The sequence below is a fragment of the Haliotis cracherodii genome, unplaced genomic scaffold (assembly GCF_022045235.1).
Source record: "Haliotis cracherodii isolate W230 unplaced genomic scaffold, xgHalCrac1.p SCAF_18, whole genome shotgun sequence".
Taxonomy (NCBI): domain Eukaryota; kingdom Metazoa; phylum Mollusca; class Gastropoda; order Lepetellida; family Haliotidae; genus Haliotis; species Haliotis cracherodii.
Window position 1 is genome coordinate 10,829,919 of NW_027266273.1, and position 54,710 is coordinate 10,884,628.

The 54,710-nt window shown below is 40.5% G+C and overlaps 1 protein-coding gene across 1 annotated transcript; it reads right to left on the reverse strand.

The window, feature by feature from the left end:
* Positions 1 to 3,880: 3,880 nt before the first annotated feature.
* On the reverse strand, positions 3,881 to 31,953 carry LOC139465252 (cyclic AMP-dependent transcription factor ATF-7-like). Its single transcript, XM_071246929.1, has 11 exons — positions 31,847 to 31,953; positions 23,467 to 23,557; positions 16,840 to 16,951; positions 14,837 to 14,952; positions 14,104 to 14,453; positions 11,520 to 11,838; positions 10,076 to 10,281; positions 9,864 to 9,935; positions 9,174 to 9,270; positions 5,530 to 5,647; positions 3,881 to 4,307 (listed from the first exon to the last, which is right to left on the reverse strand). The coding sequence occupies exons 2-11, from the start codon at positions 23,515 to 23,517 to the stop codon at positions 4,135 to 4,137; spliced, it is 1,614 nt and encodes a 537-aa protein (XP_071103030.1). The 5' UTR covers positions 23,518 to 23,557; positions 31,847 to 31,953; the 3' UTR covers positions 3,881 to 4,134.
* Between the last annotated feature and the right edge of the window lie 22,757 nt (positions 31,954 to 54,710).

Here is a 54,710-nt window from a genome sequence, read left to right on the forward strand (position 1 = left end):
CACAGCTGAACTACAGAGCACATAGATGAAGCCTTGAATAGAAGACAACTGTTATGTAGATATAGATTTTCCACGTCCATCATTGTCCCATCAAGTCCCTCAACTAATAAACCACTTTGAAATGAAGCAAAAATGAGAAAAAATAATTTTGAATAAAATGGGAGTATTAGACACAGGAAGTTATGTATTAACAAATGGTTACCATGGTTACCAGAGGTAGAAATGAAGCTAACCCTATTTGGAATAGAGACACCATACTTGAAGAAGTTGTCTCCTTTGAGAACAAGTTGTCTACCCTGTGAACAAGTTGTCTCCCCTGTGCACAAGTTGTCTCCCCTGTGCACAAGTTGTCTCCCCTGTGTACAAGTTGCAGCATCAGACGACCTTATAACACCACACACTGTTCAATAAATTTGATCCAATTTTGGCCTCTTAGGCTGAAAAAAACCTTCCTGAGCAAAAACCTTGATAAGTTGTCTCACGTTATATTTTCCCATCACTATCTGAGCCGTTCTCGCATATATAGTGCACACACACAGACTTCGAACAAAACCAGCTATAATTCAAGAAATGCAGGAAACCCTTACAAAATCAAAGTTTCAAATGAGCTTAAGTAGATTACCCAAATTTCTCAAATTCAACAATCCGCACAACAACATAGTCTTTCTCTAAATCTCAATTAATATGCAACAATAACAAAGAGATTAACTTCAAAATCAACAAACATACAAACACTCACTTTACATAAGACAAACATTGCTAAATGACAGAATCGAAAACAGGGACAAAGAAAGGATCCCTCCCATGGCATACAATAGTTATACATCATCTATTGACTTTCATTTGAGATGAATTTCAACTCGTATTCACCATCCGGGCATAATTACTAAGGAATTATATGGTAGAATTGTTTTGTCGATCCATTTTGATCATGGCACCAATTCCATGTTTTCAGGATCTGACAAATTTTTTTTTATCAATTCTTGGTTTTATTGACAACTTACTTTTTAATCATGGTTAGTCATGTCATAGGAGAAAATGTTGGGGAAAGAAGACATCAAAGGTTATTTCTGTTATACAAAATGTTCTCCTAATATGTTGCCATGTTCCCTGTGTGTTTGTTAAGCCAGTCTTGACGGTATTGCTATACAACATATTGTATGCGTGGCAGAATTGCAAGGTGCACAATGAGAGTAACCTCCCTTTCATACATAGATCAAAAAGCTTGACAGAGATTTTGAACCAGTTGGGGGAGCGGGTGCTTATATTAATACTCACACTTTATCTAGGTCAACACTTTATTTGCTCATCCCACATATTTTAATTTTCTAGGGTTCGTGGATCTGTAAACCAATTTTCTTGAAAAGCTTGGCCAAACCAAGATGACCAAAATTTCATAAATTTTGAAGAATTATTCATGTCAGACTCAAGAATGGGGACTTCCTTGCAAAATGGAAATATCGTTATTACTGCCATTTTATCTTTTAGTCATAAAAGACAGGCAGGTACGTATTGTCAAACTTGTATATGTTAACAAACCATTTCGTCACTTTGATATCAATCTAAAAAACACAAATGTCTTTCACAAAAAGGTAAACAAGTCACTCTCTACAATAACAAGTAGACAAACAAAGATACAGAATTTAGATAACACAGCATCCATACATATAGTGTTTATGACCAGCCCTAAACAAGCATAGGTATCCAGTTTGGTTATTGTCTCAACATCTGTTCCCCCAACAGCCTGGGATGGAGTTAGCAGTAGATTCTCCCTCTAATGTATATAGCACAATATCTGGTTTGTTAATGAAATCAACAGATTCACATTACAAGTATCACAGCACTAGACATACAGCTGTTCAACAGCCAATCAAATATGCAGTTTTCTATTACACACATTAATCAGCTGACTTTGTCACATGACCAGTCACATGACCACAAGGTCACAAAAATGGCTAAAAATGTACATCAAACATGAGAATGCTTGGAAATGACCACACCATTTTTTTTTCATTTTCTATGAAAATTGCCATGATTATGACAGTGATATGAAACACTTGAAGTACAATGAATAGTTTCAAAATTTGACAGTAAAAAAATCAAGATATAATATATCTATTTCTGAATGATGGCTCCTTGCTATGTTTAACCCACAGTGAGAAAAATTGTTCATAATGTGGCAATGGTGAAGAAGCAGATGACACCAGGCCTGGTGAGAAATCACAGAGAGTCATGTGACATAGGTCCTGGTGTGACATTACGGGCCCAATACGACATCATGGACATTGACGTGACATCAAAGGGGCCAACGTGACACCACAGAGACTCATATGACATCACAGAGACTCAGAGACTCACATGACATCACAGAAACTCTTATGACATCATGGAAACTCACATGACATCACAGAGAATCACACTCACATGACATCACACTCACATGACATCACAGAGACTCACATGACATCATAGTCTCACATGACATCACAGAGACTCAGAGACTCAGATGACATCACAGAGGCTCAGAGACTCACATGAAATCACAGAGACTCACATGACATCACAGAGAATCAGACTCACATGACATCACAGACTCACATGACATCACAGAGAATCAGAGACTCATATGACATCATAGACTCACATGACATCACAGAGACTCAGATGACATCACAGAGACTCACATGATATCAGAGACTCACATGAGTGGGTTAGTGAGTTTGGTTTTATGCCACTTTTAGCAATATGCCATCAATATCATGGCGGGGGACACCGGAAATGGGCTTCTCACATTGTACCCATTTCGGGAATCGACCCAGATCTTCGGTGTGACAAGCGAACGCTTTAACCACAAGGCTACCCGATGACATCACAGAGACTCACATGATATCATAGGCCCGATGTGACATCACATGGCCTTCCCACCAGTGTCATACACAGCCAGGATTATAGTGCACCAAACAAAGTCCTAACAGAGGTAATGTGTGCCAGTTTGGCACTTCTTGTTACTCAGGAACAATACGACCCACCCTGTTGCTGTCAACAGAGGCTTTCAACTGTGCCCCACCTCTCAGTCCTGTCTCTCATTCTCTGTCCATCTTGTCTCCACGACCTCTTGTGAATGTACTGGGATATACACACAACACAGCCTAGATAACCACATGTATACCTGCTCAGGTATTGACCCCCATGCTTATGTAGCATACAGGTTCTAAATGACCAGGAGGACCCATGTCTATCTTTCCCAAAGTTACCCTGCTTGGGCCGAGATTTGTGTATCAAGTTACCATGTTTGGGACCATATTTGTGTATCAAGTTACCATGTTTAGGCTAAAATTACCAAGCTTATGTAGATTAAAGTTAAAATGCTTGGGCCTCTGTGTTTGTCTTTAACCGTATGATAACACATATACTACACACCTGAGGTCAGATCCTGCCCTATACTGTACTTGGGGCTTTGCCCCCGGCTGTCCTGGATAACACAAGCCGCCTGTGTCATGCCCATCCCTAGACTAACACAAGACACTTGTGACTGACCCATCCTTGGGCTGACACAAGACACTTGTGACTGACCCATCCTTGGGCTGACACAAGACCCCTGTGACTGACCCATCCCTGGACTAACACAAGATGCTTGTGTCTGACCCATATCTGGACAAACACAAGATGCTTGTGTCTGACCCATCCCTGGACTAACACAAGATGCTTGTGTCTGAACCATCCTTGGGCTAACACAAGACGCTTGTGTCTGACCCATCCCTGGACTAACACAAGATGCTTGTGTCTGAACCATCCCTGGGCTAACACAAGACGCTTGTGTCTGACCCATCCCTGGACTAACACAAGATGCTTGTGTCTGACACATCTCTGGACTAACACAAGACGGTTGTGTCTGACCCATCCCTACGCTAACACAAGACCTCTGAGTCCCTGGGCGAACACAACAAGGTCGTGGCTGACCCCACCCTCGGCTAACACAAGCTTTGGTGGAGAAGACATGAGAGCAAGATAATGACACAAGCACTCTCTGACACAACGTATCACATGTCTTGGTATAAGTTGCTGTTCCTGTAATTCAAACACACATCTAGATGAGTAAAGTCTTTGACAGTCTTTCCTGATGAACTAATGGTGTCACTTTTTGCCAATTTCCTGTGATGCTACGATGTGCTCTGCCGAGACTGGAATGACGGTGATGCCTGATGCCATAGTGATGGCCTCGGTTGCCCCGGCAACTTGGGAGGCTGATACTTCGGATGAGGTGATGGTAGGTATACTAGCAGAAGCACCAGACTCCACTAGGTTTACTGAAATTGAATGAAATACCCATCTGACCTTGGTGACAACAGTTCAATTCAAAACTAAGGTGAGGTGATTGTTTGTTTGTTTGTTGTTCAATGCCGCACTTAGTAATATTCCAGCCATATGACAGCGGTCTATAATAATCAAGTCTGGGCCACACAATCCAGTGATTGATATCATGAGCATTAATCCACACAATTTGGATGCATCATGCATCAACCAAGTCAGCAAGCCTGACAACCCGATCCCGTTAGTCGCCTCTTACGACAAGCATATTCGCATTTTACGGCAAGCATGGGTTGCTGAAGACCTATTCTAACCCGGATCTTCAGGTATGAGGTGAGGTTTAACATCACCTTCAAGATTTTGGCACTTACATAGAGACATGCATGCAGTGTGTGTGTGTGTGGCTGCTTCAACTAAAGTACTGTCGGAAATACTAGAAAAAAGATTATTTTAATTATTACAAATCATAGGGCAATGAAAACAGCCTATATCAAAACTACACAAATCTACCAAGTTTAGCCTATCTGACATTGTGCTTAGCCTGAAAAGGTACTTATGGGTAAAATGATGACAAACTGACTATTCAGTGATTGTAATTATGAGCAACGATCCTTGCCGTCAGAGTACGTTGACACAGAAGTAACAGAATCACCAAGCCTAACCACCCGATCCACCAAGTCATCTCTTACGACAAGTATTGGTCTGTGGGTACCAAGTCGAACCTGGAATCCCCAGGGTTTAGAAATGCTTATGCTCTGAGGAGCCATTACACGAAAAATGAGTGTTTGTGAAGTAATTTTTAGAAAAATGTTCTCTGAAGTGAACCAAGATGAGTAAGTGAGGGACTATGGTTTTACGCCGTTTTTAGCAATTTTCCAGCAATATCACGGCGGGTGAACCAAGATGAATGTTTAAGATAGAAAGAATATCTGTTATCTCATAGTGAGTATCATTTTACACAGATTACCAATAAGTCTTTGCCTCTTACACCATGTGGGTGGTCGGGTAGTCTAGTGGTTAAAGCATTCGCTTGTCACACAGAAGTCCCGGGTTCGATTCCCGACATGGGTACAATGTGTGAAGCCCATTTCTGGTGCCCCACCCCGATATTGCCGGAATATTGCCAAAAGTGGCGTAAAACCATAATCACTCACTCACTCTGACATCATCTAAGTTAAAATACCTATAACACTTCTGTCAAAGGACCTATGAGTGACCTACTTGTGGTTAAGGCGAGGTGACCTTGAGACTTCTGCTGGAGGGTGATGGGACAGTCTTTGTGTGCCAGGAGCAGCGTCTTGAGCTGGGCCACCTCCCCGCGTAGCAGGCTCACCTCACTCTGGCAAGACACAGCATACAGGTGTAGGGGCATACAGGTGTAGGGGCATACAGGTGTAGGGGCATACAGGTGTACAGGCATACAGGTGTACAGGCAGGTGAAGGGGCATACAGGTGTACAGGCATACAGGTGTACAGGCAGGTGAAGGGGCATACAGGTGTACAGGCAGGTGAAGGGGCATACAGGTGTACAGGCATACAGGTGTACAGGCAGGTGAAGGGGCATACAGGTGTACAGGCATACAGGTGTACAGGCAGGTGAAGGGGCATACAGGTGTAGGGGCATACAGGTGTAGGGGAATACAGGTGTAGAGGCAGGTGTAGGGGAATACAGGTGTAGGGGCAGGTGTAGGGACATACAGGTGTAGGGGCAGGTGTAGGGGCATACAGGTGTAGGGACATACAGGTGTAGGGGAATACAGGTGTAGGGGCATACAGGTGTAGGGGAATACAGGTGTAGAGGAATACAGGTGTAAGGGCATAGAGGTGTAGGGGCACACCGGTGTAGAGACAGGTGTAGGGGCATACAGGTGTAGGGGCATACAGGTGTAGGGGCATACAGGTGTAGGGGCATACAGGTGTAGGGGCATACAGGTGTAGAGGCATACAGGTGTAGGGGCATACAGGTGTAGGGGCATACAGGTGTAGAGGCATACAGGTGTAGGGGCATACAGGTGTAGGGGGATACAGGTGTGGGGGCATACAGGTGTAGGTGCATACAGGTGTAGAGACATACAGGTGTAGGGGCATACAGGTGTAAGGGCATACAGGTGTAGAGGCATACAGGTGTAGAGACATACAGGTGTAGGGGCATACAGGTGTAGGGGCATACAGGTGTAAGGGCATACAGGTGTAGGTGCATACAGGTGTAGGGGCATACAGGTGTAGAGGCATACAGGTGTAGGGGCATACAGGTGTAGGTGCATACAGGTGTAGAGGCATACAGGTGTAGAGGCATACAGGTGTAGGGGCATACAGGTGTAGGGGCATACAGGTGTAGAGGCATACAGGTGTAGGGGCATACAGGTGTAGAGACATACAGGTGTAGAGGCATACAGGTGTAGAGACATACAGGTGTAGGGGCATACAGGTGTAGGGGCATACAGGTGTAGGGGCATACAGGTGTAGGGGCATACAGGAGTAGGGGCATACAGGTGTAGAGACATACAGGTGTAGGGGCATACAGGTGTAAGGGCATACAGGTGTAGAGACATACAGGTGTAGAGACATACAGGTGTAGGGGCATACAGGTGTAAGGGCATACAGGTGTAGAGGCATACAGGTGTAGAGACATACAGGTGTAGGGGCATACAGGTGTACAGGCATACAGGTGTAAGGGCATACAGGTGTAGGTGCATACAGGTGTAGGGGCATACAGGTGTAGAGGCATACAGGTGTAGGGGCATACAGGTGTAGGTGCATACAGGTGTAGAGTCATACAGGTGTAGAGGCATATAGGTGTAGGGGCATACAGGTGTAGAGGCATACAGGTGTAGAGGCATACAGGTGTAGGGGCATACAGGTGTAGAGGCATACAGGTGTAGAGACATACAGGTGTAGGGGCATACAGGTGTAGGGGCATACAGGTGTAGGGGCATACAGGTGTAGGGGCATACAGGTGTAGAGGCATACAGGTGTAGAGACATACAGGTGTAGGGGCATACAGGTGTAGAGGCATACAGGTGTAGAGACATACAGGTGTAGAGACATACAGGTGTAGAGGCATACAGGTGTAGGGGGATACAGGTGTAGAGGCATACAGGTGTAGAGACATACAGGTGTAGAGACATACAGGTGTAGAGGCATACAGGTGTAGGGGGATACAGGTGTAGAGGCATACAGGTGTAGAGACATACAGGTGTAGAGACATACAGGTGTAGGGGCATACAGGTGTAGGGGGATACAGGTGTAGAGGCATACAGGTGTAGAGACATACAGGTGTAGAGGCATACAGGTGTAGGGGCATACAGGTGTAGGGGCATACAGGTGTAGAGGCATACAGGTGTAGAGACATACAAGTGTAGAGACATACAGGTGTAGAGGCATACAGGTGTAGAGGCATACAGGTGTAGGGGCATACAGGTGTAGAGGCATACAGGTGTAGAGGCATACAGGTATAGAGGCATACAGGTGTAGGGGCATACAGGTGTAGAGGCATACAGGTGTAGAGGCATACAGGTGTAGGTGCATACAGGTGTAGGGGCATACAGGTGTAGAGGCATACAGGTGTAGAGGCATACAGGTGTAGGGGCATACAGGTGTAGAGGCATACAGGTGTAGAGACATACAGGTGTAGAGGCATACAGGTGTAGAGACATACAGGTGTAGAGACATACAGGTGTAGAGACATACAGGTGTAGGGGCATACAGGTGTAGGTGCATACAGGTGTAGGGGCATACAGGTGTAGAGGCATACAGGTGTAGAGGCATACAGGTGTAGGGGCATACAGGTGTAGGGGCATACAGGTGTAGGTGCATACAGGTGTAGGGGTATACAGGTGTAGAGACATACAGGTGTAGAGGCATACAGGTGTAGGGGCATACAGGTGTAGGGGGATACAGGTGTAGAGGCATACAGGTGTAGAGACATACAGGTGTAGAGGCATACAGGTGTAGGGGCATACAGGTATAGGGGAATACAGGTGTAGGGGGATACAGGTGTGGAGGCATACAGGTGTAGAGACATACAGGTGTAGAGGCATACAGGTGTAGAGACATACAGGTGTAGGGGAATACAGGTGTAGGGGGATACAGGTGTAGAGGCATACAGGTGTAGAGGCATACAGGTGTAGGGGCATACAGGTGTAGAGACATACAGGTGTAGAGGCATACAGGTGTAGGGGCATACAGGTGTAGGGGGATACAGGTGTAGAGGCATACAGGTGTAGAGACATACAGGTGTAGAGGCATACAGGTGTAGGGGCATACAGGTGTAGGGGAATACAGGTGTAGGGGGATACAGGTGTAGAGGCATACAGGTGTAGAGACATACAGGTGTAGAGGCATACAGGTGTAGAGACATACAGGTGTAGAGGCATACAGGTGTAGAGGCATACAGGTGTTGGGGCATACAGATGAATAGATATGTATACAGGTAAATTCAGTAAGTTCAGTAAGTTCAATAATATTTGATTAAAAACATGTCTGTTCCTTGGTATTCTCAGTATTCAAAGTCATCTTTCACCTAGAGTTTGTGACTAATAAGGTAGATATATATTGGTAGTTACCTGTAATCTAGAGTTTGTGACTAATAAGGTAGATATATATTGGTAGTTACCTGTAATCTAGAGTTTGTGACTAATAAGGTAGATATATATTGGTAGTAGCCTGTAATCTAGAGTTTGTGACTAATAAGGTAGATATATATTGGTAGTTACCTGTAATCTAGAGTTTGTGACTAATAAGGTAGATATATATTGGTAGTTACCTGTAATCTAGAGTTTGTGACTAATAAAGTAGATATATATGGTAGTTACCTGTATATTTAGAGTTTGTGACTAATAAGGTAGATATATATTGGTAGTTACCTGTAATCTAGAGTTAGTGTTTTGGAGCTCATCAGCTTTCTTCTCGAGGTTGTTGATCCAGTGTTTCCGTTTCTGCCGACATCTGGCTGCTGCCGCTCTAGAAAACACATACATCACCATGACAAGCACCTGGCTGATGACACCAAGAAAACACATATGTAACCATGACAACACGTGGTTGCCGCAGGTCTAGAAAACACATATGTCACCATGACAACACCGTGCTCCTGCTGCTCTACAAAACATATACATAACCATGACAACATCTGGCTGCTGCCGTCCTAGAAAAACACTTACATCCCAAGGACAACATCTGGCTGTTGCTGTCCCAGAAAACCATGTTACCATGACAACAGCTGGCTTCTGCTGCTCGAGAAAACACATACATCACCATGGCAACCGCTGGTTGTTGCTGTCCTAGAAAACACATGTTTCCATGCCAACAACTGGATGCTACTGCTCTAGAATAAACTAACATCAATATGACAAAACCTGGCTGTAACACATACATCACCGTGACAACACCTTGGTGCTGCCTCTGTAGAAAAAGACATGTAACCATGACAATGGCTGGTTGCTGCCACCCTAGAAATCACACACATAATGCATCTCAGTGGATCCCTTGACAAGAGGTCTTTATCAATGTTAATCTTTGTTCTTCATCTTGTCAGACAGAGAGTAGATATTTACCGGTTTCTCTCTAAAAACTTCCTTCTCCTCTCGTCAGCATCATCGTCCACACTGGCTCTTTTGGACCGTTTTCTGGAAGAGAACCACACAGTAGATGTACTCAACATGATAAGACAGATTACCTATAATCACAGGAAAAAAGCAGGTGTTCTTTGGCTTCCTTTGAGTAGTATAATACAATGTACACTGCTTAATGATTGGCGAACACCTACATGCTGAAGCCGGACTCGGAGAACTCTCCGTCTGGAGACCCGACCGGGGAGTCCGACTGGGATCCTGACACAGTATCCGGTATATAGATGGATGTGGAAGGTTGGGAGGGGCTGACGACAGACGTGTGCAGCGTAGGCAAGGGAGCAGGCTCCGTCTTTATTACAGCCAGAGATGGGGTGTTCTGCTGAATTGTCTGTTTTAAACGCTGGAAACACAAAATCAGTTTGTAAAAGATGAATAGGTACATAAACCAAATGGTTGAGAGAAAGCTTCATGACTTCTCCAGGATTTAATACCTGTTCTCAATGACCTTACATTTAATACAAGATCTTCTTACCAATTAGTATTTATGAACCCAAGTCAATGAACCCACATGTTCAATGAACAACTTGGCATAATCTTAGATAAACCGTATTTGCTGTATTAAGCACCCTTCTCCAATAAGCAGACGCTGACCAATCTTGGCCAATCTGTAAGTAATGTTTATTAGCACCCCTGTACAAGCCTGGAAGTTTATGACAGAATAAATTTCTTATGTATATTAGGCTAAAAAAAATAATAGTCTTGGTTCTCAGACATATCTCTTGGTTATAAAGTTTGCTGCACGTTTCATTTTTATTTCCATACTTAAAAAAAACAAAAATATCCTAAGTTCAACAGTAGTCAAATACTGTATTCCAGTATTTTACTCTTCAAGGAATACATTTATGTAGGGAGGCCCTTTCCCACAACTATTTATTTGGTTACACATCTGTTTATTTGGTTACATATTAGTTTGAACAATCAAACAACACCAAAAAAACACCACCCACCCGCATTATATTTTCAAAAGCCATTGCCTGAGAATGAATTATTATATTTTTCACCATTTCTCACAGAAAACAGTAGTGTTGAAGGGGATGTAATAATATTGCCTAGTAACTATTATCCAAAAGTTTTATAAATGGCTGACCTAAATTTGTTTACTACTGCTCCATCTCTGACATTTAACCTTAATAACTCCCCCCCACCCCTCCCCCACACACACATGACCTACCTAGTTGTTCTATATGAAGGTACAAGTGTATGTTCTGAAACATCACATTGCAAGATAAACAAAGAGGTAGAATCCAGTCTGCTGTGAGTGAGTGAGTGAGTGAGTGAGTGAGTCCGAAGTGATGCAGGTCTCAGACATTTGCCACATTGCCGAAATCCATGAGCACGGGTATTGTGCTGACAAACCTAGAAATACAATCGGGGCGAACCGGGATTCAAAACCACAATCACAGGATTCTGGTGTGCCCAAGGGATGCAACTCTGCACAGAAATAGCAGTTCCTTAAGATGACTGGGCCACCTCTGTCCCGTTTTGTCGAATGACAATATAATAATCATTAGTAATAATCATCACTACTTTGATACTACAGCATCTAACTAACTGCTACTGAAAGTTCTCTGCCCTGACCTGTTTCAGCACCATGGATGACGTGGGGGTAGTGACCGGCGCTGTGGTAACAGGCGTGGTTGGTAATGTTGCTGCACTCGGTGCCTTCTGTTGTATGACGATGCCCTGTGGTGATGCCGGTTGCTGCTGCTGTTGTTGTTGTTGCTGTTGTTGTTGCTGTTGCTGTTGTCCCAAGGGTCCGATGGTGGCGGGGATGTTGACGGGCACAGTCTGCCCTGAGGGAAGCTGGAGGTAGACCTGCATGGTGTACACTTGCTGCGCGGCGCTCGCTGAGGTGGTTGGCAACCCCGCCCCTGACTGCACCACCGCAACATTTGACCTACAACATGGACATACAGCATCAACATTTGTGTACACAGCTGACTGCACCACCGCGACGTTTGACCTACAACACGGACATACAACATCAACATTTGTGTACACAGCTGATTGCACCACCGTGACGTTTGACCTACAACATGGACATACAACATCAACATTTGTGTACACAGCTGACTGCACCACCGCGACGTTTGACCTACAACATGGACATACAACATCAACATTTGTGTACACAGCTGACTGCAGCACCGCGACGTTTGACCTACAACATGGACATACAACATCAACATTTGTGTACACAGCTGACTGCACCACCGCGACGTTTGACCTACAACATGGACATACAACATCAACATTTGTGTACACAGCTGACTGCACCACCGCAACGTTTGACCTACAACATTGACATACAACATCAACATTTGTGTACACAGCTCACTGCACCACCGCGACGTTTGACCTACAACATGGACATACAACATCAACATTTGTGTACACAGCTGACTGCACCACCGCGACGTTTGACCTACAACATGGACATACAACATCAACATTTGTGTACACAGCTGACTGCACCACCGCGACGTTTGACCTGCAACATGGACATACAACATCAACATTTGTGCACACAGCTCACTGCACACCGCGACGTTTGACCTGCAACATGGACATACAACATCAACATTTGTGTACACAGCTGATTGCACCACCGCGACGTTTGACCTACAACATATAACATCCACATTTAGCTTAAACGTATGTCGCCGGATATATTGAGGGTTAGTTGCCAAGAGTTATCTCTGTTTCATTTTACGGACGCTTCATCTCTCAATCTTACTCCTGGTTGTCTTACCAGCAGTATCTCGTGCTAATACCTGGGATGTGACGTGGACACTTTCAAATGCCACTTTATGTCACGCCATTGTCCAGGGAAGACATTCTCTCTTCCTCAACTCATCAATTCATGTTGATGTGATTTATATATTTTTACAGGTATGTACCCTTGTCTATCTACTTTCTTTATGGAAATCTAGTCAATAGAATAGGTAACGCGATTGTAGAAACTAAATCATTAATGTTGTAAATTGTGAATATCATACTCGGTCAAAAGGCATCGCGTTGCATGAGATTACTAATTCAAACACTAAGTTTAAAGCACCATCCTGTAAGTAAGATTGTGAGTGAAAGATCGTGTAAGTTCCATTCGTTTATCATGTATATCATTCATATCCATGGTATTAACTTTGATGTTATATGACTGTAGCTCCACCTGATACTCATACATTGTTGTTTAGCATCAAACAAAGAAACATAATATGTTCCATCGTTTCATATGCTGTCTTCAACAGACAATATAAGGATCAATCTCATTAAAATCAGATCTTAATTCTCACTACCGCTAAACAAAGATCTGAGGACATCCTGGGTCACGTCAGACCAACCAATGGAATGAACAATCAGAAGGCAGTTTTCTCGTTCTTTACGGCACTAATTTCAAATTGGCGACTACGCTTCGAAACATATTTTGACAAATTCTCGATTAAAAATTTGAAACCTGAACAAAAGAACAAGAATAGTTAATAGATGGTCTAGATTGTATGGATTCGGTCATTAAACCCATAACTATCATTCCGACTGTCACTTTCATAATCTGGTAAGCGATGCTCTGATTGGTCAGATGAAAGGTCGTTCTGACGTGACCCCTAATGGGATGTCCTCAGATCTTTGTTTAGCGGTAGCGAGAACTAAGATCTGATTTGAATGAGATTGTATAAGGATTGATGTTGTGATCAAATCGCCATCACCCAAATCACAGTCGGACTGCCCAATCCATTTGGTCGCCTCTTACGTGCCAGGGTAGTAACAGAGGTCAAACTGGGAACAGTACATCACTATAACTTTACTGCTTTGTGGAACAGGGCCCTGAAAAGTCAATACTGCTTCAAATTACATGGTGACCAGAGCTGGTGATGTCTGAACGTGAAGCAGTACATCACTATAACTTTACTGCTTTGTGGAACAGGGCTCTGAAAAGTCAATACTGCTTCAAATTACATGGTGACCAGAGCTGGTGATGTCTGAACGTGAAGCAGTACATCACTATAACTTTGCAGCTATGTGGAACAGGGCCCTGAAAAGTCATTACTGCTTCAAATTACATGGTGACCAGAGCTGGTGATGTCTGAACGTGAAGCAGTACATCACTATAACTTTGCAGCTATGTGGAACAGGGCCCTGAAAAGTCATTACTGCTTCAACTTACATGTTGACCGGAGCTGGTGATAATGTCTCGGAACATGAGCTGGACACCACAGGTTTGGCTGGGGACATGGTACTGTCTGCCGCTTGGGATGTGGAGCGGACATGGACGTCTTCATCCGAGGTTGTGGACGATGGTTGTGGGATGGCTTGCTTGGAATCTTGTCGCCGTCCAGACAGGTCTAGAGCTTCCGTTTCCTCGATGACGATGACCCCACTTTCCTTGTCCACTTCCTCTTTGATGGACAAGGAGGAGGTGAGCTTGGGTACCTCGATGACCGAGTCGAGGCGTGACGGGTCAGGTGGAACTGGAGTGTTGAGATCATTGGAGTGGGGACCTGGAAGTGGCACTCCCTGAAAACACCACAAAAGGTTTGTTAATATGGCAAAGTTAACCCTAACTTCCATTTGGTGATAGTGGCACTTGCTGAAACAGCAGAATAGGTTTGCTCATTGAAGCAATGTTGACCTTTAACTTCTCCCCTGTAGTAGCACTTGTTAAAAAACAGGCAAATAGGTATGCATATTTAGACGGAAAGTTGACCATAAACTTCTGTCTCCCATCCTAAATGATACAGTATTATATCTTCATCTCAATTCCATTATGATAAATACTCATTCACCTCAAAGTCATGTATAACTTTGTTTATCTGACAATGAAAACCCCCTTTCTCCAGTGATTAACCATGTTACGAGACATGGTTGGACTCCACAAGAAATGCTTGATGAATGCCTACCTCGGGCAGGTCAGCCGCCTTCTTGAATGCCTCTTCAAATGGGTTTTTACTGAGTTCCTGGAACAGGCCTATCTCTTCACAGTTTCTCAAGAACTTGGTTGGCGTTGGCGTCTGGTCTGCACAACACAGCATGTCACAAACCGAGATCAACTCACTGAATACGTACAAGGACATCATCAAATGTGTCAGCTATTTGTTTGTTTATTTGTTTGTTTGCTGTTTAACGCCACACTCAGCAATATTCCAACTATATGATGGCGGTCTGTAAAAAATCTAGTCTGGACCAGACAATCCAGTGATTGACATCATGAGCATCGATCTACGCAATTGGGATCGAGGCCATGCATCAATCAAGCCTGACCACCCGATCACGTTAGTTGCCTCTTACGACAAGCATAGTCGCCTTTTACGGTAAGCATGGGTTTCCGAAGACCTATTCTACCCCGGGTCTTCACAGGTGAGGTGAGGTGAGGTGAAATGGGGTTTAACGTCGCGTCCAAGATTATTGCACTTATATAGCGACGTGCATGCACGTGTATGTGTGTGTGTGTGGCTGCTTGTACTAGTCCGGACTGATGCCGATTTATAGTGCTAGCTCACTGAGATACCATGCCGCAGTTTAACATGAATACCCCACTCAGACACAGTATACTGACTCCGAGCCGACCAGTCCTTGTTTTAGCCCCTTAATGCCGAGCGCCAGACAGGGTAACAACAAGTACAATCTTTTAACGTCTTTTTGTATGACGCGGCCCGGGATCGAACCCCGGACCTTCCGCTCTCCGGGCGGACGCTCTACCACAAGACCACGGAGGCGGTCTCTTCACAGGTGGTGAGGCAGCAAGGTGATACAGGTCTCAGAAAATACATCTACATTTAGTAAGTGAGTGAGTTTGGTTTTACGCCACTTTCAGCAATATCCCAGCCATATCACGGTGGGGGACACCAAAAATGGGCTTTCCACATTGTACCAATGAGGGGAATCGAACCTGGGTCTTTGGTGTGATGGGCAAACGCTTTAAACACTAGACTACCCCATATCGACAGTGAAGCCAAAGAACGGAGTCTTGTGCTGACAAACCAAGGATCATAATCATGATAATCTAGCCTAACATGTGAAGAAAGCCAAACTGGTGTGCAAAGGAAAGTACAAATTCATGGTTGATGGTAGCTAAAAATCGAACAAACAATAAATGGTTATTTATTGAGTGATGTATTTGAGACAGGTATCATCATGATCATAGGCGATGTAACATGCATCATATCTCACGACAGATGATGTGCATATGACGTCTCATGAAATATGGGGGTCGCAATTTAACAGTACATAGTAATGAGAGTGAGTGAGTGAGTATGGTTTTACGCAGCTTTTAGCAATATTCCAGCAATATCACGGCAGGGGACACCAGAAATGGGCTTCACACATTGTACCCATGTCGGGAATCGAACCCGGGTCTTCGGCGTAACGAGCAAATGCTTTAACCACTGGGCTACCCGACCGCCCCCATAGTAATGAGTAGAGTGAAGCGTGAATTTTCAAGTGTTTACTTTCTTTTGCCCAGTAGTTTACATACGCTACCACAATATTTCAAACTGTCATTATGTTCACACAATTTTCCTAATATTTAAGTATTTGGGATTAATTTTCTATTTCAATGAATCAGATTTCACAGATTTCTTCACTACCAAAATTTTGTGTGTTTGTTGTTTAACGCCGTGCTCAGCAATATTCCAGATATATGACGACAGACTGGAAATAATCCAGTCTGGACCAGACAATCCAGAGATTGACTTCATGAGCATCAATCTAGGCAATAGGGATCGATGATATGAATAAACCAAGTCAGGGAGCCTGACCACCCTATCCCGTTAGTCGCCTCTTACAACCAAGCATAGTCGCCTTTTACGCTACCGGTCTGCCAAAACAAAGATGTAAACAGTATTTGTGGCAGCAGTCGATGATGAGGAATAAACCGCCCTGTCTTTTCTCCATCACCTCTCACCTATGAATGGGTTGGTGGGGGAGGCGATTAGACTCCCTCCCCCGAGGTTCAAGGCCAGTGACATTTCATGCTTCCTTATGTGCACATTCAGGTGGTCCTCTGTAGAAAACCGCTGAAACAGCAAAACCACAATTATCAAAATAGCTTTACTCATATATATACAAGTCAAAGGAATGTGTGCATCGTCAGAAAGAATTGCACACACTAGCGACTTGTAGTGCAACCACTTGGCTACAGTGAGTTTTTGTAATTAAACAATATATCATGTGACTAATCACGGGTCCAGGTAGTCCAGTGGATACCAAGGTCATACTCAGGACCTATCCGACCCAATTACCCAAGTTACCCGTCCCAGCCCTTCATGGAAACAGAATTTGTTTTTACAAAAAATTCATAAAAAGGAAAATGCATCAGCATGATCAGTTGACAACCTGGTCTTTGTGTGTGCAAAGTTTCATGAAAGAATACTTATTAGTTTTAGAATTATAGAATTATAGTCTATAGTATACTGACTCCGAGCTGACCAGTCCTTGTTTAATTCCCTTAATGCCAAGCACCAGGCATGGTAACAAGTACCATCTTTTTACTTGTTTCATGTCTTTTGGAATGAAGCGGCCGGTAATCGAAACCATCAACCTTCCGCTCTCCGGTCAGCGGCTCAATCCCAGGGATAGTCAATACCACTATTTAACAAATACTGTAAATCTTGAAATTAATGCGAGCATAGATTAAATTTGAAAAATGTGAGTGGTCTTTGTTCGCATTAATTAAACTTCGCATTTATGTCTCAAAAATGACTATCAACAATAAGACAGGGATAGCAGAAATACCAACTTGAATATAAACACAAACATCGTTTGTTGAGCAGTAGTTGTAACAAGTATATAACAATGTCACTTAAAGAATATGAAGTACACAATGGGCATCCAGTGAGCTATGACTACTAGGGTCAAGAGTTCTACCCACTCGTGTCAAACTAGGCATCATTGACCACTCCAGCAGTCAGGACAGACGCCACCTATGCAACACTTCGTCAAAGGCCAACCCGACCCAACGCGCACCGATAGCCTTCACCACACTCCTGAGATCTACAGCCTTTGTCTTGTCATCTGCCTTAAGGTTGTTTCAATAATTTTATTCCCTTTGAACTTCCTTAATGCCAGTCAACAGAATCAACATATAAACAGTGTCTTGTTTTTAGGAAAACACTGTTTATTGTTTTTACAGAATTGCACTGCTATGCGCGAATGAGCAGCGGTATTTGCTGTTTGATTGGATTAAGGTAAGGTTGACTTAAGGTAAGGATATGTATCATTCCACTGGGGATGGCTATAGGGGTCGGCAGTCATATTAATTTTGAGACCAATTAATTTCAAGATTTACAGTACATATTTTTCACATGGGTGTGATATACAAGTCCTTTTTCCATGACTGAATTTTGTCCTATTTTGGCCATCAGCACATCTACATCTGATCAAAATGACTGGTTGATTGAGGAGGATGTACAACTCTGTTTATCAGTAATTACCAAATTCTTTTAACTTGCATAAATATTATTACTGAACATTCTCATAATATGAGACCACATAAATTGGTTTATTTCATACAAAACGCGATAGTTACTTTTGGTAGTGATCCTGTACTGGATAGAGAGGGTTTGTGTCATTGGTTAATATATGTTTGGGTCATTAGACCAATATAAACACACAGGGACATTTAGAAAGTGGTCAAATGTAACAGATGTTATATTTGAGATAACACTTTCTCAATAAACTACACATTCTCGTACTTTGTGGGGTTGAGTCCCCCCCCCCCCCCCCGAAAATTTATATAGTAATTATTTCGTTTTAAATTAAAATCGTCCGGATATTTGAAGTCTGTATCAGCGGGGCATGACTGTATTCTGTTTATTTTAGATATTTGTGACTTTGAATATTATGCGCAGAAAAGAATTACACCTACCCCTTCAGCGAAGTCTGGCAAACGAACGGGTGATGAGAAACTTCGTCAATTGAGATAAAAAAATCACCAGCCATGTTGATTTACCGTTTTTTTGTTCAGCTTGGCATTGTTTTATATCCAGGGATTAAGATTACCTTGTGTATTTTCTCGTAAACTAAGCCGGACACAGCAATCAGCTGTACACACGTTTTCTTGGAATCTACTGGTGATTCGGTCAAGACACACCCAATGATATAACTTTACAAGATTTTAAATGCAAGGATCGGCAAAAGTTGTATCTGAAACTATTTTTTTATTGGGGGAATAATATATTCCAATATCTTGTTAATTTAGATGCACCTTTTACTAAACATATTTAAAATAATAATAACTCTAAGCCAAGCAGCTGATCGCTATTGCCGGGTATTATTTTTTACATGGAACCAGTCTGACCAGTCACCGTCAAGGCTCCCGTGCACGTGATCGCGAGAATTACTTGTTGACATAGAATCGTCCAACAACAAAAAATATGACTTTCAACGAATCAAGGTATGGCATTTATGATATATGTATCCATTCTCTGTCAACTTAAGTTCGTTTCAAGGCGTCAATAGCGGTAATCTGACCGTGGTTGCTGTTAATAACGGTGAGTTGTGCGATCTTCCGATCGCTTCACACACGATTTCACCGAAATTAATTAAAACAATATTAAAAGGAATTTTGAATAAATTTAATGAAATACGTTACAAACAAAAGTCCAGATATACAAAGAACACTTTTTATAGCCAGACAGTGTAGTTAGATGAATAATTTGCGAACTTCAGTATGGATTTGTTGACATGGTATTTCCTGTGTTACGTGCTCACAGTAATGTCTTTCCATGGGGGAAAAAACATCAAAACTCATTAATTCGTGTATAATGCGCACCCCCTTCTACACAGCTATGTTTTTTTTAAAAAAAGTGCGCACTATTCTGAAGAAAATATGGTAAGGCTTAATGATGAATTTACGCCTATTTGACTCTGAATTGGTCCCAATAAGCGCCCAGCCCTTCTGTCTTTTTTTGAGCACCCTGGGCGCTTAATGGGTCGAATACGGTAGTTAAGAAAATATTTTTAAAGGTTAATGTCAGGGAGATCTGAGCAGATGACACTCTCTGACTCCTTTCTGGAGCAAAAGTGCAGAAAAATGTAAATGATAGCAATGATAATAAGAGAAAGGTGTAAAAAAGGTGTTTTTTTAAGTGTTTTAAGTCACCAAAAATGCTGAACAGTAGGGCTGCAAGGAATACACTATGAGGCGAATACGATTCGTATCATGAATATAGGATAATGAATACGAATATTAATTCCCGAATACAATAACAAGTCAGCAGTTGATGACTTATTTGACATGGTTTGTTAATTTTTAATATATTATTAATATATTATTCATTTATATACTGCACTTATCCAGGTGCTAGTATCTGCTCAAATGCAACAATGACCAGTGACCACAATACTGTCAAATTAAATAGTATGAGAGTGTTGTCTTTTGAAGAAATCTATGCATAAAATATGTTCTTATGGGTATTTTTTTATGTAAATGCATATGCTTGCATATTCATCATGTTCATAAATATTGATTCTAGTGGCCACGAATAACAAATTCAATTCATGAATGGATATGGTTCGATTCACCGAATACGCGAGTGAATCATAACAGCCCTACTGAACAGTCAGTGAAAATCACGAGTTTGATAAATATTTTCAGATATGTCTCCCATAACTGTATCACTGAACAAAATCTCAATATTCACATAAATATAATTATTACAGCTATGAAGAATTCCTCAACTTTGCCAACTTTTACTGAAGTATTTTCTACTTCATCAACCAAGACACTAATGGGTCAATACAGGGTGTTTACATGAAAAAATGATGAAAATGTTTCACTAACTATTCACTAACCTATAATATGTTGCATACTTTGAAATTCTGTCTACATTACTCTTAAAAGTACCATTAATTGGTCTATCAATATGTGGTGATAAATATTTCAGTTGCAAAACTATACTGAACGACCATGCTAAATTTTACAAATCAACTCATAAACGTTGTTTTTTTTTAAAGGGGAAGTGTACACGCGAAAAATCACTTTCTTTCTTTTTCTAAACAAAACGCAATTTTAAAATTAGTTAGTATCTGTGTTTGAAAATATACACTCATTTTTTTTCACAGTGAAAGTAGGAAGCTCACAATAGTGTTAAAATGATATGCCGTTATGAGGCCTTCGTCTTCCGAGACAAACAGGCCTGTGTTATCCCCCTTAGATTATGACGTAATTGGTGCCAAATCAACTGGGTCCGTCTATTCTCAACGCAAAAGATATCAAGGACCAGTTTGCAGTAAAACAACATGGTCTACAACACACTCCGGCGCAGTGGTGACTCAGCATAACACAATTCTGGCTGGCATCTGAGATGCTAGAATCACAAAACTGTACCTACACCACGTGAAGTGGCTCTAACAAAGCATGATGACGTCATAATGTTTATCAATTGGCACCAATGACGTCATATTGCAAGGGGCATAAGCCATGGTGTTTTTGGTATGGAAATAGAACACTTGGTAAATGTGAAAAATATAAATCGTTTTAGTGCAAAAAATATGTTAATTAAATACGATGTTTTTATATTTTTGTCGATGACACTTCCATGTTAACACTTTTAAAGTGGAAAAAGTACAAGAAAAATTGGTTCATTTCCGTGTGAACTTGCCCTTTAAATCTACTGACCTTTGAAATTCTGTCTGTATTCCTCCTTATCACGTCTATGGTATCTTTAATTAATAAATAATTTAGCGCTATGATTGACACTGACTCTGAGGACACTGACTCTGAGGACACTGACTCTGAAGACACTGACCTCGAGGACACTTACACTGAGGACACTGACTCTGAGGATACTGACCCTGAGGACACTGACCCTGAGGACACTGACCTCAAGGACACTGACAATGAGGACACTGACAATGAGGACACTGACCCTGAGGACACTGACTCTGAGGTCACTGACTCTGAGGACACTGACCCTGAGGACACTGACCCTGAGGACATTGACCCTGAGGACACTGACTCTGAGGACACTGACTCTGAAGACATTGACCCTGAGGACACTGACTCTGAGGACACTGACTCTGAAGACATTGACCCTGAGGACACTGACTCTGAAGACATTGACCCTGAGGACACTGACTCTGAGGACACTGACTCTGAAGACATTGACCCTGAGGACACTGACTCTGAAGACATTGACCCTGAGGTCATTGACCCTGAGGACACTGACTCTGAGGACACTGACTCTGAGGACACTGATCCTGAGGACACTGACCCTGAGGAAACTGACTCTGAGGACACTGACTCTGAGGACACTGACCCTGAGGACACTGACTCTGAAGACATTGACCCTGAGGACACTGACTCTGAGGACACTGACTCTGAGGACACTGACTCTGAGGACACTGATCCTGAGGAAACTGATCCTGAGGAAACTGACTCTGAGGACACTGACTCTGAAGACATTGACCCTGAGGACACTGACTCTGAAGACACTGACCCTGAGGACACTGACATTGAGGACACTGACCCTGAGGACACTGATTCTGAGGACACTGACTCTGAGGACACTGACTCTGAGGTCGCACCAGGTGAATTTTCTAAGATGCCAATTGGCATGATCAGCATCAAGGTTCCTCTACAAGATGTGAGTGATGTCTGCATCTTGCATCTTGGACTCCTACGAACCTGAGTGTTTGTTTGTTTGTTTGTTTAACACCACACTCACCAACATTCCACCTATATGAGGGTGGTCTGTAAATAATCGAGTCTGGACCACACAATCCAGTGATTGGCATGATGAACATCGATCCACGCAATGGGGATTGATGGCATGCATCAACCAAGTCAGCAAGCCTGACCATCCGATCCCGTTAGTCGCCTCTTACGACAAGCATAGTCACCTTTTATGGCAAGCATGAGTTGCTGAAGATCTATTCTACCCCGGATCTTCACGGGTCTGTGAACCTGAGTGAGTGAGTGAGTGAGTTGGGTTTAACGCCTCTTTAACAGTATTACAGTTATATCACAGTGTTTCAGCTTAATGTGGGAGAAAAGCGGTACGTAATGCACGTCCCAGATGTCTACCACTTTGGTTAAACCCACGAGCACAGGTATGGTGCTGACAAACCCATAAACATTATTAGGGCGAACCAAGATTCGAACCCACAATCACATGTTTCTAGCATGCCTTGCGTGTGAATGAAAGCACCTTAGACTAACTGGCGGCCCTATGTACCTGAAAAAGAATACCTTATTTCAGCACCAGTCACTTATTCCAACTATGCCAGTGGCATTATATCACAAGGAATTTGAAACCCTGCACATCAGTTGTTGGTTTGTTGTTTTACGCCACACTCTGCAATATTCCAGCTATATGACGAATGTCTGTAAATAATCGAGTCTGGACCAGACAATCCAGTGACTAATATCATAAGCATTGATCCACGCAATTGGGATCAATGATGTGCATCAACCAAGTCAGCAAGCCTGACCACCTGATCACGTTAGTCGCCATTTACGACAAGCATAGCCGCCTTTTAAGGCAAGCCGGGTTGCTGAAGACCTTGGAGCATAACCATGGTAACTCACCATCCCACATCCCAGAGCCGAGCAAGCAAAGGGTTTATCATCATCACTCATTCCCGCTGGTTTCCACTGCGGACAACCAACTCTCCTGCCTCTGAAACAGAACAAGAAAACAGCGTTATCACTCTCCTCCGCCAAGGGGCACATTAAAATCTTGTTTGTTGATGTAGTAGTGAACAAAATGGATGTTATTGGTTACTATACAAACAAGAATCATCGGAAGATGACAAATCCTCCCACCCCCACAAATTCGAAAGAACAAATCATCTGACTGTTACTTTAAGTCCAACTAGGTGAGAGCATTTCTATCTAATCTGTCTGTCCGTATAAATTATTGAGCTATTGAAACAATACCATGGAGTCAGGATTGGGAAGTTTTCCATGTCAGGTACACACAATATGAACAGTCAAAGTCAAACGTGTTTCCATGGGCAATGATGCAAACAGAATATTTTTAACATGTATAATAAATTCCAAAAATCCTTTAATAGCAAAAGGCACCAGCTGACAACCTGGTCTTTGTGTGTGCCCAGTTTCATGAGAGAATACCTATTAGTTTTAGAGATATGGTCCGGACAAACACCAACTATGAACACTAGGCTACCCGACCGTCCCTTCTCAAGAAAGCTTAACATTAAGCCAGGCCAACATGAGATTTTCTACATCATTCTACACACTAGTCAAAACCTGCAAATATTATTAGTTACTTGCTCAACAATTGAAAGATGTATGACGTCAAAATCTATTATTTGAGAAAAGTTTATTTGAATTTTGTTGTGGAAATCAAGTATTGAGTCTTGATGGTGGGAAAATATTTTGTACGCAGAAATGTTATATTCAAATTGTAAAAGTGTTTTTTGATAGAAAGTTATCGAAGATGAAGAACATTTTCTGTTGATCTGTCCTTTGAATGACAATTTAAGGAGTCATTTTTTTAGCATTGTGAAAGGACATTTAAAAGATATCAATATATAAAAAATGTTAATAACCATCATGCATGAAAACTAAGTGCACACATATTTTATGGTTTCAAAGTGTGAAAACAATGGATTGAAAACACTGATATGAATTATTGATAATTTATATAGATGGTAATGCACTGACTGTTCAAGGGCAGACCTTTCATCAATATATTGTATGTCAATAGCTTGTATATTAAGGTCCAGATAGCCTACATTGCCAAAATAAAAAAATACATACATAGTCAGTGCTATTACACATAACATTTATTACAAATCTAAAGAGCTTTAAAAAATATATTCATTAGAGTTAACCACAAAAAATTGATTACACAAAAACATATAATATAGAATTTAATAAGAACAGTACCAAACAAGTTCATTTGGTGTGCATGTGTGGAAATAACACTGATCTCTGCATTATTTTAACACAAATGGTTTTGAAGCATGGCACATTATCAGCACATGTTCAATAACAATAATAATAATAAAAAAAACATCATGATCATCATCATCACAATGTGCATATTTATGATGCGCCAGATCCTTTGTGATACGAGAGGTGGAATCTGATTGGTCCATAGGAGAGGCTTAGAAGGGACATAACTCGTACTAGCCACTGGTGGCGCTACGATCGAGCCCAGGAATTCCAGCCTAGTTTTTTGGCCCCGTCCAGTTGCTGTATATATGTTGTATACGTGCTTATAACGAACTAGGGTTATTATAAACTAAATGTAGTGGTCCCTATTGATTCGTTATAAGTGTAGTTTACTGTATGTATAGACAGCAGAGAAATTCGACAAAAAAACTGAAAAAACACATTATTAATATACACGCTGACAGCCATTCTAACAATCTACAATTCAATGAACACATTTTTAATCAAACTATTTTTAGACTGATAATCATACTTCATTCATATTAAAGAGGGCAGATATTAGCTTAATATATTCGGTGATTTCAAACAAAATGCAGAAGGCAGAACCAGGTGAAAGGTCATGGGTCATGGGTCATAGGTCATCTGGATCAAGTTCTCAAATAAACTATCGAGATACTACATACCTTAAATATGACACCTTGGTACATTCAGTAATCAATCATAATGGCCGAAGATATGACCATGAAATCAAATAAGGCGTCGCCTCAGGTGAGGTCCGGTGATATGGGGTTGGACGTCCCGTTCAAGATAATTGGACTTATATCATGTATATAGCGACATGCATGAATGTATGTGTGTGGCTGCTTGTATTAGTCCAGACTAATGGCGGTTTTATAGTGCTAGCTCACTGAGTAAGAAAACATACAACTATATGGATAACAACATCTGGTTTATTGCATATAGCAATGTTACGATATAGATTCTTACCGTATATCGCTGTCTATAAAGCGATCCTACGTATAAGACGACCCCCCTGTACAAGCCTTCAAAATCTATGCTTATTTATATATCCAGTCTATAAAGCGAATCGGAATGAAGCACGTCACCAGAGCATACACAATCCCTACATTTGCACTTAAAACGTGTTTGTTTTTCCGATTACAAAGGTAAGTCCACATATATAATGAACTGTTTTTATAACCAGATATGTAATTACATGATTAATTTGCGTACTTCATTACGTATTTGTTGACATGGTATTTCCGGTGTTACATGCTCACAGTTATGTCCGTGTCGGGGGTAAAACATCAAAACTCTTCAACCCTGTGTGTACATGGTATAAGACCACCACCCTTGAAAGGCCACTAATTCGAGTGGCGAAAGACTCAGGTTATACACAGTGATATACGGTACACTGTTATCAAGCTGGAGTGATAACAACCAAGTGATGATGGTATATAGGCATGATATAGGTATGATATGTTTTTGTCAATGTGAATCTGCTGTTATTACCATGATTGCAACATTCCATGCATATACCATGTATACTCATTCAATATAGCTTAAAATTTAAGAAAATGTAAACTTTGTAACTTAAACTGAGTGAGTGAGTGAGTATGGTTTTATGCCGTTTTTAGCAATATTCCAGCAATATCACAGCGGGGGACACCAGAAATTGGCTTCACACATTGTACCCATGTCGGGAATTGAACCCGGGTCTTCGACATGACGAGCGAACACTTAAACCAGCAGGCTACCGGACCGCCCCGTAACTTAAACTGAGTTGAAACTGAATTTCATTGTGTTTTTAGTGTGTCCAGCATACGTACAGTTAAATCAACTATACACAAATACATTTAACTGCAGTTATAACAAACTCAAAGGGACCACTAATTTTAGTTTGTGATAACCGTAATTCATTATAAGCATATGTACAGCATATATACAACAAATGGTTAGGACTAAAAAAAAGTTTGTTATATCGGTAAGTTTGTTATAAGCATGTTTCGTTATAAACATAGTTTACTGTACTAAGCTTTATCTTCATCCCAACACTCATAAAATTAACATTTTGATGTCATCACCAAACTCAAACATTATCATGATTATGACTATTTAGTTTTTGTTTGTTGTTTAACGCCACACTCAGCTATCTTCCAGCTAATTGACAGAGGTCTGTAAATAATCAAGTCTGGACCACACAATCCAGTGATTGACAGCATGAGCATTGATCTAAGCAATTGAGATATGATGACCCGCATCAACCAGGTCAGCGAACCTGACCACCTGATCCCGTTAGTCGCCTCTTATGACAAACATAGATGCCAATTACCACAAGCATGGATTGCTGAAGACCTATTCTCTACCCGGATCTTCATGGGTCACATCATTGCTAACTTAGCCAAATATTTGTACAACTGTATCATCATGATCAAGCATATGCGGAGAGAAATGTAGTTAAACTGTAATGCCCCCTGGACCATAATGTTTGTACACAAAGGCCCGAGGCCCAAAGTTCTAATGAAAACATAACACTATTTGGCCTAATAAGGTCTATGACTAACATGGTTTGTTTGTTGTTTAATGCCCACTTTGCAATATTTCAGCTTTATGATGGTAATCCGTAAATAATCGAGTCTAAACCAGATAATCCAGTGATTGACATCATAAGCATTGATCTTCGCAATTGGGATACAAGCATCAAGTCAACGAGCCCTACCACCCGATCCCATTCGTCACCTCTAGCGTCATGCATATTCGCCTCTTATGACAAGCATATGTTGCTGAAGACCAATGCTAACCTGGATCTTGACGGTCTTGAGATGTATGTGCTTGGGTCACAACATCTTCTGCCCCTGTCACATTTGCCGCGACGGCCATGGGGTCTAAAATATCTACGGCCAATAACAATTATAGGGCCACGGCAGCATTCCCAAGGTCACAGACTGTAGTAGTCACATATGCTAAGGTAGCCGCACTGCGTATTTTAAATTTGTGGAGACAGAAAACCTGTGACTGCCGTACAGCTTTTGAAGTGATGATGCACGGTCACCTTAGGGCGTCTCTGCGGCGGCTGTAGTTTTTTTTAGAAATACCAAGGTAGCCGCAAGGCAACCGCAAGGCAACCGCGAGGCAGCCACAAAAGACCATATGGCGACCGTGTGGCCAGACTGACGCTACCGCTACACACCTGGAGTATATAAGGAGGGGTACACCATGGACTGCTGTAACAAATGACAACAGACATTTCATTACAAAATTTCACAAAGTTTTCCAAGTTTTGCACCATGCCTCCACAATTTTTGGGGGGGTCCGCAAAATCTATTGTATTTCATAAAAGCCTAAGGCAGCCGCACGGCAAACGCAAGGCCACGCCTGACATATGGTTGCCATGGAACCGCTCTATGGCATGTCTAATTGCTACAGTGAACCTGGAAATTAAAAAAGTTATAACTCCGTGCTACGGCCTGTAAAAAATAGGGAAACGCCCTAGGGCGACCCTGAGGCCACCGCAGATCCTCTGCGGCCGCCGCTGGCATCTCTCCATTTTGGGGGGGGCTATGCACGCTTTATCCTAGCCGTAGAGCAAATGTGACTGAGGCGGACACAACTGCCCCTTACAATCATCTAAATCTCGCTGATGACATTGCAGGGAATAGAACCCAGGCATTCGACGACGTGACAAGTAAATGATGTAACCACAAGGTTACCCCACTGCCCCTCATAATCATCTAAATCTCGCTGATGACATTGTGGGGAATAGAACCCAGGCCTTCGACGGCGTGACAAGTAAACAATTTAACCACAAGGTTACCCCACTGCCCCTTATAAGCATCTTAATCTGACTGATGACATTGTGGAACTTACGAATCTATGGAGTAAAACTCACGCTATTGTGGGTTTTAAAAAGATACATATTTTCTGATTACTATACCAAACCAGAACTGCTGCATGCTGACGAGACTGCACAAGTGGGTTGCCAATGTGTTTAAGGTCCATGTGAGAACATAAACAGGTTACAGCAACAGAACCAGGTCACAAACAGCATGTAGTCTTCCTGGAGTCTTCCTGAAGCCAGCCTGGTCTCCCTGATTGCTCGTAAGTCTTGGCATAGCGCTAGTATTGATACAACGATGCTGGATCCACCTTTAGGGGTGCTGTTTATCAGAAAAGGCACAAGGAAACGCGAGTGAATTTTGACTTTCGGGGAAGCATTTGGCACTATGAACCATAGACATTTGTTCAGCTGTGTTTTGGCGACCCAATATATCTATATTTGTGTCACTTTTTGGCCATTAAAATTAAATTTGGATACAGGCTCAAGTAAAAAACGAGATGCCTCCAAAGAATGCACTGATACTTCAATGGGAAACTTTCATGATGCGATGTTTCTTTTGCAGTTCAGTACTGGTATATTTGTGTCAGGTCAAGCTAAGATATCCTGACTTCTTATCTTGTCATTGTAACAATGCTCCAGTGTGCAAATTGGCCTTAGTCATTGTGCTTGGAAACCCCAAAGAAATTACCCTCCTTATCTCTGCGATATAGAAATATCTTCCCCATGCTATTTCTGGAATGGGATGAACACTTTATAAAGTAATTATGCATCACTTGACACACAAAGTTTCAAATCAGTCTGACCATGTCTGACTTTTAGCTTGCTCCGTATACACCACCATCAAGAGGTGAGGTGACATAGGGCTTTATTTGTGTTCAACATTATTGCTCTTACATGACGACGTGCATGCATGTATGTGAGGCTCCTTGTACAAGTTTGGTTTGTTTGTTGTTTAACGCCACACTCAGCAATACTCAAACTTTTTGACAGCGGTCTGTAAATATTCAAGTCTGGACCACACAATCCAGTGATTGACATCATGAGCATCGACACAAGTGGGATATGATGACCTGCATCAACCAAGTCAGCGAGTCTGACCACCTGATCCCATTAGTCGCCTCTTAGGACAAGCAAGTGTTGCTGAAGACCTATTCTACCCCGGATCTTCACAGTAGCTTGTATAAAGACTTGTATAAAGTTCAGACTAACAGTGCTGGTTTTATAGCGCCAACCCACTGAGATACGCTACCACAGTTTTTAACATGAATACTCCACTCAGACACAGTAAACTGACTCCGAGCTGACAAGTCCTTACTTTATCTCCTTAGTGCCTTACGCCACGCATGGTAACGACAAGTAAAAAGGAAACACATAGGGCTTCTTAGGAACGGACACTTGTTGTAATGTGTCTCGAATTTATAGATCAAAATAGCTACAGCAACAATCATGATATGAGTAATATCTGGACATATGGGGATTTGTTTAAAAAAAGTTATATATATATATATGGGTTTCTAGCTTTGATATAAACAATAAGTGTACAAGTGGTCTTCATATCATTATCATTATTTTGAAGTGGGGCCTTTTAACATGTTGTTTAACACCAGACCTACCCAAGGTTACAAAACTGTTATAATTGTGGTTGATAGTTTCTTGCTTTTCTATCATTCAACAGAAGCAGCATTTAAAAATGTATGCATGTATATACATAACATAATGTGACATAATGATGATGATTATAATGTACTGAAAACTGAAAAAAGAAAAAGAAAAAAGAAGTAGCAGCATTTATGTTTAATTAGTCATAAAGAGTTAACTTTTCTTAATTAAGTTAACGAGCATTGATTGATGTGCTGATTGGCCATGAGTGTTAATGACTGCTGGAACCTTACACACTCACACACAGGATCTAAAACATTAATAACAACTAACTTAATAATTTTTAACATGTTTAAATGAGGATGTTTTATTCTAAATTTACTGAAAAAAATCAATTCATTGTTCAACATGTCACAGTTAACATGTTTAATCCATATTTAACTACATTCACCAGTAAAATAATGCAGCTTATCAAATACTGATATCAACACTGTAACTAATTTAAGCAACTGATAATTACAATATATATACTACAAGTACAAAAGATCAGAGGAATTCATAACTGCAGACAGATAAACATTTTTTATCAGCCTTTGGACTCACAGGAGACATGGCTCCATGTTCTCTAGATATTTGAACGAAGTGGTTAAGAAAGGAGTCCACTGGTATAAACATGACACACAAGTTCACACAACTCCTATATGATCGTTCAACTAACTAATAAGAGTGGACACTACTAATGACAACTTGACAATTGATCTCATATATCAATATGGGATATATTTTGCCTGCGACTTGAGAGCTGATGCTGAAGACTGGCAAAATATAAATATATATTAAAAAATCCTTACTCACATGAGTCATCTGAACTTCAATGTATAAAATACTGCTTAATATTTGATCAGATCCACATGAATATGAGCCTCGTGGAATACCATGTTAAACCTTTAACCTTTAATTCGAAGATATGGAGTAATTCTATAGATTGATTACCTTCTTTTTTTTCAGTAACATCTGCAGTTTGTGTAAAAACGTCTATTCCCCCAAATATAACCAATACAAGAATGCACAAACAACCACCTCATATCTGGCCTGAATCAGCTGTCTCTTCCAGTGTGCAGAGCTCAATGCATAGACTATGGAATAAGATCTTCTTAAAACGAAATAATATGTTTGACTCCTGGGTTTTACACATTTATCAAACAAGGGCACATTATAATGACAATGCATATTTGAGATTAGTTGGTGATGATATGTCAAGCATGACAACTGTGTCAACAGCAGACAGTCCAACTTAGCATTTCCGTTAACCCACACAACACTTCTAACTCCCTACTAACAACAATTGTTAAATGCAGACTATTTTGACACTTCCGCCACATATAGAACAATAGACCAATAACCTTAAATTATTACACGTTAACAAGAAGACCGTAGACTTTAATAAGTTCTGTCGCCGACAAAAGCGATCGCATTCACTGGTTGAAATAGGGTACTTCCTTCTTATTTTCAGTTTTCCATTTCCACTGTTTACATATTACGACTTCTCATACGGCAAATCTAGATAAGTAATTGCATTCTAATGACATAAGTTCGACAAACATTTACCGGATGTTTCGTTCAGGGTTCAAAACAAGGCAGTATCCTTCTCCTTCGTTCCTCAATTGGACCTAAAATTTGAGATTCTCTTCAGGATCTCTTAGCCAGCTTGACAGCTTCCATGGCGCATGTGTTCCTAGGGGGCGCTGCCAGTCAACTTCCGGGTTTTTCCCTGCGAGTTTTGGCGCATTGTTTCAGGATCAAGAACAAGACAGGACAAATATTTAACTACCTTTGGCATGTTATGACAGTTTGTTTATTTTTATTTGTACAAAGAGATATTATTTTTAGTACATTTGCATCCCAATATAATGACATGGAAGGGATGTGAGAGGTAAGAGATGGCAAATCTGACGACATTTCTAGATGACTCCTAGATGGTTTGATTGCCGAAACACATCAATTCCTGTTTTCCCAACTATATTTTTCCTCGTGAGAAATTGTTTACGTTCAGACAACTACAATGACTGAATTGTATTCAAAAGTATCAAATGAGATCTGATATGGGTATACATATTCTAATTATTGTCTATCATTTCCTCAAATACAAGAAACCACCATATAGATCGACCCCTGAAAATATTATGTTGCCCTCAAAGCGGAAAATTACATTTTGGCATATAAAGCCATAAAAACTGATGAAATCAATTAAATTTGTCGCCTCATAGAAAAACACATATTTTATTATACGAGCATGTGTGTCATACTGATGTTAATTTAAGAAACGAGTGTCAGAATTCTTGTATTTCCCGAGCGAGAGTGAAGATAATACATGAATTCTTACACGAGTTTCGTAAAATTAATATGACACACATATGCGAGTGTAATAATGTTCTTATCACCCATTATTTCTATATGGTTTCAGCGCCCCTTAGAGAAAAATACATTGATCACGACCACCGCCTACAAAACCCAAAATTGTCGATTGACGTCAACAATCTTCAGCTATGACGGCGTTTCTAGTGTGACGTCATTCCGACACCAGAAGATTCGAATGACGTCAACAACCCGATAACTCAAATAATACAATGGTGCGCGTGAAATGATATTTGCACAAGTGCACATACGACTTTTATTACACAGGTGGTGAAGATACAGATACACAGAGAATACTACACGCATTCTCTTTAGATACCATTTTCACGAAAAGAGTCTACTTTCTATGGTATCTGAACAAGCGCAAGCGAGGTCAAATACCACAGAAAGTTCACGACTGAAACGAGTGGTGAAATGAAGTCAGTTTAAACTGACATATAAACTGACGTCCAAAAGAAACTTTACCAACTGAAAATATAAATTTCAGATAAAGTATAATTTTTTTTCCGATGAAGTCTATCTAAAACACATAACCTAAATACAACAATAGTGTATGCAGAGAATGTTAATCGTCTGTTACATGTTTGCGAGATAACACGCGAAAAAGTGAAAAACACGTGCACCACGGACAACTGCAAATACCCGTGCGGGTAAGGGTATAAAACGATTGCAACGGCAAGTCAGACATCCACAGTGATAAAAAACACACAAAAGAAATGCCACGACTCACAGTCGAACAACGTGAACGAGCCTTGGGTATGGTACAGATGGGAGCCACCCACGCCCATATTGCACGAACCTTCGGTTGCTCCCGTGTTGCCGTTACCAACTTGATGCAACGTTACAGACAGACAGGGCGGACCGCTGACAGGCCAAGAACAGACAGACCCATGGTGACCACGCCCCATGATGACCGGTACTTGCGTACCTTGCACCTCCGAAATCGCTTCCTGACAGCGACGTCATCGGCAACAAATGCAGACAGTGGCCAGGAGACTCAGGGCTCAAGGAATCAGGGCTTACAGACCATACAGAGGACAGCTATTGACAGCGCAACAGATGGCTCTGACGTCATTCTCGGTCGCGGTATGATTGTCATTTTCAGTGTTGATTATGTTGATATATTGATCTTCTCAATACACTTTTCTTCATGCATGTATGTTTTGTTGTTTTTGAGCAAGAGTGATTTCAAACTCTGGTAAAGTTTCTTTTGGACGTCAGTTTATATAGAGAATACTACACTCATTTGTTAGATAGCATTTTTACGAAACGAGTGGACTTTCCATGGTATCTGAAATTTCGCTATTTATGAACTCGGATATTTCTACTCCTAGGAGTAATAAGTGATTTTATAAGAATTTATTATTACTCTAAGATTCCAAAGATTTATGGCGTTTGAATCAATACAGTGCTCTGTGTGTTAAAATGGGTGCGATTTGTGACCTGTCGAATAATTGAAGTGGCGTCACGCCAAACATTATGACATCATATTGTCTGGTCGTACAGGCCGACATACCGGAACATACTGTATTTTCCAACCCGTCCCAAGATTATTTAGAGCTAAATTGGTGAGATTTATCATGAACGCCCGCAAGTTATCAGACAAAGTGCGGGAACTTTTTTTGCAGTTCTTTATTTGTTTTTGGTTTGAGAAAATGATGATGTAATAGTTGGAAAGATGGAAGTTATTACACTAAACATGTTTGTGTTAGTCGGGCACAATCATCAAAGGGAGACAAAATCTATGAGTGAGTGAGTATGGTTTTACGCCGCTTTTAGCAATATTCCAGCAATATCACGGCGGGGGACACCACAAATGGGCTTCACACATTGTACCCATGTCGGGAATAGAACCCGGGTCTTCGGGGTGACGAGCGAACGCTTTAACCACTAGGCTACCCGACCGCCCCTCAAAATCTATGACTTGAGTAACATTTTGTTAGATAGATGTAAGCAAATGTCCAAAAGAAACCGTTTCTTTGTCTCACAAATGTATTGTGATATGTGTACATGCGAAATGCATACATCATCATGAAAATAGTATAAATTATTACACTAAACATTTTTGTGTTCGTCATGGAGACAGGCGGGAAAAGTTGACTTAGTTTCCATGTAGCAGGTCGGATGACTTTTGTACAGCGTGAATAATTGACGAGTCAGGCTCCAAGAGTAAACATACAGTATACGCTAAGCATGAGGGAGGTAACTCTCATAGGGAAGTCCATCTTCCCTAGGCAAGAGAGTTAACTAACTTTAAAAGTCCAGTTTCCACCCTTGCCGAACCAGGCTGGAATTCCTGGGCTCGATCGTAGAGCCACCAGTGGCTATTACGAGTTATGTCCCTTCTATTCCTCTCTATGGACCAATCATATTCCAGCTCTCCTATCACTTGCATTTGCTTCAATCTTAGTGGCGCCGATCAAGACGATCTGATCGATAATCAAGATCTATATTGTGATAAAATGGGTCTTACATCGCGAAGTGCATCAGATCATGTGAGCACCTTGATTAAAAACATGAAAAGATTTGGAAAATATCTGTTGACAACATGTTGGCGGTGCAAATGTTTTGCAAATCCTGCAATCGACCGAAATCTGCACGACAGTTTACGAACTGGATTTCGATTTCGTTGCGTCATTTTGATTGGACTATGCATAGACTCTTAAGTCCAGCTGAAATGTAACTCCATAATAACAGCCTAGTTTGACAAGGATGGAAAGTGGACTTTTATCAGATTCCACCTCTCGTATCACTTGCATTAGCTTCAAACAAGATGGCGACGCCAAGTTGGCAAGGATGGAAACTGGACTTTTATAGTCAGTTAACTCACTTGCCTCGGGAAGATGAGGGAAGTCTGATTCATGGTTATATATAAACTACACACACACACACAACGTTGTGCGTTTCAATTTAAAAAAATAATATCTACAAGTCTCCACTGACCCAGTTCAACATAACATATTACAACAATGTTACAGTTACTGTGAAAAGATTAATTATGATAGATAATAAAAACTTTATCCCTGTTGACATACAAAACATTGTTTATGCCATCCCGTTCAGCCATTGTGTCACTGCCACATATAGTTATTCTAAACAATGCAACATATGTTGCTGACATATCATGTGACAACAAAAGAGTTTTGATGCCATTCTATTCAGTTACAATTTTATACATTTACCATGTGTACCACAATGATTGTGTCATTGATACCCCTTGTCCCTTGTTTTTGTTTTGGTGGGTTTTTTTAACGCCGAACGTCGAGCAATATTCCAGCTATATGACGGCGGTCTGTAAATAATAGAGTCTGGACCAGACAATCAAGTTATTGGTATCATGAGCATCAATCCACGCAATTGGGATACGATGACATGCATCAACCAAGTCAGCGAGCCTGACCACCCGATCTCGTTAGTCGCCTCTTACAACAAGCACATTCGCCTCTTACAACAAGATTGGGTGGCTGAAGACCTATTCTCTACTCGGATCTTCACGGGTATGCAGGTACCAGTATCCATCATTACAATATCAACTACAATGTTGATGTACAACAAAGCGGCTATTGTTGAATGACGTCAGGCGATATATGGTGACGTAATTCGTTGTTGATGACGTGTGTCTATAGGGCAGTGTGACACTGACCCTTATTTATGTCTGAATAACAACTGAGTGAATGAGTTCGGTTTAACGTCGCTTTAAACAGTATTTCAGTCACCAGGGCGTGACAGCTCCACGTGCAGGTCTTTTCCCCCCTCTTTCCCATGAATATAGGTTATTCTCACGCTTATAAACCTATTCATTGGGATCTCTATTAAGTAAGAGAGTTCTTTCTATAGGCATTAAACCTATTGTGAGGTTTTACTTTCAAAGTAAAACCTATTATGAGGTTATATTTTCGTTCGGGAGGTTTCACTTTGAATGTAAAATCTCAAATCCCAGGTTTAACCAAGTAACTGAAAAAATGACAACAAGTAGCAATTCAAATTTTTTATTCAATTAGAATTAAATGTCATGTGTACAGTTCCGCGTGGACATTTAAAAGCGACATCACTTCAGAGTCTCTGGTGAAAGGACAGCGAGGTTTCAAAACACGTGCTTATCAATGCTGCACAATTTGCACGTGCAGTAACTGCTAGCCGTTACAGCACAACTACCTCTATGTAACAGTTGGATTGTTTAAAGTCGAAAATCTTGTAAAGCAAAAAACACCTTTAAAATTTGCGAATTTTCCTTTTGAAAAGTTTAAAAGAAGTGGAATATTGCAACACAAACATTTAGAAACCGAAGATTTCACTTTCATTTAAAAGTAAGTATTTCAGTTGTGTTTTGTTGTTGACACATCCAAGTGCTCTTGAACGCCTGGCAAGTCAGCGAATTTCACGTGCAAGCTATGATATCACGTCTTCAAGGAAGCGCTATAATGAAGCGCCTCATTTATAGATGCTCGTTATACCATTTAATCAATTTAGATGGTTTATAAGTATGGAAAAACAATTTCCCTCGGTTTTGGTAGACAAAGCATGCCCTGGGGAGAGGGAAAAACCAAGGGGGCGAAGCGTGTTTTCTCCAATACATAAGGAACGCAACCGTATACAGCGATTTCCAGCGAACCACACCCCGACCCCCACCTCGTACTCGGAACTTCTAAACAAACCGACTGATATTATCACCATCGGCTGCCGATATTCGTCCTCTGTCATAATGACATGGTATTCGACCTTTTGTCACCTCTGTCAAGTTCTTTGGAAAGTATCCTTGGCCATCTGCTCGAGGAGGCTTAAAGGTTCCGCATACGTCTGGCACTTCAAATGGTTTGTTGCGGGCGAAGACTACTGTGCAGTCTTCCATGCACTATGAGCCGACAGTGCTGATAACAGGTAGAATAGGTCTTCAACAAACCATGCTTGCCGTAAAAGGGGACTATGCTTGTCGTAAGAGGCGACTAACGGGATCGGGTGGTCAGGCTCGCTGACTTGGTTGATGCATGTCATCGATCCCAATTGCGTGGATCGATGCTCATGATATTAATCACTGGATTGTCTGGTTCAGACTCGATTATTTACAGATCGCCGTCATATAGCTGGAATATTGACATAACCCGGTTAAATATAATTATAACGCTAACCTTGACCTTTGACCGTTTCCTGACATGTGCCCATATAATGGCCCCAGGGACATATGGGAGAATAATCTCCAAGGTCAATAATCTTAGATAAGAGAAAAATCTCCCGCGGCGACAGTTTTGCTGGTCTGCTGAAGTATATACCGTACTACATTCCGATACCACTTGGACCCGTGAAGGTTCCGGGGTAGAATAGGTCTTCAGCAACCCATGCTTGCCGTAAAAGGCGACTATGCTTGTCGTAAAAGGCGACTAACGGGATCGGGTGGTCAGGCTCGCTGATTTGGTTGATGCATGTCATCGATCTCAAATGCTTGGATTGATGCTCATGATATCAATCACTGGATTGTCTGATTCAGACTCGATTATTTACAGACCGCTGTCATATAGCTGGAATATTGCTGAGTGCGGCGTTAAACAACAAACCAACCAACCAACCAACCAACCGATACCACTTGGGCCAAGTAGAATTAGCAACTTGGATTTTTTGTAAGAGCCTGGATATATTTTCGTTCATTGCTTCAAAACAAGCAATTTTTGCAGTGGATCACTTAATTCTTTTCACGTTTTTTCAGGACATCCATCATGTCGAGTGAACTACGTTTTCCCCAGGTTCTTGTTTTGTCCCTTGTTCTGTTACGTTACAAGCTACAACGATATATTTTCGGTTATCGATTATTTACGTACATTCAGACACCCGTCAAGATCCGGGTAAGAATAGGTCTTCAGCAACCAACGCTTGTCGACCTACCGAATCGGGCAGTCAAGGCTCTCTGACTTAGTTGATGCATGTCATCGTATTCCATTTGCATAGATCGATGCTCATGATGTCAATCCCTGGATTGTCTGGCCCAGACTCGATTATTTACAGACCGCCGTCAAAAATAGCTGGAATATTGTTGAGTGCGGCGATCCACGACCCTTAATTGTTTTTTGTTCAGTATTAAACGCTTAATTTATGAACGAGTGTGTAAATATTGTTCTGCACTTTACTTCTAAATTTCCAAAACATGTAGTTTGGTTAGAAGGATAACATTAAACAACGCTGCGAGATGCAAGGAAACGCTAATATTCGCGCCAAAAAAGTATATTTATAGAAGTATAAACACTCATACACATCCGTTTTGCCTGTCTGGATCACAGAAACCGTTCAAGGCATCTTCATGAAATATGTGTGACCGCCTCCTGGTCTAGTGGTAGAGCGCCTGAGAGCGGAATGTCGTGTGTTCGATCCCCGGGCGCGTCATCCCAAAAGATGTTACTCTGCCTGGAGCTAATAATGACGGGTCGGCTCGGAGTCAGTATACTGTGTCTGAGTAGGATATTCATGTTAAACTGAGGTTTGGTATCTCATTGGGTTAGCACTATAAACTCGGCATTAGTTCCGCCTAGCATAAGCAGCCACACACACACGTGCATACAGGTCGCTGCATAAGTGCAATAATCTTGAAAGCATTTTAAACCCCATTTCACCACACCACCTCATGAAATATGTATTCTGAATTAATTATCACTATTTGATTTTTGACTTCTAAAATGTTCAGATTTCATAATATTTGGAGTTTCATTAATTCAGTGAGTATGTGAAGATGGACACTTCTTTATGTCAGTGTATTTCAGCTATGTCACGTGTCAGCTTAATGTGACAGAAAAAAAACCCAAAATAACGCAGGTCTTGGACATTTACCATCCACAACTTCAGGCCTCTTTCTTGAAAACAGAAAAATACGAAAATTAAAACTCTGGAGTCAAACTCCAAAAAAGTTATTACTTAATGAACCAATCTTGTCATGCTTATTTCTACCCTCTGATCCTCCCCTAAAAATGACCATCAACAGTTGTCACCTTTCAACCTGTCCAGTTGAAGGTCACTGCAAAGGCAATTCACTGAACAAAGGTCTAAGAGTGAGTGAGTGAGTGAGTGAGTGAGTGAGTGAGTGAGAGAGAGAGACAGCAAGGGAGTTTGGTTTTAGGCTACTTTCAGCAGTATTCACATTATTGGGGCGAATCTTGAATTGAAAGCAGATCCTGCATGAGTATGTAAGGAAGGCTGCTCTGCACAACATTTATGAGCACTAGGCAACCTGTTCCCAACTTACTGTGGACATGAGTGACAGAACATACAAAAAAACTCTGCCTTCAAGGAAATTGTTTAATGACAAATGAAGAAACCCTGGAATATTAAAAACAACATCATGAATATTTTAATATTGAACAGAAGTATCAGTCTTAAAACAAATGTCAATATATTTTAATGGAAGTAATAGATCAATCCTTGTGAATGTTCAAGTCAATATTCAAATATATATTTTATCACTTTGCATTTTGGACATAAAATACCAATATTATTGTAATAGGATTTGACAATTAAGTCCTTCCAATAAATATTAACTGTACGAAATATCTACATCTATCAACAGCATAACTGGAGAAACAGTTCAAAATCATAACAAAATGAATTAATGAAAAAGTTTTAAAAGTTTTGTACTAAAACAAAAGTGAAGTGAACTTCTAAAATGAAACAACTGATCTACAGCTCAGACAAATGAGTAAGGCATCTTGAACCAGTCTAAGAGTATGATAAATTACAATGTGTACAATAATACAATAATGAATTATTAAATGAGTAAATAATTAGATGAATATGTGAGTGAATGTTGTGTTTTCACAGTCAGTAATATTACATGTACATATTACATATGTAGCAATAACAACTGCGTATATTCACCAAGATGCTGTACAATGTCCTGAAACCAAATCCATCTTTGGATAGGATGTAATACAACGTATTGCCGGGTGAGTTGTGTCATATGCATAAAGATGCAGTGACAAATCAATATTATCCAGATACATTGTTGTCTTGTTGAGATTGGTAACCATTTGCATAAAAGAATTCAAGGCTTCTAGAGAATTGGCAATACAGAATGTGAACTTGAGGAGAGCACTTCATTACCAGTGTTTGGTGTATAAATGATATATTTATGTCACAATCTGACATTTAAACAAACTGAATGTTAATTAAAAAACAGGGTACTTCTTCCTCAAATTAGAAATGTTACATGATCCTAGTACTTATCAAGGTACACTCATTAACATCTATCAACTATGCATATTACTATGCACACATTAATTTAAAAAAATAACCTTGAAAAAGTCCATTGTTGCATTTGTCACAGTGACACGGCACTGTAGCTCACTTGGATATGAAGTCAACAATTGAAATGTCAACAGAGACATCCACTAAACAAAGGTTGCTGTCAGCATTTTAAACATTCAAACATCTCCAGAAAAAAACAAGGTTTCACACCAAAATTAAATGACTTGAACAAAATATGAGGTCATCATAAGGAGAAACATACAGTTCAGCTCCCTCAGTCTGGATATTTCAGCTTTTATAGAGGACAAGACATTTACAGAGCGAATGGACATTTTTAGAGAATTCAAGAGCAAGGTTAAAAAATAACATATTTAAAAAAACAGTAAACCAGAAAATGAGTCTTATCTCACCACTAACCAAACAAACAGGAAATATCATTACATTCAGTACTAAACATGGCGAAGTTGTGGCCATAAGAAGCTCTAACTTTCAGTATGGCCAAAATCGCAAGTCCAAATTAAGGTAAAAAATTAAAGTATAGTGCAATTAAAATACCCTGAAAACTGAGCCCTGCAAGAAACTATGTATCAAAATTTGTTATATTCTGAAAACAATAATGCACCGTAGCTCATCTGGATATGTACTCAACAGATATAATATCAACAAAATCTGCCACTTTAAAAATAAGTTGCTGTCAGCATTCAATTCAAATTTGTTTTTGTATAAATATGGAGGACAAACATATTAACAAAGCAAGAAACTCACTTTTGATAATGTTTCTAAATTGTGTGAATGAATGTACTATAGTATAACATTGTTGCAAAACACAACAATTGAATTTACTTTTCAAACAGTTTCAACTCTGAACCTCATAAACATTCTAAGGGCAAGAATTGAATAATTTTTCTAATGCTATAAAATTTTCCAAATGTGTCACACAAAAACACATTAAACACCTGATGATTTGAACAAACTATGATGTTATCATTAGGAGATCCAATCATTTTGAACAGAAATGGTTGAACAGTGGCCATAATTAGGTTTTTCAATATAGCAGTCACAGCGGCCATATTGAAATTCAGATTCAAACTTCTTAAACAAATCATGTGTCATGGTTTGTGGTAGAAAGCATGTGAAGAAGCAGCTTTATTGGTCTAGTGGTTTCCTTTGAAAAGAGGTTTACAATGGATGATTCATGAATTTTGTGTGTATTTTCCAATATGGTGACAGGCAGGCATATTTGATTTTAAATCAAAATTTCTTCAACATATGTGGTAAATCGCAAGGTTATAATCTCACTCACCATATGCCAGACCTCTGGCCCTTAATGTTTTGAGGAGCAAATATTTGTTTTTTTCATGTTTTTTTAATTAAAGATGGCTACCCGTCATCTTCCCGAGGCAAGTGAGTTAACTGTCTATAAAAGTCAGGTTTCCACCCTTGCCGAACTAGGCTGGTATTATGGAGTTAGCTTTTGGCTCGACTAATGAATCTATACATAGTCCAATCAAAATCGTGCAAAGAAATCAAAATCCGGTTCGTAAACTGTCGTGCAGATTTCGATCAATTGCAGGATGTGCACCACCAACTTGTTGTCAACAGATATTTTCCAAATCTTTTCATGTTTTTAATGAAGGTGCTCATGTGATTTGATGCACTTGGCGATGTGAGGCCCGTTTTATCACAATATAGATCTTGATTATCGATCAGATCGTCTTGACCGGGCGCCTCCATTTTGTTTGAAGCAAATGCAAGTGATACGAGAGGTGGAATCTGATTGGTCCATAGGAGAGGCATAGAAGTTATATAACTCGTTATAGCCTCTGGTGGCGCTACGATCGAGCCCAGGAATTCCAGCCAAGTTCCGCAAGGGTGGAAACTGGACTTTTAAAGTCAGTCAACTCTCTTGCCTTGGTAAGATGGCTACCCGGTGGCCATACTGAAATTCCAATTTTGATGCCATGAACAAATTTTAACCCACTTATCACAAAATTTCAGCTGAACTTATCCAGGCGTTTGGGAGAAGTCGAAAATGTAAACGTTTATTGACCACAAAACCGACAACACAGATGATGCTGAAAAAGATTTGCAACAACATAAGCTGGGTGAGCTAAAAAGTATTGCCCATAGACAGCATTCTTCATATGGCAGCCATTGCAGCCGCAGTGAAAATCGGATTCAAACGTCTAGAACAAAAATTGGTACCATAATTGATGGGAACAAGCATGTGAACTTCATTGGTTCTTTAGTTTCTCAGAGTGAGTGAGTGAGTGAGTGAGTGAGGTAATGCTTTACGTCACATCGGCAATATTTCAGCCATATCGTGACGAGAGTTTCTCAGAAGATGCTGACAGTCTGAGGAAATGCATTTTGAAAACTTAGGCGCATTGTCAAAGTGCAAAAGTCCACATTCTAAATATAGCAAAAATGCAACATATACCAAATATACACATATACCAAATTTCATTACATTTTTGAAGAAGAAAATAATGACCACAAGAAGATCTAGTTTTCGGTATGATCAAAGTGCAAAGGTCAAAAATGAAAAATATGACAAACCTGATGAGACCCATGACCAGCTACACATACACCAAATACATTTAGGGTGAAAATGTATGAGTAATGGCCACTTTGATTCAAACCTCTTGAGAAAATTCTGGTGTCATCAACGGTGGGTGAGGTGAGGTGAAATGGGGTTTAACGTAGCATCCACGATTATTGCCCTTATATAGCGACGTGCATGTACGTGTGTGTGTTTGTGTGGCTGCTTGTACTAGTCCGGACTGATGCCGATTTATAGTGCTAGCTCACTGAGATACCATGCCGCAGTTTAACATGAATACCCCACTCAGACACAGCATACTGACTCTGAGCCGACCAGTCCTTATTTTAGCCCCTTAATGCCGAGCGCCAGACAGGGTAACAACAAGTACCATCTGTAACATCTTTTGGTATGACGCGGCTGGGAATCGAACCCCCGGACCTTCCGCTCTCCGGGCGGACGCTCTACCACTAGACCACGGAGGCGGTCTCATCAATGGTGGGACTTCCTTTATACAGAGAAGAATCATACTGGAGTAAGACATCTGATTTTAATGAGATTGAATTGGAATGAAAACCAGTGATTTAACTTTAGTTACTATATCATGTGACACATATAGCAGCACTGTCTTACCCAATCGATTCACTTAAATAAATATATACGGTATTGTCAATGCAAGAAAATAACCTGTCTAGATCATCTGCTGAAACGGATTAAAATTTGGCCTGTGAACCAACTCAGTGACACGACAGTGCATTTACCGATTTTGTTGAAACTAATAAAATTATTCTCTTAAAGATCGATCAATATTTGATAAATTAGGCAGCTTTACCAAAAAATGAACTGCCATGAACACTAATTGGATTTCATCCACTGTTACCATTATTGGCGCCGGTGATTTTGGAATGACAATAAAAGGTACCGGTATGATGTGATATCATACCGGTATGATGCAATGGTATGATGAATACGAGGAATATCTTTCCTCACATGAGAAAGTGGATAGATAAGTGTATGAGAGATTGAGTAAGTTGGTTGGTTGGTTGGTTGTTTAACACCGCACTTAGCAATATTCCAGCTACCTATATGACTGCGGTCTGTAAATAATCGAGTCTGGACCAGACAATCCAATGATTAATATCATGAGCATCGATCCACACAATTGGGATTGATGACATGCATCAACCAAGTCAGCGAGCCTGACCACCCGATCCTGTTAGTCCTCTCGTACGACAAGCATAGTCGCCTTTTACAGCAAGCATGGAGATTGAGTAAGTGGATGGTTGGTCAAGGGTGAGTCAGCGAGTGGATGGGTGGTTTGGTTTAAATGTGTGTAACAATGTGTAGGACCATTTCCAAAAGGTTCAGTTCATCACAATAACACTTACTTCGATATGAAGTGATGTATCAATTTGAAATAGAATTACACACAAGAACATTTCTGATTTCAGATGGAATGAAAAATAATTTTTGAAATTCGATTTTCTGACGTGTTCACAAGCCTTTTTTTCTAATGGACTGAGATTTACCAAAAATATGTCGGTATGGCTTCCATTCACTCCAAAAAATGATGGCATACCTTTCCTCACAAAACAAACTGATCTTATCTACCATCAAGTTACCTACTGTACTGTGACAGTCTGTCTTAATGACTTGAGTGTGACTTTGCATGCTCTCATTGCAATATTGTATTTATATCATTAGCAGGATGCCATATGTGGGTTCAAAACATTTCACTGGTGGTCTTCAAACCGGTTTCCTCTGGTTAGTCCTTAGTTTCCGCACTTCAGTGTTATATAAAATGAAGCTGATTCATTACTGACATACATTCTTTTCGATCTTGATGGTCTATTTAAGGATCCTTAGATTCATGAAAATATGGGCTATTTTCTTTTTGACCTTGATTGTCTTTGTAAGGATCCTTCAAATTATGATAACATATGAATTTTCCTTTTGATTGTCTTTTTAAAGTTCCTTTGACTTATGATAATATCCGCATATTCTTTTTGATTTTGTTGATAGTCTACTTAAGTATTCTGTGACTCAGATAATATCAGCATCTTTTTTTTAATTTTCTTGATTGTCTTTTTTAGGATCCTGTGGACATCACTGGCTTCCCCCTGAAGCTGAGAGATCTTTGTGTCAAGGAACTGCACCATGCTGGAGATCTGCTCCTTGACCTTTCTGTCTTCTTCATCCTTGTCCTTCTCCATCTCTGCTGTGTACTTTACTGTAACGATGATGAAGAGAACAGGTTAGAATCATTCTGCGCTATTTCAGCCATTTGATGGAGGTTGACCAAACAAACCAGTGATTGATATTGTGAGCAACATTCCACTCTATCTGACGGGGGTACAATGACATGCAATCTACGAAGTCATCAAACCTGACTATCCCATCCATAAGTGAGTGAGTTGGGTTTAATGCCGCTTTTAACAGTATTCCAGTTATATCACGGCGTGTCAGCTTAATGTGGGAGGAAAGCCCGAAGTGATGCAGGTCTCAGACGTTTACCACTTTGGTGAAACCCACAAGCACGGGTATGGTGCTGACAAATCTGGAAACATAAACGTGGTGAACTGGGATTTGAACCCACAATCAGGGGAAACAACTCTGCACATCGAATCGCGGCGCCTTAGACGACTGGGCCACCCGTGCCCCCTCCCATCCATGAAGCCACCCTGTACAAGAAAAACAGATATCTGGGCAGTTCTAACCACAGAGAGTGGAATGTATAAGTGAGTTGCTTTTAACAGTATTCTAGTTGTCATTACATGGTTTGTTTGTTGCTTTAACACTGCACTCAATGCTTTAGCAAAACAATGGCCTGTATATAATCGAATCTGGGCCAGACATTCCAGTGATTGATATCATGAGCAATGATCCACTCCATGAGGGTACTAGGAGACGGAATCACCAAGCCTGACCATCCTATTCATTAAGTCGCCTCTTATGACCAGCATGGGTTGCAGGAGACCAATTTTAACCTGTAATTTCCAAGGGGTGAGGGGCAAGTCTCTTTGAAACTTTGAACAGTATTCTATTTTTGACATGATAGGACATGGGAAAGGCCATAGAGATGCAGGTAAGACATTTTCCACTTTCTTGCAACTTAAGAACATAGGTATGGTTCTGACAACCCACAATCTCATTAAAACGAGATCTTAGTTCTTGCTACCGTTAAACAAAGATCTGAGGACATCCCATTAGGGGTCATGTCAGAACGACCTTTCATCCGACCAATCAGAGCGTCGCTTACCAGATCATGAAAGTGACAGTCGGAATGTGATTTCTCATCATGCAGCCTCAAAAAACTTTAAAACGGGTTATTCCGAACGATAGTTACGGGCTTAACGACCAAATCTATACAATCTAGACCATATATTAGCCTTTCGAGAATGTTCTTTTGTTAAGGTTTCAAATTTTTAAGCAAAAACTGATCGAAATATGTTTCAAAGCGAAGTTGCCAATTTGAAATTAGTGCCGTAAAGCATGAGAAAACTGCCTTCTGATTGGCTAATGTTGACTTCTTGTCAGTAATTCCATTGGTCGGTCAGAGTTCGCGAAAGGTCGGTCTGACGTGACCTGTAATGGGATGTCCTTAGATCTTTGTTTAGCGGCAGCGGTAAACTAAGATCTGATTTTAATGAGATTGGACAACCAAAGGATGATAATTGAAGAGAATGTGGAATCCACCATCAGATCCTGGAATAACCTCGACAACTGAAGCTCACTGGTTGTCAGTCATATCAAGTCTTACACTAATCATAAGGAGGCATGTCTTTAAGACTTCACCAAAGACATATGATAAATACCTCAAAATTCACAATTAATTAATTCAGATCTTTACAATTCCCATTTAAATGAAATTTTCTCACCTAAAACAGATATGTCTTTCCATGTCTCAGGTTTATCATCATTGGCCTCTCTACTCTCCTGCTCTTCATCAGGCTCATCCATTTGTTCTTCACCGTGGTTCACATCTTCATCCTGCTTGAAGGTCACTGAATTCACACATACACATCTCTAACACATATGAAATAGTAAAACATGAGGTATTATGTTGACGTCTCTAATACTGCAGTTTAGGGTTTTACAACTGATAGAATTATCAATAAATTGTGATTGCTTATTGCCTGATATGTATCTGTGACATACTTGCAAACACTGAAGCAGCCCCTCCAGCACCGTTTCTTCAAAACTCCTATATGTTTAAAATACCAACATGTGCCATTCCAAGAACAGTACTTCCAGACCTTGACCTTGGGTCAAGACCATTACCAAGTCGGAGGATTGTAAATGGGAAATGATACAACCATGTGTTGCATAGGGAGGTGCGTGCGCAACCGGACGGAAACAAGTTTATTGTTTACATTCCAGCTTCTGGCTTCCTTTTAACGTGCAACTAGAGGTATGAGATACCAATTTGTACGACTGAAAACAGACTAAAACATGTGTTCTCTTCATAATTTTAACTTTCATCCAGTTCTATTTTGGGGGGTTCACGGATCCACAATTTTTTTTTTAAAGTATCTACTGAAAGACTTAGTGTACTACCTTGTAGTTTGAAGCTTGTCTCATCCAGTCTCTCTTGGACACACTCAGCAGTTTGAATCATTAGAGTCTTGTACAGGCTCTGCAACATTCTGGAAGCTCCTCGACCCTCAAGCTTCCGTCGCCTTGGAAACATGCTTGACCCACTGGTATCTTTATTCTCATTATTCTCTAAAATACATCAGAAACAAGGCAAAAGGTGAGCAGGGCTCACATATACCCCGACGTCGAGTTACAAGTTCAAAACATGAAAAAAAAACATTTTTTTCTCAGACAATTCCCTTATTGAAATCAAACTTTGCACTGCAACTCTCCTATTGGTATAAAAACTGTACCCTCAATTGGAAAAGAATCCACAATGCAGTTCTCAAGCTATAAGTTGCACAAATGTTGAAGTAAAAAAACCATTCAAGTTCAAACATGTAAGAACTCATATTTTCTCTGAAAAATCCACATATCAAAATCTAACATTCCACAGCACCTCTTCTATTGGTATGGAAACTATTCACAAAATTTGAAAAGATTCCGTCTGGTTTTCAAGTTTAGGAGTTGCACAAATGATGAAGTAAAACAAATACAAAAAGTTCAAAAAAGGAAAAATAGCTGTTATTTCTCAGAAAGTGTAGAAAGTGTAGAAAGTGTTCACCAAGTTTGAAAAGAATCCATGCATTAGTTCTCAAGTTATAGGTTGCACTAAAAAATGTCCTCAGAAGAACGGACAGACAGAATTCCTTTAACTATATACCCCAGCCCTTCAAGGTTATTACAAGTCAAATAGTGATAATACCAATAGGACCCAAATCAGGCCAGGTTTAAAAAAATTGTTATCACCTACCGATCCAAATCAAACTTTTGATTAAAAAATCCTGTACAGTGCTTTATTTTTCTTAAACCTACCAACCAAATATTATCAAAATATGTAACCCCCCAAAAGAAGAAGTAAAATATGGCCTGACTGATGTTCCTTCTTTTATTCTGTAAAATGTATCATTTCATAAAAAAATATCTATCATGAGTAAAGTAATGTCACATATATTGCATCACTAATTCAGTGTTTTGTCTCAATACTGTTAATCGTGAAATTAATGCGCCTCCAAAAGAATGCGACCATTGGTGCCTTGCCAAAAATGTGACTCAATATGAATGCGAAACCCCCTCCTCTTATGCATCAGCGGATTTATATCTAAAGAAAACTTCCTCGGTCAGGTTTACAGGAGAATCTTCACCTTAATCCAACCTTACATTAATCCAACCACACACCAAATAGCACTGCATATTAGCACTGAGTAGAGTACTTCCGATAAAACAATACATGAGCGGTGGCTCATGTCGGCCTTTGATGCAGTTGCAAAGAACAAAGACATCGTGTTGCGTGGGTGGCGTCTGTCTGGACTTGCAGGTATGATCAGTGATGACATGAGTGAGTAGAACTCTTGTATTGCCCCAAGCAGAGACATTTCATAGGATGTAATTAGTGTTTGAATGACATTGTTTATATACTTGTTACACGTGCATCTCAATAAACAGTGATGTGGAATACATAGTTGTTTGTTTTCAGCGTATGTCTAAGTTGGTATTTTTGCTATCCAAAATGTCCTATTATTGATGTAAATGCAATGTCTTGCATTTAATTCACGCTTGCGTTAATTTCAAGATTTACAGTATATTTGAATGTTTACCAGGAAGTTCATTTTACCAGATACTTCATTCAAAAGGTCTTCTATTCTAGTCTTTTTCCGAATCAGTTTCTTGACCAGTTTTCGTCTACTGGATGGTCTATCTTCATCCTGGCGAGCTGCTCTCTTCTCAAGGTACTCCACCATGTCGGACAGACTCTGCTGGTAGCTCTGGACTAAACTAAACCTTGTGGTGCCAGAACTGTTGGTGTCAGCTCCTGCAAATGAGTGAGTGAGTTGGGTTTAATGTTGTTTCCAACACTATTATCACAAGAGAAAGCTTTTGCCTCAATTGAGCATTTGTAGACTGACAACAAGTAACTCAACAGATTAAAATTCAAGAGAGAGGGGGAGAGATCCAAACCAATGAACCATGGTGGCTTAGACGACTGAACCACCAGTGTCCCTTAGGTTCTGTGAAAGTGGAAACTTATCATGAAGGATATTGAGAATAAATTTAATAATTGAAGACCAGGAGTATATTGTTATGAAAAATTTCACTACTTACCATTGGAATTTTCTGTATTTGGTTCAATGATAGTTGTTTCATCAAAAGCATCTTGAGTCTGAAATAAATAATGTGTTTAATAACTCCAGTACAAACGAGATCTGAGATCTTTCATAGTCTATGAAAGAAAGATGTGCACTTTAATAGCCTTTGAAATTACTTCACTCTTAAAACATGTGGCAGAACGATTCTAAAAAAGAAGTTCAAATTGACAAATGGTGACATAATGTGACAACCTTACATGGCCGTTTGGACCAAATGTGCTATAAATTTGCTTTCACGACAATGACCAATACTCACCCTGTTCTCAATGAAAGGAAACACACATTGCTCAACTGGCCTATGAGATATGAAACTAAGATCCAAGGGCTCCATCCTTGCAACAGATACATTAGACGACCTAGCATCTACATGAACTGGGACTGTTTCACCACCATTTGCAATCACTTTAGATTGTTTGACAATGGGTTGACTCTCTTGAACTTCAGAATTTCTTCTTTTAGGCAAACGATCTCCATGTACCTCGTCCTCCTTTTCAAACATATCACTCTTCCATTGTCTCTTTGTCGATATTTTTTTGTTCTTGGTGAAAGCATCGTCACTGCTCAGGTCTGGCATGGTGCTGTTTTCAATTAACCCAACAGATTTGGACCTTAGCTTTGCAATAATGCCATCCAACTTAGCTTGTCTGGAGCTATTGCTGTATTTCCTTTGAGTGAGGTAGGTCATATCATTCTGACTACTTACATTCTGACTCTCTTCTTCAGTGTTCGGAGCCCCTTCCTCCGCCAACTCAGGGCCCTCGAACCAGGCTGTATCCTTATCCTTGCAGCTGCTCTGCCCTGGAGCAGACGTACGTTCTGCACGGTGAGTTTGGTTCTCCACATCTTCACTTCCACTCTCTAAAGGCAGGATTTCATCAGCGGTATCAAAGTCATAAATGTTGCTCCTGGTGTTGTTACTAATCAAGTCTGGTGTTCTTGAATCATTTGGCGGGATGGTATTTGTGTTTCTTCCACAGACTGCCCTTGTCTTTCCGGTTGTCTTCACAGAATACTTTAAGCACTTCTTTGACCGTTTTGGGTGAGATAACTTGATTCGTGGAAGAGACATTGGCCGATTTCTTTTCTGAAAAAATAAATTTGTATATGAATTGGATAAGCGAGCAAGTGCATGGATGTTGTTTTTACACATCATTCCGGTGACGTCATTGTGGCCTGCGAATAATAGTGTCCAAGCAATGGTCAATAGCATAAACACCAAGAGTTTGGGGGACTCCAGGTCAGTTTCAATAGAATAATACTGTTAAAACTTTCGAAAGGGTGACAGATTGAGCATTATCTAACAAATTAAGTGGATCAATGCTCAAGATGTCAATCACTGGATTGTCTGGTCCAGACTCCATTATTTACAGACCGCCATCATATAGCTGGAATATTGATGAGTGCGGCGTTAAACAACAAACAAACAAACAAACCACAAAACCTTATTTTCAATATCGTTTTCCTTTAACCAATAAAATTATCATGAAAGATATATCGTAGAACCTAGTGCTAAAAACAGGCCTCATCAAATGACCTTCGTACTGCTTTGTGATCCAGCCCTTCTCTCTTGTGAAACAAAGTCATCATCATGTTCTCCATCAATCCTGAAATAGGAAATGCTTATCAGTACGATCAACTTTGTCCAGGCTATAACAACATTTATCCTACAGCTGACTGAACATCATCGATGGTATATATCCAGTATAACATATATATTTCTATTCTTCATTAAATTTCTGGACCCATTTACCATCATAGCCTTGTTTTGAGTTCAGTTCAACACCTGGTGGCATAAGGACACAACAAAACAAAGATATGGTAAAATACGAGGGGTGTTCATTAAAGATTTCCCCTAAACCACTTAGGGTTATCATATTTGGTTGAAATTTCACATGTGTAATGATACATGTATCTATGGGTTATGTCTGAATTTGCAGCACCAAACTATTAATCTTACCACTTTTACAGGTGTTATGATCGAGTGACAATGGAGCCAGTAGAGTACTGAGCAGTGATTAGGTTTTTATATTTGAAAGGTCGCACACCAAAAGAAACTTTCGATGAAATGAAAGCAACTTATGGGGAAGATGCCCTAACATATGACGTTGTTAAACACTGGTATCGCCACTTCAAGTGTGGTCGAACATCTGTGGAAACAGCTGCCATTCCTGGTCGCCCCCATTCAGCCATTGATGGGGACACTATCCATCAAGTGGAGACCGCCATTTTGGCAGGCCGACGTATAACTGTTTGCCAAAATCAGTGTAGGGTCTGTGGAAAAAAATCATCTATGACAATTTGAACATGCATAAGGTGTCTGCACGATGGATTCCCAGGTTGCTCACACTTTTCCAAAAGCAGGAACGAGTCAATTGCTCAAAGGATCTTTTGGACATGTGCCAAAAAAAACAGGCAAACTTTTTTGACAGACTTATTACACAGGATAAAACATGGGTCCATCACTATGATTCTGAGACTAAAGTTCAGTCGATGCAATGGAAGCATGTGGAGTCACCACCCCCAAAGAAGGCACATGTCAAACCCTCTGCAGGCAAGGTCATGCTCACGTTGTTTTGGGACCAGCACGGAGTAGTGATGATGGATTTCTTGGTAAAGGGTACCACAATTACAGGAGCTTATTATGCTACACTGCTGCGGAAATTGCGGGATGCTATCAAGCTTAAGAGGCTTGGCATGCTGACCAAGGGTGTCCGTCTCCTACAAGACAATGCTCCAGTACACAACTCTCATGTTGCCCAGACAGAAGCGCGGTCCTGTGGCTATGAAATCCTTCCAGATATCATCGTCCTTACTCTCCTGACCTTGCACCATCTGACTTCCACCTCTTTCCAACCATGAAGTCATTTTTGAAGGGAAAATGTTTCACAGATGATGAAACACTGATTTCTGAAGTCAAGTCCTGGTTTGAGACACAAAATGAGGGCTTTTACAAGCAGGGTCTCCATAGTTGCATAAAACGATGGGAGAAGTGTGTAACTCTTGGTGGTTCCTATGTGGAGAAAGACTAATACCTATGCCAAGTTTCATTCCACTAGGTCCATCGGAAGTGGGTCAGGGGAAATCTTTAATGAACACCCCTCGTACATACCAAATAGCAGGCTGTTCAGTTGTATTTGTTTAATATCAGTGATTCAAATGGCCATGTACAAACCTCCTAGACTTGGTCACTGGTTGCGTGGAAGGGACGACAGCCTTCTCATCTTTCCTCTGCACAGTAGTGGGTACTTCCTGGCTGCTCGCAACTGTCCCTCCTGATCTGAGGCCCAGCTTGGTGGTGGACATTGACGGACTTGGACTCTGAGGTAATTGCAAAAATGAAATTATGCAGCTCAATCTCATTAAAATCAGACCTTAGTTCTCGCTACCGTTAAACAAAGATCTGAAGACATCCCATTCTGGGTCATGTCAGAACGACCTTTCATCCGACCAATCAGTGCGTCGCTTACCAGATTATGAAAGTGACAGTCGGAATGTGATTTCTAATCATGCAATCTCGAAAACTTTAACATGGGGTATTCCGAACGATAGACGACTGAATCCTAACAATCTAGACCATCTATTAGCCATAACAGAATGTTTTTTTGTTCAGATTTCAAATTTGTAATAAAAAATTTGTCAACATATGTTTCGAAGAGTAGTCACCGATTTGAAATTTGTGCCTTTAAAGGACGAGAAAGCTGCTTCTGATTGGTCATTCCATTGGTCGGTCAAAGTTCGCGCAAGGTCGGTCTGACGTGACCCGTAATGGGATGTCCTCAGATCTTTGTTTAGCAGTAGCGAGAAGTAAGATCTGATTTTAATGAGATTGTTATGCAGCTGTGATTAGAACAAAGATGGAGCCTGGGATTGTTTTTGGAAAGAAATGTTTTTGTCCTAACACCACCACCCAAAGTAATTGGTTGCTCAACATCCTAGATGCCCTAAAATAACATATGTTGCATGATATAAACGTTCACTTTTTACTTTAACAGACATATATAAACTCCATGCCATGAGCAAATCACAGTCACATCTTCATATAGTTTTAACATTTCGGATCTTGTAGTATCTGCAAAGAATATTTTTAAAAACTGAAAGTTTAAAAATTTTAAGTTTGATTTAAAAAGAAAAAGAAACCTATTCCAATTTTACTTGCATGGACAAATCTGAATCCCATGAAGGAGTTCTGTGTGAATATCTATGTCGGAATTTCACTGTCACTACACACATGCGTCTGTGGGGAAAATAGATGAGGAGCAAAGAAAATGGGCATGAACCTGTGGAGCATCATCCCTCTTTAAATGTTATACGAGGATGAAAAGACAGATTTAAAAATCTTGAAAAGGCCTACATTGACAATGTCAAGGTGAGCTAGACATATTTACCTGCTCTTTTTGACACAGTTTCAACATGCACTTCTGTTTGAATGTTCCTGGACCACCAAACTTCTTCATGTTCTGAAAGTACATGATGATTATCAATACCTAAACAATGAAAACCAGCAGAGAGCAAT

What these genes read in the sequence shown, in the direction of transcription:
- LOC139465252 (XM_071246929.1), bottom strand. Translation starts at nt 23,517, where the DNA reads ATGAGTGATGATGATAAACCCTTTGCTTGCTCGGCTCTGGGATGTGGG. An exon ending in CGGCTCTGGGATGTGGGATG is followed by an intron (nt 16,952 to 23,466) that starts GTGAGTTACCAT and finishes TTGCTGTTTCAG; the next exon opens with CGGTTTTCTACAGAGGACCA. An exon ending in CATCCATGGTGCTGAAACAG is followed by an intron (nt 10,282 to 11,519) that starts GTCAGGGCAGAG and finishes TTGTGTTTCCAG; the next exon opens with CGTTTAAAACAGACAATTCA.